Raw genomic sequence first — 72,089 nt, forward strand, 5'->3', positions numbered from 1 at the left:
GTCATTTGGATTGACTAACGCACCTGCCTATTTTATGAACCTGATGAACAAAGTGTTTATGGAGTTTTTGGATAAGTTCGTCGTAGTGTTCATTGATGACATTCTGGTTTATTCGAAGAATGAAGAGGAGCATAAGGAACATTTGCGTTTGGTTTTGGAGAAACTAAGGGAACATCAGTTATACGCCGAATTCAGCAAATGTGAGTTTTGGTTGAAGGAAGTTGGATTCCTCGGACACGTTATATCCGGAGAAGGTATAGTAGTTGACCCCGCAAAGGTTGAGATTGTAACCGAATGGGAATCACCAACGACAGTTGGAGAGATCCGGAGTTTTCTTGGACTCGCAGGATACTACCGGAGATTTATTGAGAATTTCTCAAAGATTGCGAAGCCTATGACGGAGTTTTTGAAGAAGGATACTAAGTTCAAATGGACTGAGGAGTGTGAGGCTAGTTTCCAGGAGTTGAAGAAACGCTTGGTTACCTCACCAGTATTGATTTTGCCAGATCAGACCAAGGATTATGAGGTGTATCGCGACGCTTCACGTCGAGGACTTGGAGCAGTGCTTATGCAGGAAGGGAGAGTTGTTTCGTATGCTTCACGGCAACTGAAGCCTCATGAGTTGAATTATGCCACGCATGATTTGGAGTTAGCAGCCGTAGTGCATGCATTAAAAACGTGGAGACATTTCCTCATTGGAAATCATTGTGAGGTGTACACGGATCACAAGAGTTTGAAGTACATTTTCACGCAGAAGGAGTTAAACCTCAGACAAAGGAGATGGTTGGAGCTCATCAAGGATTACGATATGAGATTGCATTACCATCCCGGCAAAGATAATGTAGTAGCTGACGCATTGAGCTGTAAGGGCCATGTCAATATGTTAATGACGGGAAGTATACCCACGGAGTTAGCAGAAAACCTTCGTGAGCTATGTTTGGAAATAGTTCCGAGAGGCTATGTAGCAGCATTGGAGATTCAGTCAACATTGATGGATAAGATCAGAGAAGCTCAGAAATCTGACAAGGAGATTGTTGCTATAAAAGAGAAATTGAGCGAAGGAAAAGCAAAGGGATTTCGTGAGGATGAGCACGATACCTTATGGTTTGAGGACCGTGTTTATGTGCCCCATGACCCGGAGATCAGGAAGTTGATTTTGCAAGAGGCACATGATTCACCATATTCGATTCACCCAGGGAATACCAAGATGTATTTGGATTTGAAGGAAACATTCTGGTGGACCGGAATGAAGAAGGATATTGCAGCATATGTAGCAGTTTGTGACGTATGTCAGAGAGTAAAGGCAGAGCATCAAAAGCCAGCAGGATTGTTACAACCCTTGCCGATACCCGAATGGAAGTGGGACAAGATAGCCATGGATTTTATCACAGGACTACCCAGGACAAAATCAGGCTATGATTCGATATGGGTAGTAGTTGATCGTTTGACGAAGGTAGCACATTTCATCCTAGTTAAGACCACTTACACCAGTGCTAAGTTGGCGAAGATATACATGACTAGGATCATTTGTTTGCATGGAGTTCCGAGGAGTATCGTATCAGATAGAGGAACCCAATTTACCTCAAAATTTTGGAATCAGTTGCATGAAACTTTAGGAACCAGACTAGAGTTCAGCACAACTTTTCACCCGCAGACAAATGGACAGACCTAGAGAGTCAATCAGATTTTGGAAGATATGCTGAGAGCTTGTGCGCTAGATTATGGATCTAGTTGGGACGATATCTTACCGTATGCGGAGTTTTCTTATAACAACAGTTACCAAACCAGTTTGAAGATGGCACCTTTCGAAGCTTTATACGGTAGAAGGTGCAGGACACCGTTGTCATGGGACGAAGTTGGAGACCGTCAGTTCTTTGGACCAGATTTGATTAAGGAGTCTGAACGGAAGTTAAGTTGATTCGCGATAGGCTCAAGGTAGCCCAGTCCAGGCAGAAGAGCTACGCAGATTCTAAACGCAAGGAGACAGTTTACGAAACCGGAGACAGAGTTTATCTTCGAGTATCCCCACTTCGAGGAGTTAAGCGCTTTGGAGTTAAGGGAAAATTAGCACCGTGTTTTGTTGGACCCTATAAGATCTTGCAACGTACGGGAGAAGTCGCTTATAAGTTGGAATTACCAGAGGGACTGTCAGGAGTTCATGATGTATTCCATGTTTCTCAGCTGAAGAAATGTCACGCCGAGATGGCGGAGATACCGCTAAGAGATACCGTGCCACTCGAAGCGATTCAGTTGAAGGATGACTTAACATATGAGGAGAAGCCAGTCAAGATTCTCGATTATGCCAGCAGAGTTACTCGCAGCAAGGTTATCAAGTTTTGTAAAGTTCAGTGGAACCAACACTCAGAGGATGAAGCCACATGGGAAAGAGAAGAAGATTTGCTCAAGGACCACCCTCACCTATTTTCTAGCCAACCCGAATCTCGAGGGCGAGATTCATCTTAAGGGGGGTAGGTTTGTAACATCCCAAATTTGCAATTTGGAATGTTATACACTAGATCATCATGCATAGCCTATTTTCATGCATTTTGGTTGATCCTAGAAATATCACGCAACTCAAGGACCTTTGGAGAGAGTTGGAGATTTCGTTATTTTCATATTTCAGAGTTTTCTCGAATTTGAAAAGAGGATCATTTGATTTATTTATTTCATCTTCAAACAATTTTCCGATATCAAAAAAATATAAGAGAGGGAATAATATGACTTTACCAAAATTGAGGAGAAATGAAGATTTAATAAATAGATCAAGTTTTGGTTTTGCCGGAGTTTTATTTGCATTTTATTTGGATAGGGAAAAATGCGTGTTTTCAAAAACTTGCATTTTAGGCCCGGAGAAAAGTTCATTTTGTTTGACTCATTTTTAGGAGTCGGGGAAAATTTACTTTATTAATTTTGGAGCCCGTTTAGTTTTCTTTTCTTTTGTTTTCTGTGCGCGTAACCGTTTAAAAAAAAGGAACTCCCGCAGGCCAGCCGGGCCAAAGGCCCAGCCAGCCACCGCGCCAGCCTCCCGTGCACCAGGCGCCAGGCACAGGAGCGCCAGGCCGCCGCCTCCCCTCGCTCAAGCCAAGTCCTAAAAGGACTCTGGCCGGTTAGCCCCTCCCCTTTCCTTTGTTTCGTTTTCCTGCTCCTACTCTTTTTCTTGTTCCTTACCCCAAGTTTTCTCCTCCCCTCCCCAATATAAATACCCCAACACCCCCCTCTAAACCCATCAAATCAAACCCCAAGCCCTCCACCGCACCCCACCCCGCGCCCTACACCGCCACCGCGCCACCCCACACCCGCGCCGCCGCACCTTGCCCACGCCGCCGCCCTACGCCACGCCGCCGGAGCCCCTCGCTGGAGACCTCACCGGAGGTTGCCCCGCGTCTCTTTTCCTCGGATCATTTTCTTCTAATCGTTCCGATTCTTTTCTTCTCTTCTGATTCGTTTTCTAGATTGGTTTTTCATTTCGGTTTTCTTCTCCGAAACCCTAGATCGGATTCGTTTTCTTTTCCAATTTAGTTGCCTTTGGACCGTTCGTCCTAACGAACGTGATCACCGGATTCTTCTAGGATAACGAACGTCCGTTCGTATAACCGTTCTTCTTTTTCTTTCTCGTCGGATTTATTCCGCGATCGCGATCTCAGATCCGATCTTCGTTCTAGTTTATCTTCTCGCTCATTTATCGGAATCAGGTGATTCAAGCGCCTGGAGTTTCGTTTCGAAACCGCCGTTCCGTCTAATCAACTTAAACAAGTTTTTGCTACGGTAAAATATGACCTAGTTTCAACTTGCTAGAACCGAGTTGTTTTTCTTCCGCCATTTGTTTTCCGTTTCTTTGTTCGGTTCATTCTCTCTTTGCAACCGGAGTTCTTAAGTTGAACTTTTTGGTTCGTTCTCTTGTTCGAGTTTTACCTATGCATTAGATGAGTACTTATTGTATGCTTGTTGTTTGTCTGCGATAGATCACCCGGATTGCGCCGCCTGTTACTTCGAAACCCTATGTCTCGCGGATCATCAGCAAGGCAAGTAACACTTTGATCATACCTTTTCTACAACCCATGTTTTATTGCATTAGATCAATCCTCTCACACTGCATGATTAGGATCTAATTAAATTGTGGGATGGGAAGTAGATGAGGTAGTACCTATTACCTGTATTACTATGAAACCTTTGGGAGTTACTTCTACGTTTTCTTATTATGCCATGCTATGCTAGTAGACGTGGATTGGCTGAGTGATATCCATGACAGATGTGAGTTGATAATTTTAATGGTTTATCTAAGGTGGCAACTTAAACACACATCTGGGTGGATTGAGGCACCTGATGTCTATCAGGACTTGCCTGTTTTTTTTTCGGACCGCCACCCAGGCTCAAAGGGATCATAAGATCTTTCATGCTAGAAACTTCCGTGTGCAGCCACAAGCCATTATGGGCTCTGGCATAGTTGACTAAGTCGTGCGAACTCTTACGGGTAGGCTAACAGATGTAGGGATTGTAGGTGGTACGGTCTACCCACATGTAAGGTGCTAGCGCTTCTGAAAGACTGTGTCTCGGTCATCCGTCTTCTCAAACACCATGTAGTGCGAGAAACCAAATGGAGGCGACCGAGTCTTGTGGGGAAAAGTGCGCAAACCTCTGCAGAGTGTACAAAACTAATCATGATTAGCCGTGTCCCCGGTTATGGACAACTTGAGTATCTAGTACTTGAATATCATGTGAATCTCATCATGTTACTTCTAATTAATGTTGTTGGGTTTTAATTGTTCACTTAATTGGGATCGGAATGCTGTCAACCATTCTTGATGTTTCACAACTACCATGATAGTTAAATAAATTTATTCCTTTGCAGTAGGGAAAAACTGGCTTTACGCAAAACTGTAACCATAGAGCTTTCCACCAGCCATATATGCATATAGTATAGCTGTTTCATTCCATTACTCTCTATGTGTTACTTTGCCAGCATATTCCATGTGCTGACCCGTTTTCGGGCTGCAACTTCTTATGTTGTAGACTTTTCAGACGACGAGTAAGGTGTTTTTAGGTTGTGGCCCTATACTCAGTGATGCCGTTGGAGTTGATGGACCCATTTATCTTCCGAGTCTTCCGCTGTTATCGTTATTACATGGCCTTAAGCCATATTTATTGTAATAAGTTCTCTTTGAGACAACGATGTAATAAGTGTGTGATTGCCACTCTGCTATAAATCCTTCGATGTACTGTGTGGTGTCAGCATTACTGATCCAGGGATGACACCCGAGCACAGTAGACTTGATCCATTCGGGTCGGGCCGCCACACACTTGCATACGTGGCAGACTTAAGATAAGACTACCTTATCAACCATTGTACCTTACCAACCAGCCCCACCAAGAAACGACTACTCCAAAAGTGTCGTTATAGGCATGTTTCTACCCATGTCGCCCCCTAAGTCAACGCCTTCTATTCGACTGGCATGTTTGGCGTTATGACTTGTGGGACCTACATGTCAGTCTGCACAAAAATGCCCGAGTGACCTCCTACCTCCAGCCCATCCACCTAGTCATCCTCGGCCATGGGACGCAGCTACCGCCGCCGGCAGAAGGCGAGGTCAAAACCACTGGCGGTGCGGAGCCCATCTTGTGGCAGTGTAACGCCCCAAGACCGGAGCTTCAGATGCCTTCCAGGGTTTTCGGGTTTCGTCGTGTGATTTGTTTGGTTCTTTGCATTCATCATTGCATCGTGTGCATTGCATCGTGTCATCATGCCATCATGTCATTTTTTAACTCAACTAAATAAATGGCATGGCTCTTTGATCCATTTAAATCGAGGGAATTCACATGTTGAGTTCTCTTTATAACATATATCCTCCCAATATTATTATGGAGATATTAAAAGATATTCCATTAACTTAGAATCACCCATAACCCAATTGCACTACACTTCAACTCTTCCCTTACCCGACTCAACCTCCTATCCTTCCTTTTCGACCTTTTAAGTTAAATTGCAAATTGGGTTGCAATTTTACTTCCTCCACTAATGTCCCAAATCTGCCCATAAATCACATATATTGTGTAGGGTCACCTTCGATAATTTCAACCCATTTGGAGTTCATTTGAATGGGTTTCGAAATTCGAACTTGCCGAGTTAAATCCAACGCATGTGGATTTTACTTCCTCTAAAAATCGTGAGGCCATTTTTGTCAAATTCCTCGTATTTTTGTGGGTCCGAGAAAAATTGTCCGCGTGTCCAAGTTCTATCCCTAACTTTTCCTTTCTTCTCTTTTTCTTCTTTGTTATTTTCTGTTTATAGAAAATAAGAGAGAGAGAAAGGAGCCCAACCAGCCTGTTGGGCCACCTGGGCCTCCCAACCTCTCCACAGTCCTCCAGGCCGGCCAAGTCCTTTGCCCCTCTAGGCCCAGCTAGCTCCCGAACCCTAGGCGATCGATCCCTCCTCACTCCCTCGTCTCCCCTTACGCCGCCACAGGAGGCCCTCGCTCGCCCCAATCCCATCTCTCCCTTCGTTCTCCTCCCGCTATCGCTGCCAACCACACACGCCAGAGGAGTCCCGCTTGGTCCCCCCTCGTCCTCCTCCCGCAGGAGCCCTCACAGCCGCGCCTGGCCGATTCCCTCCTTCGTCCTAGCGCCTTCCATCTCGCGACCCACCAGCGCCGCTGGCCTCCCCGCCTCTGGCAATGGTCGCCACCAGTCACGCCATCTCCTGCGTCGTCGGCTCGCCATGACATCGTGCCTCGCCAACCTCGCTGAGACCCTACCTCCGTCTCTGGTCGCCACCAGCGAGCGGCATCGCCAGAGCCACGCTCCCAGCGCCACCTCGAGCGCCCGCATCCGTCGTCATCCGCGCCCGTGCCACCGTCTCCTCCACCAGCAGCCTGCAATGTCCGAGGGGAGTTGAGCTCCTCCTGGTCCCCTTGGTCGCTGCTTCCCCTGCCCCGAGCATCCCTGCAACCGGCATTCGAGTCCCGGACCCCCCATCTGACCCTTTCCTCTGCACCAAGTTCCGCTGGAACCATGACCGCCACCGCAATAGGAACTCAAGCGTCGTTGACCGTAAATCCTGCGAGCTTCTGAGGCATCATTCTCCCATCCCCTATGACGCGGCAACCGGACCCTTACCGGTGAGCGCTGCATCGTCGTCCTGCTCGACTCCACCACTTGGACCTGTTCGGACATCCATCACTCCGTCGAGACCTGCTGCCCCCTGCCGAGTTCGGGTGGTCCCTGCTCAAGCCGCCAAGACTTGTACATGGACCGTCAAACGTCGTCTCCGAGATCTTTCACCAAGTACCTTTTGGATCCGACAAGTACCCTGATGATGCGAGTACCACTACCGTCGACCCTCGAAGACTCCGTGGACGTCAAGATCCTCGCCGTGACCTCGAACATCTACGAAATGTGCCGACTACAAAATGGGTACCACTACCGTTGCCGAAGACCCGTGTAACGGTATCGTCAAGTTCGACTATCGCCGCGTGAACAACTACTTCCACTACCGCCGTTGCGAGAACGTCTACTTCCCTCTACGAACTTTATCCATCCCGTTTGCACGCTTAGAAGGTATAACCTCGAGACAAGGTCCGTGAATGAATGCTTGCGATGTATGAGTTGCACCCTATGTTTGCACCATGTCCGAGTTGTCACTTGCTCGGTCCTCCTCGTTGCCATGCCGTCCACGCGTGGGAACCCGGCAACCGGGATCACCCCATCATCTTGCATGACACTCACTCGCACTTCCTTTGCACCGGTATCCCTGTGAGCTACCGGAACCGATATGTTGTCATGGCATCATTTTCGGATTCGTCGTCGTGGCACCCTTTTCCTTTGCACCACGATGTCAAATGCTTCATAATAATGCTCTTGTCAAGTTTTAATAAAAATTGCATAAACTTGTTCATGTCATCCGCATCATGATAACAACAATTAAAATGTTTTAATTGTTGTTGCATTAAATTACTAAGGCATATGGGGATTTACTGGATTTGTTATTTGTTATGTCCGGCCCCATTTAAATTGTTTAGATGATATAGTTCTGTTATGCCTCACTTCTTGCCATGTTTAACAACATTGAATATTGGTGAGTACATAACCGAGAGAGAACTATATAATTGATGTGGTGTTCTGTCAATATGCAACCCGTTGCATGTTGAGCTCCACTTAATTTGTAGGTTTGTTTGTGCATTTTGCCATGCCATGCTTCATTAAACCGGACATGCATCATACTTGGTTGTGCATCATGTCATGTTTATTGTGGTGGATGTTTTACTATGTTGTTTGCTTCTTTCCGGTGTTGCTTCTTCGGGTTGGTTCCGATAACGTCGTGATTGTGAGGAACCGTTTGTCTACGTCCATTTGTCTTCTTCATGGACTCGTTCTTCTTGCGGGATTTCAGGAAAGATGACCATACCCTCGAAATCACTTCTATCTTTGCTTGCTAGATGCTCGCTCTTTTGCTATGCCTAGGCTGCGATACCCACCACTTGCTTATCATGCCTCCCATATTGTTAAGCCAAGCCTCTAACCACCTTGTCCTAGCAAACCATTGTTCGGCTATGTTACCGCTTTGCTCAGCCCCTCTTATAGCGTTGTTAGTTGCAGGTGAAGATTGAAGTTTGTTCCTTGTTGGAACATGGAGATGTTGTTCCTTGTTGGAACATGTTTACTTGTTGGGACATCACAATATATCTTATTTAATTAATGCATCTATATACTTGGTAAAGGGTGGAACGCTTGGCCTTATGCCTGGTGTTTTGTTCCACTCTTGCCGCCCTAGTTTCTGTCATATCGGTGTTATGTTCCCAGATTTTGCGTTCCTTACGTGGTTGGGTTATAATGGGAACCCCTTGACAGCTCGCTTTGAATAAAACTCCTCCAGCAAGGCGCAACCTTGGTTTTACCATTCGCCACCTAGCCTTTTTCCCTTGGGTTAGGCCAGCCCAAGGGTCATCTTTATTTTAACCCCCGGGCCAGTGCTTGTCTAAGTGTTGGTCCGAAAAAGAGACACTTGCGGCGCCACCTCGGGGAAACTTGAGGGCTGGTTTTAGCTGTACGTAGTGTTCATCTGGTGTTGCCCTGAGAACGAGATATGTGCAGCTCCCATCAGGATGTCGGCGCATCAGGCGGTCTTGCTGGACTTGTTTTACCATTGTCGAGGATGTCTTGTAACCGGGATTCCAAGTCCGATCGGGTGTTCCCGCTAGAAGGAATATCCTTCGTTGACCGTGAGAGCTTGTGATGGGCTAAGTTGGGACACCCCCGCAGGGATTGAACTTTCGAAAGCCGTGCCCGCGGTTATGGGCAGATGGAATTTGTTAATGTCCGGTTGTAGAAAACCTGAAGTTGACCTTAATTAAAAAGCATCAACCGCGTGTGTAACTGTGACGGTCTCTTTCCGGCGGAGTCCGGGAAGTGAACACAGTGTTGGAGTTATGCTTGACGTAGGTTGCTATAGGATCACTTCTTGATCATACTTTTATCGACCGTGCTTTGACTTCTCTTCTCGCTCTCATTTGTGTATGTTAGCCACCATATATGTTAGTAGCTTGCTGCAGCTCCACCTCATACCTTTACCTTACCCATAAGCTTAAATAGTCTTGATCGCGAGGGTGCGAGATTGCTGAGTCCCCGTAGCTCACAGATACTTCCAAAACCAGCTTGCAGGTGCCGATGAGTCCGTGCAGATGACGCAACCAAGCTCAAGGAGGAGCTCGTTGAAGATCTTGTCCTTTATGTTGTTTCGTTCTAGTTGATCAGTAGTGGAGCCCAGTTGGGGTCGATCGGGGACCTTTGTCGCATTTGGGGTTCTTCTTTTATTTTGGTTCCGTAGTCGGACCTTGATTGTATTTGGATGATGTAATGCTTTATTCATGTATTGTGTGAAGTGGCGATTGTAAGCCAACTATGTATCTCTTTCCCTTATGCATTACATGGGTTGTGTGAAGATTACCTCGCTTGCGACATTGCTTTCAATGCGGTTATGCCTCTAAGTCGTGCTTCGACACCTGGGAGATATAGCCGCATCGAGGGCGTTACAGGAAGCCCAGATGCCAGCTCTGTCCGGCGCTCGCGGATGCTAGCTAGCCAAGATAGCTCCATCTAGCTGCTTGTCTGCAAGGTTTGCTAGCTAGGTTGGAACGACAGCGCGGCGGCTTGCTCGCGCGTGCCGCGCTAAGGCCAGCCACCTGGCTCGAGCGAAGGCCAGCGCGGCGGCTTGCTCGCTTGTGAGTCACGCTCGGGCCAGCCCGCCAACCCTTGCGAAGGCCAGAGCGGCATCCGGCCCGTTCAGCGGAGCGGCGGCCAACTCGCTCATCACCGGCACCACCGACGAGCACGCATCAGTACTGTTCGGAGTAATGTTCAGGAAAAATAATGATTTGAGGGGGAATAACAGGATAGAAGGTCAAATGTGGGTCCCTTATGTCAACAGTCAAACAAAACGTGTTGGTTTAAGCTACCTCATGAGCACGGACATGTGGGCCAACCCTGTCATAAACGGGTTTGAACGAGCCTAATCGGCACTAGGTAGTAGTTTTTGGCGCGTATTAAGAAATTTTGGGTATGTTTTTGCTATTTTTTGTACAATAGTTTCTTCCTAGGGCTGGTTGAAAGTGGTAGTTTTTTGTTAAATACTCTACATATTGTAAGTAGGAGTGAAAGTTAAGCTTTGGAAGCTAATAAGCAAGGCTAGTTACATAGTCATATGTTTACGTGATTGAAAGTAAATATCAACCTTGAGTGACTAATATCTTGATGGAAAACTCGAAACTATGGAAATACTAGCATTTTTTGCATGGTGGAAATACTAGCAATGTTCACGTGCGTTGCAACGGATCATAATTAGAATAATACTTATTCACAAACTTGATACAAAACACTCTAATTTTGATATACATATATCACTAGAGATATATTATGTTTCAATCAGAATATATTCCTTGGGCTATTTTGGTGTGGTGAGGGAGGGATGTCGTTGGTTTTAGGATACCAGTTATCGGTTTTTCTACAAATTGGTAGAGAAGTGGGATGTTGGTGAGAAAAGGCAACAACTTACCTCACAGTCGTTATATGTAGATCTAATGGTCAGAGATGACGGATGGCAGACACAATATCATCACCAACTTAGTCTTTTGTAGGAGTACCAGCAAGATGTCCGTGCATTGCACGGAACATCAAGATGCATTTTTTATAAAATACTTGTTGTGATTGACCCATGTGTAAAAACTAATGATATCTCGAGAAATAGGAGATAAGGTGAAGAGGAGTGGGGCGTGGTGGTGATTGGTTGTCGGACTGAGCGGAGGCATGGGGATGGATGACACCGATAGAGGCCACTAGGCCAGTTTGTTCCAAAGTCTTCCTTTTTTAATTACTCAACAATGAGGTTGTTGGAGATAAGGAGGAACGAGGTAAGGCCTTGTCTGCAAGTGTGGAGAGAGGTGCGGGTATCGTTTAGTTTAATTTCCATCAGTCAGATATAGATCGGATGGTCTATATTGTAAGATGGCACGCGTACCATCATTGCCAACTCGGTTTTTTATAAGATAAGAAATATAAGTATTGAGATACAAACCATCATCACCAATTGTAGCATTCTATTCAACGCTTTAGCATGTGGGGCCTTAGCATAATGACTTCTCGACTGTGTAAAACAAAGGTTTTCCCGTCGTTGATAAGGAGGGGGTGACGGCGGCGCGTTTTCGGCTTGCTCTAGTCCTAGTAGACATTCTAGGTGGTCTACGCACGTGTAGATTTATTCTTTTTCACGTCTCGTGTTCGCCGTACTATCACGACTGTTGATGAATAGACGGTAAGTTATTCATGGGGAAACCCTTGTTGGGCATGTTTGCGAGATAGATAGACCATGTGCGCGTGTGATATGTCTAGAGACTGAGGCAATGATAAAAGATTCTTTGTGTCTATGTGTGTGGAGGATTGAGAGAGACATGTGCATGGGGCTTTGTGTTGTGTAACATGGAGACACATAGACATAATCAGAGAGTGAGTGTGTGAGATACACATGCAGACATGGGGAGAGATGAGGATCCAGATAAATGGGTGTTTGTGCGTGTTTGTGTGTGTTTGTGTGCGTGTTTGTGTGTGAGAGGGAGTGTGTGTATGTGGAGTAGAGAGACCACTAATGATGTAAACCTACTATAAGGGAAGGGGGAATGGTGTGACATGTGTGTCACAGAGAGACAAAGGCATGTGTAGTAGCGGGATAGCATGGGTGCGGCTGGGGAGCAGACTATTTCAAAGAGACATCGAGTGTGTATGGGAGAGAGGTGTGAGAGCGAGAGAGAGAGAGAGAGAGAGAGCGATGGAGAGAGAGAGAGGAAGAGAAGGGAGACAAGGGTTGTTTGTGTCCATAAATGGCGTATAGATAGGGAGACAATGTTGATGTTGTTCAAAATTGGCCTATGTATGGAGGTGCAAGGGAAGCGAGTCATCGTGTGTGTGATAGGGACTTCATGAGAGATCTAGAATAGACGGTGTAGAGAACAACATGTGAGATTGAGAACGATGATACATTATGGAGCTATGGAAAGAGTCATGGCATTCTCTCTCAGAAATAGTATGCTGGAAGTGTAGGCTTAGTCTGATAGCTCTCTCTTTGAATGAAGAGGAGGTGGAGGGGTATATATAGCCTCCACACAAAATCCAACCGTTACAGATAGTTTTCCAATCTCGGTGGGACCGAATCAACAAACTCGGTTGGACCGAAAAGGTAAACCTAGTGACCGTTAGAGATTTCGGTGGGACTGACTGGACCAACTCGGTGGGACCGATGTGCTAGGGTTAGGGTAAGTCCAAAACTCGGTTTGACCGATTACTCAAACTCGTTGGGACCGATTTGGGTAATAAGTGAAACTGAAATTTGGCCAAGCAAACTTGGTGGGACCGATTGCATATCTCGGTGGGACCGAGAATATTGCAATGGGTAACAGAGAGTTTGCAAGCCCATCTCGGTGAGACCGAGATCCCATCGGTGAGACCGAACTGATTAGGGTTTGGCAGTGGCTTATGACAAGTGAAACTCGGTGGCGCCGGATAGGGAGAATCGGTAGGACCGAGTTTGGCTTAGGGTTTAGGTCATATGTGGAAGTGGGAAAGTAGGTGAGGATTTTGGAGCATATCATTAAGAACATGAAGCAAGAGGCTCATTAAGCAACACCTCATCCCTCCTTGATAGTATTGGCTTTTCCTATGGACTCAATGTGATCTTGGATCACTAAAATGTAAAATGAAGAGTCTTGAGCTTGAAGCTTTATCCAATCCTTTGTCCTTAGCATCTTGAAGGAGTTCCCACAACCTTTAGTCCATGCCACTCCATTGTTGAACTTATCTGAAACATGCTAGGTAGAAATGTTAGTCCAACAAGAGATATGTTGTCATCAATTATCAAAACCACCTAGGGAGCACTTGTGCTTTCAATCTCCCCCTTTTTGGTAATTGATGGCAACATACATCAAAGCTTTAGATAAAGATATAAAGAACAGCATGTAAAGCTTTGGAAGGACATGTAACAAGCATAGGCTCCCCCTACATGTATGCACTCATATAAATATGCAATATAGAGGCATGTGAGAGCATAACCATGACAGAGTAGGCAATGTGTTACATGTATCTTGGCCATATGCATTAGAGCAAAAGATTATCAAGGAAAATACCTTCATGCTCATGAGTCCTTCTTGTAAACAGTATGTACATAAGCAAGAACTCCTCATACTCATGATTTTGATACATATACTTACCTTGTGGTTTTGAGTTGGCTTAGGATGGAATGAACCTGCACAAACAAAGTTAGATAACACAGGTACATCCACTAGCCAGAGCAAACAAAATAAACCACAAGAATACCAAGACTGGGATGACATGTAGAGAGTAAGTACTAGGTACCACATTGAATTCAACATGTCCCCAAGAGTAAAGATATGCAATGAATTTGACTGATTCCATTCCCTTAGGTGTCTTGCTCCCCCTGAATGTTACATGGGATATTGGGAGAAGATAGGGAATAGAAAATCAGAGCTGAAAGATACAAATGGATAGAACTTAATGCAAATACATGTCTTTCCCCCAAAAAGACATGTGACATCTCTCCTCTTGAACATCAAGCATCTGGGATCCTTGAGTATTTTCTCTCCCCGGAAATCTCTCTCTCCCCCTTAACAACATCTGGGATCTTTGAGACTTTCTCTCCCCCTTGAGGTCTCTCTCTCCCCCTTAATACTTTCTCTCTTGTAGGTTTGGTCCTTGAGACTGTTTCTCTCCCTTGATGTGATCTCTCTCTCCTACAAGCTTTGATGTGATCTCTCTCCCCCTTTGACATCAATTTCCAAGAAGGTTTTTCTAGAATCCATCGAATAGGTTTGGTCCTTGAGATTCAGCACAAGGCAAAGGATAAAATTGTGATGCTTGTAGAGGACAAGATTCATTGAGTGGAGCTGGATCAGAAGAAATGTAGAACAGGTGGCAAACTATTTTTCTGATTGCAAAGTCGGTGGCACCGAGTGGCATATTTCGGTGGTACCGAAAAGATTCGGTTGGACTGAAAGTTGCAAGTCGGTGAAACCGAGTTTACACAGAGGAAAACACTTGTCACCTCAGCCCACTAGACATGTAGGATCTCACAAAGATTTGCAATGAATTACCTGAAGGATTTGCAAGGAATTCAATGCAGAAAATGCAGAACAAAAACAAAGAGAAAAGAGAAGAAACTGAAAGATCTAGATGAAGTTTTTATTTGTTTTTGAAAAAGAGAAAGAAAATAAACATGCATGAGACAAATGCAATAACGCACAGAAAGAACACAAGAGAGCTTCATCTAGAGTTGGGCGGTGACATAGTCACCTATGTTAGAGTATATTGACTTAGGAGTCAAGTGAGAACACTTGATCATAGGTCATACTCATCGTTTAATCTCAAAATGGGGTTACCATTTTTCGTTTAAGCATCTTGATGTATTCACATCTTGTTGAGTTGCTTTGACTCATGTCTTGGAGTAAAGCTTCTCTAAGATGGAATAACATACCTTGGGTGGTGGTGTGGTTCTTGCTCATGTAGTTGAACTTGTGTGGGTGCTCAAGGTTGATGTAGCTCATCAAGAGTTGGGAACACCACTTGGAGTTTGAGTTCATCTACCTACATGGGTTAGTTCTTGCAAGGAAGAGCACTTGTGTATCCAAAAATGACAATCATGAAGCTTAACATAGAATTTGTCAAAGGATATGTTTGAATGGTTTTGTGCTTCCTTGTCTTCAACCACTATTGTGTAGAGTCTTCGTGATGTAGAGATTGCTCAAGATGTGAGTGAGTCGCAATCTCATGGAATTAGATTCAACCAAGCACCTACATGGGTTAGACAACATGCAAGGTGCAAATAAATCCAAGATATAAGATAGTTATCATAAGAGATATATCATGGATTAGTCATAAGCTCATGTCTTGCATGTATCCAATGGAGTTTCTACTCCAAGTTCGAAGCATCAATGATGTTCAATTCTCCTCTCAACCTGCAAAACACTTTCTCATCAAGAGGTTTAGTAAATATATACCCTAATTGTTTATCGGTGCGAACATGCTTAAGATTAATGTCACCCTTAGCAACATGATCTCGAATGAAATGATGACGAACTTCAATATGCTTAGTTCGAGAATGTTGTACAGGATTATGACCAATTTTGATAGCACTTTCATTGTCACAAAGCAGTGGAACATGTTTCACATAAATCCCATAATCTTTAAGAGTTTGGGTCATCCAAAGTAATTGAGCACAACATGAACCAGCGGCAATGTATTCCGCTTCAGCGGTGGATAAGGATACCGAGTTTTGTTTCCTGGAAGACCAAGACACAAGAGATCTACCAAGAAATTGACAAGTACCCCAAGTGGACTTTCTATCAACCTTGTCTCCGGCATAATCTGAGTCGGAATAGCCAACAAGATCAAAAGAAGACCTCTTAGGATACCAAATGCCAAAATTTGGTGTATGGATTAAATATCTCACTATCCTTTTCACAGCCTTAAGATGACAATCTTTAGGAGCAGCTTGATATCGTGCACACATGCACACACTTAGCATAATATCGGGACGTGAAGCACATAGGTATAACAATGAACCAATCATAGAGCGATAAACCTTTTGATCAACCGGTTCACCATCTTTGGTCAAATCATTATGTCCACTAGTAGGCATGGGTGTACACATACCTTTGCATTCTTGCATATTGAACTTCTTGAATAAGTCCTTGGTGTACTTTGTTTGAGAGACAAATGTACCTTCCTTAGTTTGCTTGATTTGCAAACCGAGAAAGAATTTGAGTTCACTCATCATAGACATCTCAAACTTTTCTGACATTAGCTTTCCAAACTTTTCACTAAAGAGAGGGTTAGTTGAACCAAATATGATATCATCAACATAAATTTGGCATACAAATAGTTCTCCATTAACCCTTTTAGTAAAAAGAGTAGAATCAATTTTACCAATTTCAAAACCACTTGTAGTAAGGAACTTGGTCAAGCATTTATACCATGCTCTAGGAGCTTGTTTAAGACCATAAAGAGCCTTGTGAAGTTTATAAACATGATTTGGTTTCTTAGGATTGATAAAGCCGGGAGGTTGTTTGACATAAACTTCCTCCTCTATTTCACCATTTAGAAAAGCACTTTTAATGTCCATTTGGTACAAGGTGATATTATGGTGATTAGCATAGGCAAGTAAGATGCGAATGGACTCAAGTCTAGCAACGGGAGCATATGTATCACCATAGTCCATACCTTCGACTTGTGTGTACCCTTGGGCGACGAGACGTGCTTTGTTGCGAACCACTTGTCCATCTTCATCTTGCTTGTTGCGAAACACCCATTTGGTACCAATGATGTTGTGGTTGTTGTCGGGCTTTTCAACCAATGTCCAAACTTGGTTTCTTTCAAAGTTGTGTAGCTCTTCATGCATAGCGTTTATCCAATCCGGATCTTCCAATGCTTCTTCAACCTTCATAGGTTCAATGCTAGAGATGAATGAATAGTTTTCACAAAAGTTAGCTAAACGAGTTTTTGAGCGAGTGATTCTCCCGGTTTATATATCATTGAGGATTTGCTCGACGGGATGATCTTTGGCAATTCTTGCTCGAACTCGTGAGAGCTTTTGCTTGGGTCTTTGTTGAACATCTTCTTCATCTTGTTCTTCTTCTTGGCCTTCTTCATTGTTGACGTTGTCGTTCTCTTGTCATGGTGGAGAAGGAGGTTGTTGATGTTCGTCTTGATGTACTTCCTCGTCTTCTTCATCTTGGTGTGTCCCACTTGTGGATGCTTCCATATCAATTCTTGGTTCACCTTGTCGTGAAGTAGAAGCTTCCACTTGGACGGACGAGGTACTCTCCTTCACCTCCGTTAGACGAATTTTACCAATGGACAAGTCTTGGATTGCTTCTGAAGGGTCTTTGTCTCCTACATCAATTGGCAATTGCTCTACTTGCGAGCCGTTAGATTCATCAAACTTCACATCTACCGTCTCTTCAACCTTTCGGGTGAAATTGTTGTAGACACGGTAAGTGTGAGAGTTTGAGCCATAACCAAGTAGAAAACCTTCATGAGATTTAGGAGCAAACTTTGAACGACGATGCTTATCAAGAATGTAGCACTTTGAGCCGAATACTTGAAAGTATCCAACTTGGGGTTTGTTACCGGTGAGAAGCTCGTATGCCGTCTTGCCGAGTAGCTTGTGAAGATACAAGCGATTTGTTGCGTGACAAGCTGTCTCAAACGCTTCTGCCCAAAAGTGTTTCGGCGTCTTGTATTCATCAAGCATCGTTCTTGCCATTTCGATGAGCGTCCGGTTCTTCCTCTCAACAACTCCATTTTGTTGAGGTGTGTACGTAGCCGAGAACTCGTGTGAAATCCCTTCTTCGTCAAGAAAGGTGTCCACATTTGCGTTCTTGAACTCCGTTCCGTTGTCACTCCGAACCTTCTTGATTTTCACGTCAAACTGATTTTGCGCCTTCCTAGCGAAGTTTCTGAAGATCTTCTGGACCTGTGACTTGTCATTAAGAAATAACACCCACGTAAATCTTGAAAAATCATCAACTATAACTAGACCAAAAGAATTTCCACCGAGACTCTTGTAGGCGTTGGGCCCAAAAATATCCATATGAAGTAGCTCGAGTGGCCTCCTTGTGGTCATGATGTTCTTCACGGGATGTCTTCCTCCAACCTCTTTACCTGCTTGACAAGCACTGCAAAGTCTATCCTTATCAAATATGACATCGTTAACTCCAAGGATATGATTTCCTTTAATAAGCTTGTCAAGGTTTCTCATGCCAACGTGACCTAGTCGTCTATGCCACAACCAACCTTTTGAGGATTTAGCAACAAAGCAAGTTTTAGGTTGTGCCTTTTTAGAGAAATCGACAATGTAAAGATCACCTCTACGCATACAGGTAAAGACCATTTTATGATTGTCTCGACGAAATACTTGGCAATCTACCTCAGTAAATAGGACATTCAAACCGAAATCAGCACGTCTAGATACTGAAAGTAAGTTGTAGCCAAGAGATTCAACGAGCATGACATTTTGAATGGAACTATCATGTGAGATGGCCACCTTACCAAGGCCAACCACTTTACCCTTGGAATTATCACCAAAGGTGACATATTTTCGAGGGCCGTTATTTTCAGCAAGCTCACGGAACATCTCTTCATCTCCGGTCATATGATCAGTACATCCACTATCAAGAACCCATTCCTTTCCTCCTGACGCATATCCCCGAAGATTTGCCGTAAGACCAAAATGTCTCATTGCATCATCAAGATCGAAGTCACTATCATCATCATCATCATCATCATCATAGTATCCATGTTCATCATGATCTTGTGACTCATCATTTCCTAGAGAGGGTAATTCATTAGATAAATGGTCATCAAAGTGGTCACTTTTATGAATTCTTATAGCTTCGAATATAATATCACTAATGATTCCAACATCTCCTTTAGCATGCTTAAGATTGGTAAGTTCAAAAAGACAATTACCAAAACTAGGATCACTAGAGTTCATCTTACTCAAGGCAATAGATTTATGGAGAATTTCATCCAAAGTTTTCAAGGAATGATCGGGAAATCGTTCCTCAAAAAATTTCCATATAGTATAGGCACAATTAAGAGTAGGTAAACTAGCAATCAAATTTTTGGGCAATCCTCTAATGATGAGCTCAATAGTTCTAAGATTGCGAATCATGTCAATATCTTCATCTAGGGTAGGATGCAAAGGATCAATATGAGGAGCACAAGGACTAGCAATATACTTGTTCGAATGATATTGATTGAAGATTACAAGCATTTCATTTTTCCACTCATGAAAATACTCTCCATCAAGAATAGGCACTCTATGTCTAAGACTCCCTAAACTAGACACATCCATCTTCCTCCAATGGTGATTAAACCAAGGCAATGGAGACCAAGGCTCTGATACCACTTGTAAGATCTAGAAGTAGATGTGTCTAGAGGGGGGGTGATTAGACACTTCATGCTAAAGTTGCAATTTTAGGCTTTTTCGGTTTAACTGGAGTTTAGGCATAATTTCAACATTCACAATACAAATCAAGCAAGCATGCAAAGAGTGTATAGGCAGCAGAAAGTAAAGCATGCAACCTGCAAAAATGTAAAGGGAAGGGTTTGGAGAATTCAAACGCAATTGGAGACACGGATGTTTTTCCCATGGTTCGGATAGGTGGTGCTATCCTACATCCACGTTGATGGATACTTCAACCCCCGAAGGGTAACGGTTGCGCGAGTCCACAAAGGGTAACGGTTGCGCGAGTCCACGGAGGGCTCCACCCATGAAGGGTCCATGAAGAAGCAACCACCCACAAAGGGTCCACGAAGAAGCAACCTTGTCTATCCCACCATGGCCATCGCCCACAAAGGACTTGCCTCACTAGCGGTAGATCTTCACGAACTAGGCGATCTCCTTGCCCTTACAAACTCCTTGGTTCAACTCCACAATCTTGTCGGAGGCTCCCAAGTGACACCTAGCCAATCTAGGAGACACCACTCTCCAAGAAGTAACAAATAGTGTGTAGGTAATGAACTCCTTGCTCTTGTGCTTCAAATGATAGTCTCCCCAACACTCAACTCTCTCTCATAGGATTTGGATCCGATGGAAAGAGGGTTTGAGTGGAAAGCAACTTGGGGAAGGCTAGAGATCAAGATTCATATGGTGGGAATGGAGTATCCTGGCCTCAACACATGAGTAGGTAGTTCTCTCTCAGAAATAGGATGCTGGAAGTGTAGGCTTAGTCTGATAGCTCTCTCTTTGAATGAAGAGGAGGTGGAGGGGTATATATAGCCTCCACACAAAATCCAACCGTTACACACAGTTTTCCAATCTCGGTGGGACCGAATCAACAAACTCGGTCGGACCGAAAAGGTAAACCTAGTGACCGTTAGAGATTTCGGTGGGACCGACTGGACCAACTCGGTGGGACCGATGTGCTAGGGTTAGGGTAAGTCCAAAACTCGGTTTGACCGATTACTCAAACTCAGTGGGACCGATTTGGGTAATAAGTGAAACTGAGATTTGGCCAAGCAAACTCGGTGGGACCGATTGCATATCTTGGTGGGACCGAGAATATTGCAATGGGTAACAGAGAGTTTGCAAGCCCATCTTGGTGAGACCGAGATCCCATCGGTGAAACCGAACTGATTAGGGTTTGGCAGTGGCTTATGACAAGTGAAACTCGGTGGCGCCGGATAGGAAGAATCGGTAGGACCGAGTTTGGCTTAGGGTTTAGGCCATATGTGGAAGTGGGAAAGTAGATGAGGATTTTGGAGCATATCATTAAGCACATGAAGCAAGAGGCTCATTAAGCAACACCTCATCCCTCCTTGATAGTATTGGCTTTTCCTATGGACTCAATGTGATCTTGGATCACTAAAATGTAAAATGAAGAGTCTTGAGCTTGAAGCTTCAGCCAATCCTTTGTCCTTAGCATCTTGAAGGAGTTCCCACAACCTTTAGTCCATGCCACTCCATTGTTGAACTTATCTGAAACATGCTAGATAGAAATGTTAGTCCAACAAGAGATATGTTGTCATCAATTATCAAAACCACCTAGGGAGCACTTGTGCTTTCACCCGAGGCTTTATGCCTTCGATGTCACCCCCCCGGCCCCCTCCAATCTATTTATTTAAATTGAAATTCATATTTATCCAGAGAGCTTCAAACAGCTATAACTTTTCAACCATAAGTCCAAATGAATTGATTCTTTTTGCATTATGTTCTTTGCAAAGAAATCTAGAGGTCACCAAAAATGGGATTTTTCCCTGCTGTCTAGATTTTATGGTGATTTTCAGAAGGGTTCTTGATGATTTCTTTTTGTGTTTGTAATTTTTTTCAGAGTAGTGAAGCTTGTCTTGAGGATCACCAGGAGGTTTGTGAACCTTATCTGCACTAAGGCAAGCCACAACAACATTTTCATGGTGCCACTGCAATATTTATGATTTTCCTACTTGAATGAATGATTTAATCCATGCATATAGATCATTGTTGTGTTATTCATATTCTATTAAGTGCTTGTTCAAGTTAATATGCTTGTGTTACAAAAAGTTTAGAGCTAACTAAGTTGATAAAGAGACTAGAATTAATTTTTGCTATGGTAGAAATAATATGGTTATGGATATAAGTAATTAATTGAAGTTAATTTTTCTTGCATGAGAAAAATGATAAAACTTGTTAGAAAAGATTCTGTTTAATGTGAGGTTTAATCTTGACTAGAGGAGTGTCAAGAGTTGTTGATGGTTATGCTTAGTGTGGATATTGTTGACTCGGTCTTTTCCGTTAATATGTGATGCATATGTAATTATTGCACTTCATGGCATACTATGACACCGGTTAGTTTCAATTTAAGTTAAACCTGATAATAATACAACTTGAATATGTCGTTTACCGGGTCATGGTGCCACTGAATCGAGTTTTTCCCAGTGCAACCACATTTGCCTATATGGGAAGGCCTTTATTCGGTCCGTTGTCATGCCTCTGGTCGGTGCCTCCAACTAGGGAAGGTTATGGGCGTGCGGTACCCTGGCCCGGTAAGCAGACATAACCTTGTGTGCCCGTTGTTGAGATTTTTGGTAATGGTCCCCGTGAGGGACGTTTTAGCCACGACGGTGGTCGTTGTGTCTTTGGTAGACACGGGGCCACCCAGGACTAGCCCAGTTGGGAGTGGGTCGGATTGGCCAAGAGAGTGTCATGGCAATGGAGTGGTTTCGTCGGAATGCCGTTGGTGCACCCGACTGGGAGTACGAGGCCATGGGTTCCATCGTGTGGGTACAGTGCGCTACCTCCGCAGAGTGTATTAATCTATCGATAGCCGACTCCACGGTTACGGACTCGATCGAAAGTAGGTCACACCATGGGTCAACATTTAATAAAACTTGCACACTAAGTTATGAACTCTGCACTATTGATGATGGCAGGAAGGCCATCGGGTTGGACAGGACCAAGTGTTGGTCGTGATTGTGATCACCGGAAGGATCATTGTTTTAGACCTAGTATGGGTCGAGGTTGTGATCGCCGGAAGGATCACGAGATATTCATCGTTATGATTTTGAGGTTGGTATGGTGGTGATCCAAGAAGTGATCACCATTGGTAAGAGGAATTTTTCCTCACAAGGATATGATCACAACATGTTGAATATATTGTTGCATTATTAATAATTGGTTAAATATCATGATATTGTTTGTCATTATGTTTATGTCTATTGTGAGCTTGCAAGTACATTCAATGTACTGACCTGGCGTGTCATGCCAGCTTTCAGGAAAAGCCTTGTTGGAGAGGAATGTTGTCCGAGTCTAGATTGTGTCCACATCAGTGTCCCTGTGCTATGGAGCTTCCGCTATGACGTTGTTCCGCTGCCGCGTAGTTGTTATTATCGAGGCCTTTATGTTCACTAAATAATGTACATATTGTCCAGCTGCACCGTTTGTGCTGCCTGGCCTTGCCTATATGTTGTAATGTAAACTTTGATCCACTAGCATCAATAAAGTGGTTGTTTTCGGTACCAAGATTTTGTGTGTTGCCAGAAGATATGGTCTCTGGGCTGGCAATGCATGGTAAACCGGTTTCTCTGAGCCGGGGTGCCACAATGCTTGGTATTAGAGCCGCGCTGACTGTAGGCCATGCTATTCTATGACGTGTTGACTTGACGGTATATATGAGTTTACGTTGATTACCGGTAGCATTGCTAGCTGGTTGTTGCATTGCATATACTTGTCTTATTTTTATGCTAACCTACTAATGGTTGTGAGTGTAGATGGCTCCAGTGTCGTATCCGTGCTAGTTGCAGCTGATGCCGTACACATCGCCGCATGTTCTTCGTAATGTGTGGCGTCAGCTGTACCCCCTCGGTGACGATCCAGTTTATCGTTTGTACTGGGAGTGTCTAGCTGACTCGGTGTATGAGTATCACGCAGTGGTTACTCTACGCACCAGTTCCGACTCCAGCACTTACACTCGTACCTCTCGGAGCGGTTACGCTTCTACTGCATCCTAGGTTGTCAAGTTTGCTGCATTCGAGGTCCTTGTTGAGCTTCGTTACAACGAGGTCCAGATGCAGAACCACCCAAGCTTCTAATACTATCCTTCTCTGCACGACAAAGGTCGGGTCCGCTTCCCTATCATTGATCCGGTGTCCGATAGTATTGCTAGCCATATTGCTCGTTACATCACCGCTAGCTATCTTTTGATCCACGAGCTGGCTCGAGAGCTGACTCGTGCCCGTACTGCTTTAGCATCTGCTCTACTCTCTACTAGATCTGCCACTACTCCATCCTCCCTTGGATTTACTCCTTATATTCCAGTCAGTTCTAGTTCCCTTGTTTCACCGGTTACTCCTTCGAGTAGCTCGGGCACCTCGACCGTGAATCCTCTCAGTGCCCCTGATGAGTGGGTTCCACTTCTCACTACTCCTGTAGCCCCGATACTTCACCCTGCACCTGCCCCTGAGGGAGCGCCCTCAAGGCAACGTCACCGTGTTACCTTGAACCCAGATGTCTCAGTTAACCATGTCAGTTCAGGATCCGAGTCAGGAGAGGATCCCGCAGCCCTAGCAGAGCAGTAGAGCTTCTGAGTATTTGTAGTCGTCCCGATGATGTTCGAGTGTAGTCGTACGAGTCATGAGGTTTCCTTTCATGTATGAGGGTAGTTGAACCTGGCATGTTATGTATCTTTCATGTATGAGTCTATGTATACTTATGTTGGAACTCTATTTCTTTCGCCGTGTTTTATTCGTCATCTCGGTTTTTCTCGGGATTTTGTTGCTAGCCTTTCCTCAATTTATTTTGAATGCTTCTCATCTCAGTTGTGTTGTCTTGGGAAAAATCACAATAGGATGCCGCGGGGAGGCAGCAATAGCAACGTTCACGAGGGTACTCCTGTTCGTCGTTCCGCATGATAGGCAGGACACTCCCCCGAGCCGTACGTTCCACCACCGCCTCCACCGCCACATCCGCCCTCCACCGAGCAACTGCTATGTATGTTTGAGGACAGACGGAATAATTATCTGATTGAAATTTTAAAAAGTGTGCAAGCTATGGTTGGGAAGAATGGGAATTAGAACGGTCATCACACAAAGCTGTCAGATTTTCAAAGGACCAAGCCTCCCAGTTTCAGTCAGGTTATTGACCCCTTGGAAGCAGACGATTGGCTGTGAACCATTGAGAGGAACTTGATATTGCTCGTACTGAAGAAGGTGATAAAGTTCCATTTGTAACTCATTATCTTGAAGGCGATGTTGCCATATGGTGGGAAAATATAAAATCCATGTGGCCTGCTGATGAGGAAATCACCTGGTCGAAATTCACGGATCAGTTCCAGAAATATCATATCCCTACTGGAATTATGAAGACTAAGCAGCAAGCATTTCTCGCGCTCATCCAAGGAAATCAGTCTGTGGGTGAATATTTGCAAAAATTCAATCATTTGTCACGTTACTCCCTTCACGACGTGGCCACTGAAGAAAGAAAGATTGACAGATTTCTTGGTGGATTAAACCCGCAACTCCGGTGTACTCTCAGCATGTTTGATTTCCCAGATTTTCAAACTCTAGTGAACAAAACTTTCATTGCATAAAGGGAGCACAAGCTCGTGTCAGACAACAGGCCTGTCAATAATGACCACAAGCGCAAGTTTGAGCCAAAGGCAACTCGTGCAAAAGGCTCGTACCTGGCAGCAGACTCAGGTGGAATACAAGCCCAATTGGCAACAAAATGTTAACAAGACCACCACCCAAGTCAAGAATGTCATGCCCAACCCAGTGCACGAGTAGTGCCAGCGCATCAATGGTTGCTTCCATTGTGGGAAAACCGGATATTATGCCAGACAGTGTCCCAAGAACAGCAAGGCAAATGCTCTATTCAAGCCACAAGTCAACTTTATGGAATCATTCCCGGACCAAGACCGCATCACTGGGCACGTTCATCACCTCTCCGCAGATGAAGCCCAAGAAAACCCCGAAGTCGTCATTGGTATGTTTCCTGTTAACAACATACCTGCAGTAATTTTATTCGACTCTGGGGCTTCCCACTCTTTTATCCCTCGGAGTTTTGTTGCCCAAAACAAATTTCCTTGTTCGCTATTGGGCAAGAATATGCTGGTACAAACCACGGGATCCTTAATCAAGAGCAATCTGGTCTGTCATAATCTGGAAATCAATGTCAACGAAGTCTGCTTTTCAACTTCTTTGATAATTATTGAGTCTGCTAAACTGGACGTTATCTTGGGTATGAATTGGCTGACTCAATACCAAGTATGCATAAATTGCGCGACTTGAGAAGTCACTTTGACCAGTCAAAAGGGGCAGACTACCAGATTCTATGCTCGCAGAAGCATACCCAAGAAAGAAATGGCCTTCATCGCTGTGGCTGAATTGGAATTAATTCCTGTGGTCAGTGAGTTTCCTGATCTATTTCTAGAAGAGCTACCAGGCATGCCACTAGATCGAGAGCTTGGGTTCGCAATAGATCTTGTGCCTAGAATGGCAATGTTATACAAGAAGTATTACTGGATGCCCTCATCAGAATTAGTGGAGCTAAAGAAATAGCTTGATGGAATGCTCCAAAAAGGATATATCTGTCCCAGCTCTTCACCATGGGGATCACTTGCTATCTTCGTGGACAAAAAGGATGGCAGCCTCTGCATGTGTGTGGATTACCGTCATTTGAACGATGTCACCATCAAAAATAAATATCCGCTGCCAAGGATTGATGACTTGTTTGATCAACTCAGTGGGCCAAAGTATTCTCCAAGGTTGATTTACGGACTCGATATCATCAGCTCAAGATTAAAAAGGAGGATATTCCTAAGACCACCTTTACCACTCAGTACAGTCTTTATGAATATACAGTTATGTCCTTTGGTCTCACCAATGCCCCTGATTTCTTCATGCATATGATGAACAAGGTATTCATGGACTTCCTCGATAAATTCGTGGTAGTCTTCATCAATGACATACTTATTTACTCGAGGAGTGAAGAAGATCACAAGGAACACCTTTGAGCAGTGTTACAATGACTCCGCGACCATCAGATATACGCCAAATTCAGTAAATGCGAATTTTAGCTCAAGCAGGTTTGATTCCTTAGACATGTGGTATCCGCTGAAGATATAGTTGTGGACCCAAGCAAAGTAAAGGATGTGCTCGGTTGGTTGCCACCCACAACCGTATCACAAATTAGGAGTTTTCTTGGATTAGCCGGGTATTACCGTAGTTTCATTGAACGGTTTTCCAAGATTGATAAACCCATGACGGAGCTGCTCAAAAAGGATAAGAAGTTTGAATGGACTGAGGACTGTGAGAAAAGTTTTAATGAGCTAAAGATACGGCTGACGACCGCACCAGTGTTAACCCTTCCAGATATCTATCGTAGTTTTGATGTGTACTGCGATGCCTACAGACAAGGACTTGGATGCGTACTTATGCAAAAGGGCAAGGTAGTAGCCTATGCATCACGACAGCTACGACCCCGTGAGGGAAATTATACCACTCATGATCTGGAATTAGCAGCGGTGGTTCATGCTCTAAAAATTTGGAGACACTATCTCATCGGGAAGAGGTGCCAAATTTTTACCGATCACAAAAGTCTCAAGTATATATTTACTCAGCCAGATTTAAATCTTCGTCAATGAAGGTGGCTTGAGTTAGTCAAGGATTATGATCTTGGAATAAATTACCACCCGGGTAAGGCCAACGTGGTCGCCGATGCACTCAGTCGAAAGCCTGTCAGCCTGAATGTCATATTGGAATCCTTGCCTCCTGAAGTTCAACAGGAGATTTCTCAGCTCAACCTGGTCATAGTTGATGCTGGCCTTGCTAATATTTTGGAAGTCGCCCCCACCCTTGAGGAAGAGATCCGCAAGGCACTGCCAGATGGCACCATTCTGTAGAAACGTGCCAAGAATGTGGTAGCAGGACAGACTTCGGATTTCTCAAAGGATCAGGTGCAGGTGCACCTCAGTCTCCTCTCTCGATCCCTCCCTCTCGTTTTGGCCAAGGAGCCCTTGTCGCCGGCATTTGCTCCGGCGAAGCCGGGCCGCCCCCTGTCTCGTTTCCCCTCTCCCCCTCATCTGACTAGCGGGGCCCGCTAGTCAGCCACTCAGTATGCGTGAAGCGGTACGAGTGGTGGCGCCCCGAGGCTTTACTCCTTCGACGTCACCCCCCTCCAGTTTGTTTATTCAAATTCAAATTCATATTTATCCAGAGAGCTTCAAACAGCTATAACTTTTCAACCATAAGTCCAAATGAATTCATTCTTTTTGCATTGTGTTCTTTGCAAAGAAATCTAGCAGCTCACCAAAAATGGGATTTTTCCCTGCTGTCTAGATTTTATGGTGATTTTCAGAAGGGTTCTTTATGATTTCTTTTTTGTGTTTGGAATTGTTTTCAGAGCAGTGAAGCTTGTCTTGAGGATCACCAGGAGGTTTGTGAACCTCATATGCACTAAGGCAAGCCACAACAACATTTTCATGGTGCCTGTTGTTGTCAAAACCAGCAGAACTCGGGTAGGGGGTCCCAAACTGTGCTTCTAAGGCGGATGGTAACATGAGGCAGGGGACACGATGTTTACCTAGGTTTGGGCCCTCTTGATGGAGGTAATACCCTACGTCCTGCTTGATTGTTCTTGATGATATGAGTATTACAAGAGTTGATCTACCACGAGATCATAGAGGCTAAACCCTAGAAGCTAGCCTATGGTATGATTGTGTGTTGTCCTACGGACTAAACCGTCCGGTTTATATAGACACCGGAGGGGGCTAGGGTTACACAGAGTTAGTTACAAGGGAGGAGATTCACATATCCGTATTGCCTAGCTTGCCTTCCATGCCAAGGAGAGTCCCATCCGGACACGGGACAAAGTCTTCAATCTTGTATCTTCATAGTCCAAAAGTCCGGCCAAAGGATATAGTCCGGCTGTCAGGAGACCACCTAATCTAGGACTCCCTCAGTAGCCCCTGAACTAGGCTTCGATGATGATGAGACCGACGCGCAGTTTTGTCTTCGGCATTGCAAGGTGGGTTCCTCCTCCAAATACTCCATAGAAGATTTTGAACACGAGAATAGTGTCTGGCTCTGCAAAACAAGTTCCACATACTACCGTAGAGAGAATAATATTTCCACAAATCCAATCTGCTGACACGTTTGACAGCATGACATCACATCATGGCCCGGTCATTATTCGAACCGTTTTTCTCAACCAGCACTGCACATAACATGGTGCAGTTTTCTTGACACGTCTTGTTGAAGCAAAGATTGTGCCCCCCTTATTATGGGATTCTCATCAATACAGACGTGGGTAACCCAACCGCGTCATCAATTTCGGTGCTTGGGGAATAAGAGGTCTTACGAGGTGAGTAGGGAGGCACACCGCCTCTTCCGCCCATATAAAAGGACAAGGATTCACTCTTTTCACCCACGCCTTCTTCCCAATTCATTCTCTTCTGCTCAGGCTCCAGCGCCCAAGCGTTCATCTTCTCTGCCCACAAAAGGCCTTCCAAAGATGTCTGGATCCGGAGCCAGAGGCAAATGGATGGCCTGTACCGTCCGAGAGAAGGATATCAAAAAGCTTCAGGAAGCCAGGTATCTGGCCAAGAAAAATCAGCCACCGTCTTCCTACGGCGGGACAGATCGTCCCTACACCGGAACCCCACGAGAGGGTTGAATTCCTCCCTTATTTTGTCCGCAGGCTAGGGTTTCCGCTCCAACCGTTCATTCGCGGCATCATGTGCTATTATGGGATCGATCTTCACGATCTGTCCCCTAATTCCTTCCTCAATAAATCGACATTTATCGTCGTGTGCGAGGCTTTCCTCCGCATTTCGCCGCACTTCGGTTTATGGCTGAAGGTTTTTAATGTGAAGCCCAAGGTGGTGGGCAGCGAGCACGCCGAGTGCGGGGGCGCTATGGTGAGCAAGATGCCCAACGTCATATGGCCAACAGGAACCTTTAATGATTCTGTCAAGGAGTGGCAACAACAGTGGTTTTACATCACTGAGCTGTGCGGCAAGGAATGGGCCGCCTCTCCCAAGTTTTGATCTAGTGCCCCTCTGCGGCTTACATCCTGGGTCAAGAAAGGCCTGGACTAGTCCTCGTACGACGAACTGTCGGTGCTTCAGACGCCCGTTAAAGATATGGGATATAAGAGCATTTAACTTGTCAAGGTAGTCCAGGTGATGTTAGTCCGCCGAATACTGCCTTGTTAACACCGGACTTGCACGAGGACATTTGGAAGGTTCTTTTCAAGTCTAGCGAATCATGGCCGGACTCTGCCGAAGACCACGGGTACGAACTGTCCTGCCCTGCAAGTTTGGTGAGTTTATCAAACTTTTATATCCGCATGACCCAAAGGAAGCGCTTAACGCATGTTTATTCAACTCCCCCAGAGCTGGACGAAGAAGGCAGAGCGGATCCATTGTCCGGCCCCGCTACCCGAAGACACGGCCATCCCACTTCTGACGAAGATGCTGGTCCGGGCGCCCTACAAGGTGCCGAAAAGGAGGCCAAAAAGACCCGGGGCAGCCTTCGTCATCGTGGCACTTCGGACATAATAGCCGAAGGCTCTGATGCTCATTCCGCCTCCGAAGAGGATAGAAAGGAGGAGGAAGATGTATCGTCTGCGGGGGGAAGGAGGAAGAGGACGACCGCTGCACCCATGGAGGCCGAACTGCCCAAAAGGGAAGGGCTTCTCCTCCATAGGAGTCCACTGCTGCCACCGACAGTGGCCTGGCATGGGATCCCAGGGACCAGCCCCTGGTCAACTCATAAGTATATAAAATCCGAGTATGTTTTAAGCGTCTGGACTCATCGTGGCTTAGTATTTTAACCTTAACCCATATTTTTTGGTAGTCCGGTGAGGTTTCGTACCAAACAATCCTCATCAGAGGACCTGCTGAGCTCGAATGTATGGAGAGTGGGACGCCCCAAAAGGTCCCTTCCTCCAAACAGCTGCATAACACCGAGGCTTTGTCCCAGGAGGACCCCGGCCAAGGATGAAAGGAAGAAGCCGTGAAGGCGGCGCCTGGAGGTCAAACCGCAGGGGCCGCACACGTGGGGGAAAAGATTCCCATAGGGTCTAACGGCGGGGGCGGCCTTGAGTTCGGCTCCTCATCGGATGCGATTCTAGAGGTTTATACGGCTCCAGAATCAAGAAGGCACCCTCCTTCAGCTGGAGGGAACGTGCCTGTTCCGCCAGCTACCTCTGTCCATCCAGAGCTGTCGGATGCTTTGTTGGTGGCGTTACGAGATGCCTCCATTGTTGATGAACACCGTGCCCTTATGGGTGCGGTGATTGAGAAGATTCAGTCAACCAAGAGTAGACTGAACGAAGCCTGTATCAGCCTTATAAGAGGCTTTGAGGTATGTTTTATAAGTTGCCGAAGAGTGTCATAGTATAGATAGTAGCCCATGATACCCTGTTCGGTGAAAGGAACCGGACATGGGATCACATTGATGATCACAGGAAGACTCATTGAGTGATATTGATTTCTCTTATGTTCCAAGCAGATACCTGTATCGGCTGCTGCCTCTCGTACTGCGGAGATCTCCAGACTGAATCAAAGTCTGGAGCGGGCCATAGATGAAATTGGCCAATTAAAAATGCAGTTGAGGGATAAACAAGGTATGCACAGGTGTTGCGCGCGCTTATTGTGAAATAAATGTTCAGTAGGAAATAAGTCGCATAATTTGTGCTAGGGGTTATGACCGAAGTCGAGGACCCCAAAAGGTCCGTTGCCGAGGCCAAGAAAAAGGCGTCCTTGGAGCGTACTCTTCGTGAGAAACACGAAGCCAGAGTTATTAAAGCTGAGGAGGGCTGCAAGAGGCCATGAGCAAATGCGAGGCCTTGGAGCAGAGTTTAACAGAGAAAGAGTCCGAACTCACCAAGACGCGTCAAGCTAGGAGCGACGCCCGGGGGGAAACTCAAAGTGCCCTGCAGTGGATCTAAGAGGCGAGGAAGATCGTGGCTGGTAAGGCTTTTCCCATGTAAAGCAAGTATTAGAAAGGAAAACTATGTTTCTGATTGTGAATCCGGACTTCTTAGGTGTATTTGTCGAGCTACCTCACAATATATTAGATTGTATTTGTCGAGCTACCTCACAATATATTAGATGCCGCTCAATTCTACCGAGCCGAAGGAAGAAACACCGCTGATAAGCTCTTTTGGTCGTAGTATTTGGCAACGAATTATCCGGTGCCTTTTGCCGATCAACTGAAACAGCTGATCGAACTGCATAAGGCGGCGGAACTAGCCATGAAAGATATGGTTATCCGGCTACGGCCTGCCGAGCCGATTCCAAGCAGCTACTTCGGGCTCGTGAGGCGGCTTGTAAGCGCTTGCCCTCGACTTGACGTCATCAAGCGGTCGGTCTGTATAGAAGGAGCGCGAATGGCCTTCGCCCTTGCAAAGGTGCACTGGGGGGAAGATGGATGCCGAAAAGCTAGTGATCAAGGGACCGCTAGAGGGGAAGGAGCACCGCAAGCCCGAATTGTATTATTAGAGTGTCCTGAAAGGATCCTACCTTGCAGTGGAGCTATGTACCAAGGAGATCATATTTCCATGAATGCCGATCATGTTGTCCTTTGTAATGTTTGAGCAAGGTCGTTTATATGTCGCCAGTTAGGTAAAAGTTTACTCTCCTGTGCGGCCGTTTATATGTTAAGGCTGAGAGTTGGCTAGTCGTCGGCTTCTGCCCCCACGTAAGAAGTACGGGGGTGCTCGGGATAAACCTGAGCACTCTTTATCCCAGTCTTGGGTCCTCCGAGGGAGGTGGTCAGCACAACGAACCAGGCAATCGGACTATAGGGCTTTATCACTCTCACTTAGCCATAGGAGCTTTAGTATGGTCGGCGCAGCCCCTTGTGATCGGAAGACCATACTAGGGGCTCCATAAGCGCCTGTTCGGAGAAAAAGCTAATCCATCGCACGCTGCATTGGTTATGGCATTATGCAGAAGAAATCCTTAAAGATTTTGTGACCACTCGAACAGCTGACCAGCTCTCGCCGTATCATGACAGTCAGTTTTCGGCTTTCTCTACTGAGGTGCTCATCCAGAAGAACCGGGACACAATCGCAGTAGTTCTCCCAGTGCTATCTTAGTCGATATAGCGGAACGTAAGGTACCAAAACATGGGAGCCGGGCAAACCCAACTATTGACCCAAGACATGACTCAGAGCTGATGCATATAATGCTATAAGTTCGGGGTGCCGAACTTCCACGAAGGTGTTCAGACTTTTAGCGCCGTGTTACGGGGAAAACGAAGCCCCTGGCATATTTAAGGCATGTTCGAGCTGCCTCTGTGGAGTCCGTCCAGGTCGGTGCAAAGGTGAACCTGCGAAGGAAATATAAGAAATGTTTGCGTGCCGGAAGGCGGTTGAACCGCTGAGTTCGGCCTGTCATTGCCTTCGCGGGAGTGTTTAATTGAGCTCTGTACGACCGGGGTATCCTTCCGCGAAGTAGTTCGGAGCCCCTTGACGGTGTCCGGGAGCCTGGGCGTCGAATCGAGGTCCGGCTGCAAGATGCTGCTCGTTGTTCATGCTGCTATGGCAGTGATGTATTTGTTGGTGCCGAACCAGGTTCGGCCTTGCCATGAACCGTGATGACACCGGGTGGACCGGGCATTTTGAGATTACGGTAGGCATAATGTGGCACCGTGTTGAATCGAGCGAACACGGTTCGGCCGAGCAGTGCTTGATAGTCACTACGGAAAGGGGCGATTTCGAAGATTAACTCTTCAATACGGTAATTTTCTGGTGATCCGAAGATTACCTCGAGGGCAATGGAGCTTGTACAGCTAACCTCCATACCTAGCATGATGCCTCTAAAAGTGGCTTTCGTAGGCTTGATCACTGAATGATCGATGCCCATCTTGCGCACTTTGTCCTGGTAAAGCAGATTTAAACTGCTACCTCCGTCCATAAGGACTCAAGTGAGGTGGAACCCGTCTACTATTAGGTCAAGGATTAGTGCGGCTGGATTGCCCCGATTGGCGTTAACCGGACGATCCGTGTGGTTGAAGGTGACCGGCCCTAGCTTATATTGTGGGACGGCGAGTTTCGTTGAGCCGCCGTCCCTAAGGGTGCATCTCTGGTCCAAGTGGGCAATTTGGGTGGTATTTACCACATTCACCGATTGAATATGGGGGGGGGATTTCTTTTGCCATCCTGTGTTCGGTGATCTGGGCTCTTTGTCGCTATTGTCGCTTTGAGACCCCTCTTCGTTTTTGGCGCCTGCCTTGCCGGCTTGTTTGAAGACCCAGCATTCTCTGTTGGTATGGGTGGCTGGCGTTTCTGGGGTGCCATGAATTTGGCATTGGCGAGCGAGTATGCGGTCTAGACTGGATGGACTCGGATTTGTATTTTTGGGCGGCCCTTTCCGCTGACTGGACATTGAGCCCCTGAACCCGGCATTAACTGCCGTATTTTTGGCATTTTCACCATATTTACGGCGCTTGTGTTTGTTGCATCGTGGTTTGCCGTTGCCATCACTGACTTGTGATATGCCAGGTTTGCTTGATGTGTTGGTACTACGAGCCAACCAGCTATCTTCACCCGCACAAAAGTGGGTCATAAGTGTCGTGAGGGCTGCCATGGATTTTGGCTTCTCTTGGCCGAGGTGCCAGGCGAGCCATTCGTCACAGATATTATGCTTAAATGCTGTTAAGGCCTCTGCATCCGGATAGTCGACAATTTGGTTCTTCTTGGTTAGGAACTAGGTCCAAAATTTCTTGGCCGATTCCCCCGACTGCTGAGTTATATGACTTAAGTCGTCAGCGTCCGGCGGTCACATGTAAGTGCCCTGGAAATTGTCTAGGAATGCCTCTGCCAGGTTCTCCCAACTTCCTATGGAGTTTGCCGGCAAGCTATTGAGCCAATGCCGGGCCTGCCCTTTGACTTTGAGCGGGAGGTACTTGATGGCATGTAAGTCATCCCCGCGGGACATATGAATGTGGAGGAAGAAGTCTTCTATCCATACCGCGGGGTCTGTAGTACCATCGTATGATTCAATGTTAACGGGTTTAAACCCTTCTGGGAATTCGTGATCCATTACTTCATCAGTAAAGCATAGGGGGTGTGCAGCGCCTCTATGCCGAGCTATATCGCGACGCGGTTCATACGAGTCTTGTCTGCCGTGTCTGGCTCGGCCGGATTTGCTTTTAGTGTATCCGGTGTGACGATAATCATCGCGTATTGGTGCATGCCCCCTTGATCCGTAGATCCGTCTTGCATGTTTTGCCTTGTTTTCCAATATGTCTCGCAGGTCCCGTGTATTCCCCCGGGCCTTGGTATTTTTGTTTGAGTGGCGGCGGGGTGCAGGCTGAACATCAGGCCGAAACGCCTCTCTGGCGCGGCCACGAGGTGGCCGGTGAGTCGCATCGTACACTGGTGATGTAGGTTTCAATGCTTCCTCCTCGAAGTTGGTTAGCAACCTGCGCTTTGGGTAATTCTTGGAGGGGCGCTCGAGTTCATATTCCTCAGCCGCAAGGACTTCAGTCCATCTGTCTGCTAGCAGATCTTGATCAGCTTGAAGCTGTTGTTGCTTTTTTTTCAGGCTATTTGCTGTGGCCATAAGCAAGCGCTTGAAGCGCTCCTTCTCGACGGGATCCTCAGGCACGATAAATTCTTTGTCGCCGAGGCTCACCTCGTCTTAGGAGAGAGGCATGTAATTGTCCTCCTCCGATTCTCCATCTGCTGCCCGCTCTGGAGGGCTAGCTTGTTCACCTTGCTACTCTAAATCATGCCGGAGGGGATTATTGTCGTCTTCGGCACTATCCGGAGTTTTATTATTTCTTGTGCCGGTATCACTACTTTTGCTATGGCAGGACTTAGAGCGGCGCCGCTGACATCGGCGCTTGGGTTGCTTCTTGGAGGGGTCATCCTCCGCTGTCTCGTCATCATTGCATTCTTTGGGAGTGTCCACCATGTATATATCATATGATGAGGTGGCGGTCCACTGCCCTGCGGGCGGTGGTTCTTGTTCATCTCCTGCATCGTCGTCCATACTATTGATGTCTTCAGAGTCAAAGTCGAGCATGTAGGTTAAATCGTCGATAGTGGCTACTAAGTGGGTGGTGGGTGGGCAGTGAATTTCTTCGTCGTCCGCATCCCATTCTAGCCGGACATAGTTCGGCCAAGGCTCTCCCGACAAGGAGAGAGACCTAAACGAATTTAGCACATCGCCGAAAGGCGAGTGCTGAAAGATATCCGCGGAGGTGAACTCCATGATCGGCACCCAGTCGGATTCGATGGGCACGGATGCAGGTGGCTCGGAGTCTGTGGCCGCAAAAGAATCCAGTGGTTCGGCGACATGGCTCTCGTGAGGGGTGAAATTAGTATCCGGCTCCATCGCCACTGAGAGTGAGGCCTCCACAGCGGGGTCTATCCCTCCGTCCTTGGATGGCGCAATTTGCTCCGGATTGAAAGCCGGAGTAGTTGCAGATGCGATCTCCCGAACACTGTCCAACGGCAGAGTTATATCGTGCTCGTCCTGACTGTGCAGCGCACCTGACACAGGCTCGAATCCGTCAAAGATCATGTTTCCTCGGAGATCGGAGGTGTAGTTTAAGTTTCCGAATCTGACCTGATGGCCAGGGGCGTAGCTCTCGATCTGCTCCAGATGGCCAAGCGAATTGGACCGCGGTGCGAAGCCACCGAATACAAAGATCTGTCCGGGGAGGAAAACCTCACCCTGGACCGCATCGCTATCGATGATCGAAAGAGCCATCAAGCCTTACGGTGACAACACAGTGGAACTCTCAATGAAAGCACCAATGTCGGTGTCAAAACCAGCGGATCTCGGGTAGGGGGTCCCGAACTGTGCGTCTAAGGCGGATGGTAACAGGAGGCAGGGGACATGATGTTTACCCAGGTTTGGGTCCTCTTGATGGAGGTAATACCCTACCTCCTGCTTGATTGTTCTTGATGATATGAGTATTACAAGAGTTGATCTACCACGAGATCGTAGAGGCTAAACCCTAGAAGCTAGCCTATGGTATGATTGTGTGTTGTCCTACAAACTAAGGCCTCCGGTTTATATAGACACCGGAGGGGGCTAGGGTTACACAGAGTCGGTTACAAGGGAGGAGATCCACATATCCGTATTGCCTAGCTTGTCTTCCACGCTAAGGAGAGTCCCATCCGGACACGGGACGAAGTCTTCAATCTTGTATCTTCATACTCCAACAGTCCGGCCAAAGGATATAGTCCGGCTGTCCGGAGACCCCCTAATCCAGGACTCCCTCAGTGCCACATCAATATTTATGATTTTCCTACTTGACTGAATGATTTAATCCATGCATATAGATCATTGTTGCGTTATTCATATTCTGTTAAGTGCTTGTTCAAGTTAATATACTTATGTTACAGAAAGTTTAGAGCTAGCTAAGTTGATAAAGTGACTAGAATTAATTTTTTCTATGGTAGAAATAATATGGTTATGGATATAAGTAATTAATTGAAGTTATTTTTCTTGCATGAGAAAAATGATAAAACTTGTTAGAAAATATTCTGTTTAATGTGAGGTTTAATCTTGACCAAAGGAGTGTCAAGAGTTGTTGATGGTTATGCTTAGTGTGGATATAGTTCACTCAGTCTTTTCCGTTAATATGTGATGCATATGTTATTGTTGCACTTCATGGCATACTATGACATCGGTTAGTTTCAATTTAAGTTGAACCTGATAATAATACAACTTGAATATGTCGTTTACCGGGTCATGGTGCCACTGAATCAAGTTTTTCCCAGTGCAACCACATTTGCCTGTATGGGAAGGCCTTTATTCGGTCCATTGTCATGCCTCTAGTCGGTGCCTCCAACTAGGGAAGGTTATGGGCGTGCGGTACCCTGGCCCGGTAAGAAGACATAACCTTGTGTGCCCATTGTTGAGATTTTTGGTACCGGTCCCCGAGCGGGATGGTCCCCGTGAGGGACATTTTGGCCACGACGGTGGTCGTTGTGTATTTCATAGACATGGGGCACCCAGGACTAGCCCAGTTGGGAGTGGGTCGGAGTGGCGAGAGAGTGTCATGGCAATGGAGTGGTTTCATCGGAATGCCGTTGGTCCACCCGAATGGGAGTACGAGGCCATGGGTTCTGTGGTGTGGGTACAGTGCGCTACCTCTGTAGAGTGTATTAATGTATCGATAGCTGAGTCATGGTAATGGACATGCTCGAAAGTAGGTCACACCATGGGTCAACATTCAATAAAACCTGCACACTAAGTTATGAACTCTGCACTGTTGATGATGGCGGGAAGGCCATCGGGTTGGACAGGATCAAGTGTTGGTTGTGGTTGTAATCGCCGAAAGGATCATTGTTTTAGACCTAGTATGGGTCGAGGTTGTGATCGGCGGAAGGATCACGAGATATTTCATGGTTATGATTTTGAGGTTGGTACGGTGGTGATCCAAGAAGTGATCACCGTTGGTAAGAGGAATTTTTCCACACAAGGATATGATCACAGCATGTTGAATATATTGTTGCATTATTAATAACTGGTTAAATATCATGATATTGTTTGTCATTATGTTTATGTCTATTGTGAGCTTGCAAGTACATTCAATGTACTGACCTGGCATGTCATGCCAGCTTTCAGGAAAAGCCTTGTTGGAGAGGAATGTTGTCCGAGTCTAGATTGTGTCCACATCGGTGTCCCTGTGTTATGGAGCTTCCGCTACGACGTTGTTCCGCTGCCGCGTAGTTGTTATGATCGAGGCCTTTATGTTCACTAAATAATGTACATATTGTTCATCCGCACCGTGTGTGCCGCTTGGCCTCGCTACCTTTTGCAATGTAAACTTTGATCCGCTAGCATCAATAAAGCAGTTGTTTTCTGTACCAAGACATTGTGTGTTGCCAGAAGACATGGTCTCTGGGTTGGCATTGCATGGTAAACCGGTTCCTCTGAGCTGGGGTGCCACAGTGCAACTATTTACTTACCATATATGAGCTTTCTTTCATGTCGAAAGGCGCCGCAACCGAAGCACCGGAGCCGCTTGAGCGACGTTGACAGCCAGCCCAAACTCAACCGCAACACGAGCACCATCGACGATCCTTAGCTATCAAGTATGACAATCATACCCATACGCCGCCGAGAATCAGGTACTATTATCTAGTGGCCGGTGCCTATGTTCACTTTCTTAGCATAAGGACCGCACCTTTGAATTTCTTCAGGACATCATTCAATTTTTCATGAGACGCGTTATTCTGCTTGCCCTTGTAGGGCCATAGTTCTGGCAGTGAACATGTTACATGTGCTAAATTATATACCAGTGCGCATATAGTTAATATGCTTTAGTTTTGTCCTAAGTATTAATGTACTTCCTAGTTATCACTTCCTACTATTTTACTTCTTGCATGATATATTTTTGATAATGGTGTTGTTCTGATGCCACCTGTTGGTTCCATCATACTGCTTCATGTTCTCTATGCTTAATTTCACATAAGCAAACTAGCATGTGGTTCCGCTGCTTTTTGTTTGTTTTACCCTACATTTTCTGATGCTAGCTATTACATGCTCCGAGCCTTTGTTCATTACTTTTTTGTGTGTTCTTGATCTTCCCAAGTTGCATGACTAATTTGATGCTTCTATTAATTATGGAGCTGCCAACCCCATCTAGCAAAATATTGTTCTTTTAGGGCTGGCACCTCGAACAAGCATAAAAATAGAGGGAAGCTGTCGGTGGGAACGACACCTATGGGATCACAAGAATCCATACTACGGTTAGCAGGGCGCGGGGTCGTGAGAAGAGCGGATCTAACAGGTAGCACACGGTTCGTTTATCCAGGTTCGGGCCGCGAGGATGCGTAAAACCCTACTCCTGCTTTGGTGGATTGTATATCTGTGTTCTTGAGCTAGCTATGGGGCGTGAGGAGCTCCAAAAAGCCGAATCCTTCCTCTAGTCACCTCGGTCCTCCTTTTATAGAAAAAGGGGTTGCCACAGTGGCACACAGGAGGTGGAAAGGGTAAAGTGATGCGAGGTTATCCCTCGCATTACATGACAAAGCGCATTTAATGCGTCTTGCTTCGGTTTCCTTGCTTTATCGGGGACGGGGGAGAAACCTGTCTCGTCCGTCGCCGCTCCTTCTTGTGTCGACACACGCCCTGGCCAGCGACGCCTGCGATGCCACGTAGGTAGGCAGGCAGCTGAGGTGGCGCAGTGGTGGGTCTTCACGAAGATCTGCATGCCGCCACGCAGGTGCCTGCCTAGCTGGTTGGGTCGGCAGCTGCATGCATGCGGTGGTGGAGGTTTAGTCGGCGTGGGCCTAATGGTGGCCCCGCGGGTGTCCTTGGGAAGGGCCTTGCCAGGGCCCCGGCAAGGGTCTTGCCGAGGCGCCTGTTGTCATCCCCGGCAAGGTGCTTGCCGGGGGCCTTGTGGTCTTCCTCGGCTGGGATCCCGCCAAGGGTTGTCGTCTCCTTAGTGCGTATCTGATCTTGAATATCTTTACAAAGATCTTCATGCCGTCACGGGGATGTCTCCCGAATCCTTGCCCTTTGGGGGCAGTGGACTCAAGGGTAGTTTGCTCCGTAGGCGCGGGACGAGTCCCCGCGGCAAGGGTCTTACCGGGGCTGCTAGAACTGTCTCCCGGCAAGGATCTTGCCGGGGGAGTACGCTTCGTCCGCTTTGCCCTTCGTGGTCTTGGCCTTGGCGTCGTTCTAGTTCTCTCGAGCTTCGGTCTTACCCTGGCTCACCTCCCTTGCCTTGCTTGGTGTGGTGGTGCCCATGGCTCAGACTGCCCGTGCACAGTTATAGGGGTACAAAAAGTGTACCCCTCTTTTTGTACACCGACAGAAGCAGATATATTGTCGTGTATGCACACACCCTTCTTTCATTAGTTTAGATGAACCATGCATGATCAATTCGAACCAGTGCATGCGACTAAAATTAATTTTACCTAAATAGAGGGTGCAGAATAAACTACAACAACTAGATTTGCAACCATGGGATGCTGACGATATCTTCAAGGAACATCGCAACAGCAGCGAGGCTTCACAGCAACATATGGTACGCCAGTGTGTTTTAGTACATGTGAAATGTAATGCGAGATTGCTGCTTTCTTGGCTTGTGCCCTCAACCTGTAATCCTACAGAACTCTGCTATACTATATTGCTTGATTCGAATGCTTGTTTGTTACTTGTTACGCTATACCTGAGTTGGCTAATATGTCAGCAGTGCATGCTATACTATCATAAATAAATCCATGCCTAGTTCATTTCAATCCTTAACTTTTCCTCTAAACATCATCACAAGACTGTCTTTGTAGTTTATATGTGGCCACACTGTTAAGTGTTTTCTCAGATTATTTCAATTGCTTTGATGCCTTGGCAACTTAAATATAGCGGTAGTACACTCCCTTTCAACTAGGGATGTCAACTAGGTCCCATTTAATCCCGATTAAAGTCCACTAGTGGTATGATAGTTCAAAAGAGTTTTTATTTTTTTGAGGAAAATGAACTAGGGAGCTAGCAAAAGGTAACTAGATGGGACTGGCGGATGTCATTTATTTGCCACTTACATCTCCAGTTTCATCTTACCATTTTAATTTTGTTCGGCTGATGCTGGTACGAACCATTTAAATATAGCTTGCCATACTAGGTAATAATTCGTACGTCGTTTACCATGTAAACTTACTGTCTGTATCATGCGATAACCATTTCTTACTTATGTCCAGCGGAAACCTTCCAGGATGCCATTCACACTGGGACACAATGTACAACCACAGAATCTATTTGTGGAAGCAGTGCACCATCCATGTTACCGCTGGAGAGTAGTCTGAGCACATATATTATAGTTCTTGAGGCTCTAATAGAGGCAGAAATAGATGGTGTGGCTGCCATGAATGAGGTAATATTGATCTTGAAGCTAGAAATCATGTAATTAGCTGCACGCATTATGCAAGCAACCCAAGAATTGGAGGAAGTAAGAATGTTGCATTTGAAGACGGAGGAGGTCCTGCTGCTTCTGCTATCTGAAGCCCAGGTTAATCCCCGTTCTTCTTTAGATATCAGATGAAATTGTCATTAGATCATTCTACTTGCATGTTGTGTCATGGCTCTGAATGGATTATGTTGTAAGACCCCATATGTTGTCCATGAGTTGTAATGCACCGCATTTTTTAGGCAAGGTAATCCTCGGTACTTGTATGATGGACATAAGGCGAACTGTTTTTCATGTGAGCATAGTGTATTGGATGAAATAACTGTTTGACTCAAAGTGTATCCAACCTACTGAATTCGAAGATCATGGCATTTAGAAATCATAATCATATATAAATGTGGAATAAATCTTTGTTGTGGTTTTGAAGAAATAAATAAAAAACGTAGAATTATCTGTGGATATTCACAATTGAATAAAAATTGGATTTGGATTTAGTTTTCAGGGCCCAGGGCAAACGTGAATGCTAATTCTCCCAAGTTTTGAACGAAGCGGCTAAACACCCACTACCATTTGTGGGCTCCCCGAAGCAAGTGTTTGCGACATGGAAATTACTGTCTACCCCTGACACTTGACATCCTTATCGACCGGATTTACACTGTTGTCGATAGTGGTAGACTAGTAACTTCAATCAGAAGTGACACGACGGCCTCTGAGCCCATTCAGACACGGTGGGCGCCAAACATGGGTGGCAAAACACATTTGATTCAAGCTCATCCGAAAGACATGTGTCTCTCCCTCCATTTCCCATTCATCCACAGTGGGCGAAAATACAAGCTCTCCTCGTCCGAAATCATTGTAGGCTAATATTTTAAACAGGGGCAGATGTGTAACTTTCCTCAGACGTGACACAACCGCCCTACCGGTCAGCCCCGTTCATACACCATGCGCGCCAACCATGGGCGGCAAAACACCTTCTCCTCGCCTAAAATCGTTACCGGCAAATATTTGGGAGATGCGAGATTACCGTCCTATCCCCAACCGACGTGATGTCCAAAATTTTAAATGGGGGATAAGTTCGTAACTTTACCACATTTCAGACAAGCATGTCCCAAAGTTCAAGATCACCCCTCCCCCTCCATTTCCCCATTCATACACCACTGGCGCCACGACAACCTCCCCACTGCGGCCAGCCTCCTCCGTCTGCCACCCCATCCTCCACCTTGCCGGAGCCGCTACCCCTACCCCGTCTTCCACTTCAAGAGATGGATGTCTCTCATCCACGGCGCCGGACCAGGATCCTTTTATCGCGTCGTCTTGCTTCATCGGCACCAGCATCGTCCACGGCAACATGATTTATCCCCCGACCCGGCCGTCTTCCGTCTAAAGTCTTCTTCCCCGCTGCCGATAGCCATCACACCCGCAGCACCATCAACGAATCAGCAGGGGACTACACGGTGTCGCAAAATAGGTGGTACTCTTCCATATGTTCTTAAGTTATTGATCTCACCCAAAAAATAGATATTAAATTGTTTACTATACTTTTCTTGTCCATACTAAATCGTAGTGGCTAGTTGAAAGCAAACATTGGTTGCGAAGTAGCTTTGTCCGGTTTGCACCTTCAGATCCACCATGGCACGGTCACTATACTCGTAAAGCTTATGGTTTCCCCCCTTTATATTCACTACCATCATTGTAGGTGCTTCACTGCTTCATGTCGAGCTAGCACTGCTCCTCGAGAACTCAACCGATCAAGTGAAACAACATGCCACTCATAATTCCAAAGCTTATGTGTTGAAATACGAATCTGATATGATGCTCATATTACTAAAATAGAGAACGTTAATTGGTCACCTAATGTTCCTATATTCGTCTCGAAACACATGTGCGCTACCCACTGGTCCAGCTAGTTCCACTTTCCTGATTTTACTCTTGATGCTTAGGGTTTTCCCCTTTTATCTACTCTACTATGATCTGCGTAGGTGCTTTCTGTCGTACTAGCATTACTCCACCCTTCAAGCTAAACAACACAACACTCAAAATTCCAAAGCTTAGTTGTTCAAATATGATTGTGATATGATACTGATATTAGTTAACAGACACATTTAATTAGTTAGCTGAAGGTCCCACTTGAGTTTCCAAATGCATGTCGCGACATATAGAGAGACAACAGAATTGCATTTCTTTGTCACTTGTCGACTATACTTTCTTATACATACCAAATCTTAGTTGTTATTTCAAAGCAAACATCGGTTGCTAACTACCCTTTTCCGCGGTTTGCAGCTTCAGATCTGCCATCCCACTGCCACGGTCAACACTATACTCATCATGCTTACGGTTTCCCCATTTTATGATGACCACGATCAACCTACGTGGTTCGTGTCATAATAGCACTGCTCCACCCATCGAGCTAAACAAGCTTAGTTGTACAAATTCAAATCTGATATTATGCTGATATTAGTAAAACTGAGAGATGTTTAATTGATCAGCTAAATGTTCCTACTTTAGTTTCAAAATGCATGTGAGCCACATATGGAGAGGCCGGAAGGAATAGTATTTCTCTGTGTGCTTTGGTTCATCATGGGTGGCCAACCGACATTGTATAGAAATACTTGTAATATCTTCAATCTGCTTGCTCTTCTGCTCTTCTTTAAGATGATCCTCTTCTCTTGCGGTTGACTGGTCAGGTCGAGTTATTCTCCCTTAGTATATTTTGAATCTGTCAAGTCAGGTCGACTTGTTCTTCTTTACTATATGTTGAACCTATCATCTGCGAAGTATCATCACTTCTGGAGCGATCATATTTTCAGTAGTAGGACACATTATATTAATGCACACACCAAATTACAGCATGCATGGCACCTCTTAGAAGAATTGCAGAGATAGCACAAAGTTGTTTTAAAGGGAGGAAGTATTGGATTAGAATCACTTCTGCATTATAAAAATAATCTCACTTATTTTATGTTTTCCTGCATGTCAGGTATTGAACATTAGCAAAATGAATATGAGAATGGGCGCACGAGAGGAATATTTCGGAACAATGCACTGGCTAACAAACTTGGCATGGTGAAGGATGGCCCATCTTATTCACCCATCAAGATGCTTGCTCTAACTTGGCAAGGTTGTATTGGTTGCACATATTTTACATCTGACCTCTTGCATTACATTTACTTTGTTACACCATCTGCTTAGTTGAAGCATCATATATGAGTATATGCCATACCTATCCCTTTTCTGTACCTATTCCATGTGTCCTCATACTATGTTTTTCCAGTCAAATGTTGTTCTTTCATAATAGTTGTCCAAAAGGAAGAGGGTGAGTGCAGATCCTCAAGGAGTACAAACTAGGTATTTGGAAAAGGTAGTGATACCTGTTAAATCAGATAGATCAACAGCAGAAAAAACACAGGCCCAACTATACCACACTTTACCCCTACTTCAGTGGCCAAACCCCTATTAGAACTGTTGAGAGCCCAGCGTCAGGTACTATCTATGATATCAATTCAAATTTGAAGTCCTAAATTTCTACATGTGCCTTACCTTCTCTCTTGTATGAAAACTAATTTCAGATGAATCTCCTTGCTCAAAGGATCATAGGATCTCATGACAATACTGGGCTCTGCATTGCTCTTGCCAATACCTCTTGCCCTTTGTCAGCGTACTTACACTCATTGCTATTTGATTATGTAGCATCACTGTAAATGCTCGCTTCTTTATCCTCCCTTTGCTTGAAATTATAAGATCTATATTTACTCTTAGATAAATGTAGAATTAACACAATGGCTATGAAGTTTTGGATTGCTCATGTAAGTACCTGTTGTTATGTACTCCCTCTGTATCGAATTAATTGTTGATTAATTGGAAGTATTTAGAACTTAATAGTGCTAGATACATCCAGTTGAGCGACAAGTAATAACGGACGGTGGTGGTATTACTGTACTTGCATCGCGAGATAGTTGATTTTCTAGCATTACTCTACATCTTATCTGCCCTGCCCTCCACTTTCTCCAAATTATCATATCTGCATTTACTCTTACCAAAATGTTGAAGAAAGCCAATGCCACTTCACACGTTGATGTATGCACTCCTCTTGTCAGTACCTTTTGCCTTGTAACGTTGTACTTAATTAATTGCTATTTGATTTGTATCATCAGTCTGTACCTGAGCTTCATTATCCTCTGTTTCTTCCAATATTATTTGATCTATATTTACTCTTGGCAAAATGTAGAATAATGGCAACTCTTATAAAAATTTTCTTTGGGGAATTTATTGAATTAACCTTCCATCAACATGGAGAAGGGCTTTGTCCAGCCCGTGTTAACATGTAATGTAACTTGATCCTTCCCAAGCCTTCAAACTTTGTTCTAGTATAGATTTGGATAGGCATCATTTCCTCCACTACTGTTTACTTTGCTGTTTACATCTGATTGGATGTTTGCATCAACTACCAGTTTTAAATTGTAGTTGTAAAAATATGTTCCTTATGGAGAACAGATCTATTTATTTGCTTATATAATTGTGAAACCTGTTACGTGTCTCCTTATTTCTATTTGAGAGTCGTATCTCTTATGCTAGGCAGAACTTTAGGGAAGATATTGAGCAAACCATCTTGAGGACAGCGAGATGACCCCAAGGTCCTGTCTTGATGAAGACAGTGAGTTGAAGTTACTCACTAGTAGGTGTGAGACAACCTCTGTGCAGTCGCTGCCTCAATCGGTTCGACTTCTTCAGTCTCAACTTAAAGCAGAAAGGCTTGCATCAGCTCAGCTCCGACTTGAATTCAAAGATATAATAAAGATGGCAGGGGACTACCATGCGCACTATGGTGCCATACAGGTAGGGATGAAGCACCTATTGTTGACACAACTGAGGTCTCATCAGCTTATTCGGCTGCTTGTAGGGCCCGACCTTGCCAGGCCATGTGCCTTCTGAAGTGCTCTCACTTTTTTATATTCTGTTGTCCGTGCATTAATATGCACTGCTGGCGACCATCGATGCCCAGTGTATGTAATCTGCGGTCATGTTGCGCTTTATTATCACTGGTAGAGAACTTTGATTCCCATTGGATGTAATATGCCATAATTTCTTTATTGTATAGTCTAGGTTTATTCTTTGGTCGGTATGCTATTATTTATGCCGGAAGGTTTAATGGATCTCAGTGTTGTCGGTCTTGAGGCCGGCCCGGGACTCATATGGGCCAAAACGTGGGCCTATCATCATCTTGGGCCATTAGCAGGTCTAAACCAATAGTAGTTTCCCGCCTTTAACAGGCCGAGTAAAGTTCTGGCCAGCTAGGCCAGAGAATACCATGGGCTTTTAACAGGCTAAAACCTACACTGGGCTAGCATTGAGCCAAAAAATTCACGGGCCAATAAAGGAGAAAACTGCCTAAGGCCCATGTTGGGCTCAAATAGGATGAGTAGTTAACAGGCCAAAATATATCTCGGGCCTATTTGGCCCAATAAAATTATGGACTTTAAGCAGGCCGATATCCACATGGGCCATAGGCCCAAAAGTGTCACGAGCCATTATCAGATGGGATATAAGTAGGCCAGATTCAACGCGGGCTGTAATTAGGCCCAACTGTTACACGTGCCATTAACAGGCCGATAGGCCAGTTGGGCTGAAATTTGTCCATGAAGACTACGGGCCATTAAGAGGCCTAAAGTTACTTTAGACAAGAAATAGCCCAGTTTCTGCGTGGGCCGTTAAATGGCCGAAAGTTAAACCTGGCCAACAACATCCCAAATACTCCACGGGCCGCTAACAGGCTGAAACTATTATCGGGACGAACTGGTAAAGGGGCATTTAACAGGATGAAATACAAACCTGTCTTAGAATGGGCCCAAAGGTACAGTGGCCTGTTAACGGGCCTGATCCGATATGGGCCGTAATTTGGCCCAAAACTTGGCAGGTTGTGAACGGGCCTGATCTGATATGGGCCTCAATTTGACCCAAGACATGGCAGGCTATTAACGGGCCAGCCGACTAGCGTCTTAAAAACATGGTGGGCCTTTAGCTGGGCCAGCCTTTTCACCGGAATGGGCCTCTATTGGGCCATGCCACGTGTTGACGTATCATAGGCGCGTTCTGTCCAATGAGTGGATGACATCTGTCCCAACGAGGAGCTAACACATGGTTCCGTCGGCCAATGAGAATTGTACACGTGGAAAATCCCCATTGGTCCGGGCATTTTACGGGTTATCGAATCCAAAACCGGACCCGATAGCTTAACGGCGTCCTGTTACGGTGGATGCCATGTGTCGGTCACCCTTGACAAAAGCACTTCTATGATGCGAGATTTATCGTCATGGAAGTGGACACTTCCGTGATGATAATTTTGGTAATGTCATGGAACACTTCTATGACAACACAGGTGTCGGTGTCAAAACCAGCGGATATCGGGTAGGGGGTCCCAAACTGTGTGTCTAGGCCGGATGGTAACAGGAGGCAGGGGACACGAAGTTTTACCCAGGTTCGGGCCCTCTCGATGGAGGTAAAACCCTACGTCCTGCTTGATTAATATTGATGATATGGGTAGTACAAGAGTAGATCTACCACGAGATCGAAGAGGCTAAACCCTAGAAGCTAGCCTATGGTATGATTGTTGATGTGTACGTTGTCCTACAGACTAAAAACCCTCCGGTTTATATAGACATCGGAGAGGGTTAGGGTTACACAAAGTCGGTTACAATGGTAGGAGATCTTCATATCCGTATCGCCAAGCTTGCCTTCCACGCCGAGGAAAGTCCCTTCCGGACACGGGACGGAGTCTTCAATCTTGCATCTTCATAGTCAAGGAGTCCGGCTGAAGGTATAGTCCAGCTATCTGAACACCCCCTAATCCAGGACTCCCTCAGTAGCCCCTGAACCAGGCTTCAATGACGACGAGTCCGGCGCGCAGATTGGCTTCGGCATTGCAAGGCGGGTTCCTCCTCCAAGTTCTTCATAGAAGATGTTGAACACAAAGATAGTGTCCGGCTTTGCAAAGTAAGTTTCCACACATTGCCATAGAGAGAATAATATTTACACCAATCTAATCTGCTGATGTATTCTGTAGCGTGACACACCACGGCCAAGCCTTTATCCTAGTCGTTTCATTATCCCACCTCAGCGCGTCATGCGAGGCGGTTTCCTTGGCACGTCCTGTTAAAACAGAGATCGTGTCCCCTTATCCCGGGATTCTCATCAATACGGGCGTGGGTAACCCAACCGTGCCATTGATTACGGCGCTTAGAGATAAGCGAGTTTTACCAGGCTGGTGGGGACATGTAGTTTCGTCTGCCCATATAAGAGGATAAGGATCCACCTTTTCACCTACGCCTTCTTCCTCCTTCGCCTATCCATTCTTGCGCACTCGAGCTCCAGCGCCCAAGTCCGCACTCCCCACCTCAACCTTCTCCAGCCATGTCCGGAGCGGGAGGCAAGTGGATGGTCTCCTCCATCACGGAGGGACACATCAAAAAGCTGAGGAAGGCCGGATACCTGTCTAACGACATCGCGTACCGTCTTCCCGAAAAGGGGCAGCTCATCCCCACCCCTAGGCCCCATGAGAGGGTGGTGTTCCTCCCCCATTTCCTCCGCGGACTGGGCTTCCCTCTCCACCCATTTGTCCGGGGGCTCATGTTTTACTACGGCCTGGATTTCCACGATCTGGCCCAGAACTTCGTCCTCAACATCTCGGTGTTTATCGTCGTGTGCGAGGCCTTCCTCCGCATCCGCCCCCATTTCGGCCTATGGCTCAAGACTTTCAACGTCAAGCCGAAGGTGGTGCGTGGCAACCAGGCGGAGTGCGGAGGCGCCATGGTGGGCAACATGGCCAACGTCTTATGGCTCGAGGGCTCCTTTGTGGAGACCCTAAAGGGGTGGCAATCGGGGTGGTTTTACATCACCGAGCCGCGTGACGTCGAATGGGTCGCACCCCCCGAGTTTCGATCTGGAACCCCTACGCGGCTCACCTCCTGGAAGGAGACGGGCCTGTCTTGGGGTAAAAAAGGAGAGCTGACCGGACTCCAAACATGCATCCAAACCCTGGCGGACAAGAAGCTCAAACTTGTCAACGTAGTCCAGGTTATGCTCATCCGTCTGATCCTCCCGTGTGAACAACGGGCTTTCAACTTGTGGGAGTTCGACCCAGCGCGGCACCAAACTCTGAGCAGGCTCTTCGACACGATGTACGAAGATGCCTGGAAGGTGCTTTTCAAAGGCACTGAGGCCCCCGCATCCGCTACCGAGGATCGCGGATTCAGTGCGCAACGTCACGCTCTCGCGGTAAGCCGTTTTTTTCTTTTACAGGGTATCAGTTTTTCACAGTTTGACTCCATGCGGGATCTAAGCTCCCTTACCTTTGATAGGATTGGCAGGTGACGTTCGGACAGATCAACTGTCCGGCTCCTTTGCCCGAAGGCCCAGCGGACGCTCGCTTGGCGAAGCTGCTGGTTCCGGCACCCTATGTGGTGCCGGAGAAGAAGGCCGCGAAAAAGGACGCGGGGACTCGAAAGAGTGCCCGTCGCCAGGAGGTGTCGGATCCATCATCCGATGGTTCCAAGGCTCATTCCTCCCGTGAAGACGAGGAGGAAGAAGAAGAGAACTCTCCCCCTCCAGCGGGAGGAGAGAAGAAAAGGAAGGCCACCCTCTCTGGGGAGGCCGGAGGGTCCAAGAAGGGGAAAACCCTTCCTCCGGACTACTCCACCGACGCCGACGACGGCGGAGAGGAGTGGCAACCCAGGGCCAAGCCCCTGGCAAAATTGTAAGTATCCGGATGCCAGAGTAATTCATAGTATTCGTTTATTGCGCAGCTTTCCCTTACATCGAATATGTTTATGCAGCCCACCCAAAGACCGGCTCGACGCGTCGTCGAGCGGATCACTGGACTCGTTGGATGTGAACTTGCTTCCGACGGCTTCCTCCCCCCGCCCTACGGACGACGCCAAAGTGTTGTCCCAATAGGTTCCAAACCGGGAGGAGGTGGTCCTGGAGGCGCCGCAAGGCGACCTCCCGGACTCTAGGAGTAAAGGGGATGAAACCCCCCAGGGCTCCAAGTCCGGCTCTAGGACGGACACCGCTCCGGAACCTTCAAAGGTTCCAGAGTCCGGCGGGGGACCTCCTTCCAAGAGGAGCAAGTCCACCGTGCCGGCGGCCCCCGTCCAACCGGAGGCGCCGGACAATATGTTGGAGGAGCTCCAAGGCGCCTCCATCGACGAGGAGCACCGCACTATTATGAGTGCGGTGGTCCAGACGGTGCAGTCCGCCAAGAGCGGACTGACTGAAGCTTGTACTAGCCTTTTGACAGGCTTTGAGGTAAGTAAAGAATGTGTAAATAATAGTACCGCATAGACAGTAGCCCCTGATGCTCTGTTTGGCGTTCAGGAAGAAAAGCCGAATAGATGATCAAATAGAATTCGCAGGAGTCTAACAAAAATGAGTCAATATGCTTGCATCCGCCGCACTGACTGCGGAAGTGGACACGCTAAAGCCGAACCTCGAGCGGTCCGAGCAAGAGCTCGGGCGTGCCAAGAAGCAGCTTGAGGACAATGAAGGTAAGAAATACCTTGTTTTTAAATATATATAAAAAGGTGCAATTGCAAAGAATGACAGGATTATCATGGCTATTTTTAGGGGCCACGTCTGAAGTGGCGACCCTTAAGCAAGCGCTGGTCGAGGCCGAGAAGAGGGCGACCTCGGAGCGCACCAAGCGGGAGAAGTATGAGGCCGAGTTTGGGAAGGTGCGGCAAGAGCTCCAAGCTCTCATGGAAAAACATGAGAGTTTGGAGCTTGACTCAAAGACGTGAGAGTCCGAGCTCGCGGTGGCTATTGAAAATGCCAAGTCTGCCAAGGCCGAATCCCAGAAGTCCCTCCAGGAGTTGGATGAGGTGAAGAAGATAGCGGCGGGTAATGCATTATTTATGCAAAGCAAACACATAAACGTGAGTTACTTGTTACTTACCCGAATCCGGAGCTCTCCAGGAGCGTTCGCAGATCTTCCCCGGAGTGTGTCCGATGCCGCCGCATTCTATCGAGCCGAGGAGGGCAGCTCGACAGAGAAGGTGTTCTGGTCTCAGTATGCCAATGCCGGACACCCCGTGCCCCTGAGCGACCAGCTGAAGCAATTGGTCGAGCTCCACAAGGTGGCCGAACAGGCCATGAAGGGCCTCATTATTCGGCTGTGGCCTGGAGGGGTTCTGCCTGGGAGCTATTTCGGGCTAGTGCGGCGGTTGGTCGAGGCCTGTCCAAGGCTCGAAGTCATCAAGCGCTCCGTCTGCATTGAAGGTGCCCGTAGGGCCCTTGCCCGTGCTAAGGTGCACTGGGGCAAGCTGGATGCTGAGAAGCTGGTGAAGGACGGGCCACCACCGGGGAAATAGCATCGCAAGCCCGAGCATTACTATAAGGATGTTCTGAAGGGTGCCTGCCTTGTGGCGGATGAATATTCTAGGGATGTAATTTTTGAGTGAAACTTGCTCGTTTTGTCCTGGGCGCTGAAAACTTGTTTGTATGCGCTAAGCAATGCTGTTGGAATTTAAAATATTACCTTCTGTGCGGCTGCTTATCAATTCTGAGAGATGGTGAGTCGTTGGCTTCTGCCCCCGTGCCGATAGTGCAGGGGTGTTCGGGGATAAACCTGAGCGCTCTTTTTCCCATGTTTGGGTCCTTCGAGGGAGGTGCTCAGCCCAACGAACAAGGCAATCGGACTATAATGCGTGAACACTCTCACTTAGCCATAGAATTCTATAATTTTAAATTTCGGCGAAGCCCCTGGTATTCGGAAGACCGAGTTCGGGGCGCTATCTACGCCTTGGCCGGACAGAGCCGGCTCCTCGCCATAAGCGGCATAAGTCCTTAGGGACTCGAAAAACCTCTCGAACAGCGACCAGCTCTCGCTTCATCATGACAGTCAGTTGTAGCTTTCTCCACTGAGGTGCTCGACCCAGCCCAACTGGGGCACAATCGCAGTGGTTCTCCTAGTGCTACCTTAGCCAATATAGCGGAACGTAAGGCACCAAAACATAGGAGTCGGGCAAACCCACCTATTGACCCAAGACATGATTCAGAGCCGATGCATATAATGCTATAAGTTCGGGGTGCCGCACTTGTTAAAGTGTTCGGACTTCTCACACCATATTGAGGGGTACTAAAGCCCCTGTCATGTTTTGGCCGTACCAACGTGTACAGGTGCAATATATCGTTAAGGAACATATAGAAAGAAAAAAGGTAATGCAAAAATAGACGAAAGCTATGCATTGTTTATTAAAAAGGGCTGCGATCAAAGCAGAACGATACAAATAATGTGATAAGTGGAAGGTTGGACTAGTTAACATGTCCGTTCTAGGGGCAAGCTGCGGAATAGTATGCGGAACAGGTATACTGTTCGTGATAGAGACCACCTGGGAGTTCCGTACTGCGGCGTGGCTTGTTTGCTTCCCTGGTTCTTGCATCGTTTGTGCGGCAATTGAACTGCCGAACAGGCCTTCCGAAGGATGGAGTCCTGAAAGTAAGAGAAAATTGAAAAATCGGCAGCCCCTGGTACGGTTTAAGCCGTGTTTTGGGCGTGCCGTGATAGTGCCCCTCCCCCTGTACCCATGGTATCTCAAGAGTGTAGTTATGTACGCGAAGTACTGGCATCCCCTTTTTGCGAGGGTTGGTGTTGGGGCCGCATTGCTACGCCTGCTCGGATCGTGTCAGGCGGTCTTGTTGTAGGTTACTCCGGGCGCGCTTGACGATGTCCGGTCGTTTAGTGGCCGGACTAGAGAACTGCCTGGAGAGGCTGCTTTGTACTTCCGCTGCAAGGGCCGCCGTGTGCTCCTCTGTTCGGAGGGAGCGTTCGGTGTTTCCATTGACCGTAATTACTCCTCGAGAGCCTGGCATCTTGAGCTTAAGGTATGCATAGTGTGGTACTGCATTAAACTTAGCGAATGCGGTTTGCCCGAGCAGTGCGTGATAACCACTGCGAAACGGGACTATGTCGAAGATTAACTCCTCGCTTCGGAAATTATCCGGAGATCCGAAGACCACTTCAAGTGTGACTGAGCCTGTACAGTTAGCCTCTACACCTGGTATGACGCCTTTAGAGGTCATTTTGGTGGGCTTAATCCTCGAGGGATCTATGCCCATTTTCCGCACTGTATCCTGGTAAAGTAGGTTCAGGCTGCTGCTGCCGTCCATAAGGACTCTAGTGAGATGAAATCCGTCAATAATTGGGTCTAGAACCAATGCGGCGAATCCGCCATGACGGATGATAGTGGGATGGTCCCTTCGATCAAAGGTGATCGGGTAGGAGGACCATGGGTTGAACTTTGGGGCGACTGGCTCTACCGCGTATACGTCCCTTAACGCATGCTTCCGCTCCCTTTTGGGACGTGGGTTGCGTATATCATGTTCACTGTCCGCACTTGTGGGGAAAACCCTTCTGTCCACTGTTGTTCGGAGGCCGGGGCTCCTCGTCTTCATCGCTATGCAGCCCCTTGTCTTCATTTTCGGCTTTTAACTTGCCTGCCTGCTTGAACACCCAACAATCCCTGTTGGTGTGATTGGCCGGCTTTTCGGGGGTGCCATGTATCTGGCACAAGCGGTCGAGTATTCGGTCCAAACTGGACGGCCCCCTAGGATTCCTTTTGAATGGCTTTCTCCGCTGACCAGATTTAGAGCCTCTGAATCCAGCATTAACTGCCGTATCCTCAGCATTGTCGCCATTAATGCGGCGCTTCTGCTTGTTGCGATGCGACCTGCCACTACTGTCCCTGGTGTCCGAATTACCAGGGTTCTTGGTCATATTGTTGCTACCGCAAGCCAGCTGTCTTCTCCCGCGCAAAAGCGGGTCATGAGTGTCATGAGTGCTGCCATAGGTTTCGGCTTTTCCTGTCCAAGGTGCCGGGCCAGCCACTCGTCACGGATATTGTGCTTGAAGGCTGCTAAGGCCTGAGCGTCCGGACAGTCGACTATTTGATTTTTCTTTGTTAGGAACCGTGTCCAGAATTGCCTGGCCGATTCCTCTGGCTGCTGAATTACGTGACTTAGGTCATCGGCGTCTGGGGGTCGCACATAAGTGCCCTGGAAATTGTCGAGGAATGCGGCTTCCAGGTCCTCCCAACAACTGATTGATCCTGTTGGCAAGCTGTTCAGCCAATGCCGAGCTGGTCCTTTAAGCTTGAGTGGGAGGTATTTGATGGCGTGGAAATCATCGCCGCGGGCCATGTGGATATGAAGGAGATAATCCTCGATCCATACCGCAGGATCTGTTGTGCCATCATATGACTCGATGTTTACGAGTTTGAAACCCTCGGGGATTTTATGATCCATTATTTCGTCTGTAAAGCATAGTTGGTGTGTGGCGCCTCTGTACTGGGCTATATCATGACGTAGCTCCAATGAGCCTTGTCTACTGTGTTCGGCCCTGCCGAATTTGTGGCCGGCGCGACGGTTACCATCTCGAGCCGTGGGGCGCCCACGTGATCCGTAGATCGATCTTGTTTGCCTTGCCTTGTCCTCCAACATGTCTCGTAAGTCCGGCGCATATTCTCGCGCCTTGGTACGGGGGCGGCTTGAGCGGAGGGCCGAGAGGCCTCTCTGTCACGGCCACGAGGTGGCCGGTCGGCCGCATCAAGTGCTTCCTCCTCTAATCGGGGTAGCAACCTGCGCTTTGGGTAGCTCTTGGAGGAGCGTTCGAGTTTATGCTCTTCGACCGCAAGGACTTCAGTCCATCTGTCGACTAGAAAATCTTGATCAGCTCTAAGCTGTTGCTGTTTTTCTTGAGGCTTCTTGCCGTGGCCATAAGCCTGCGTTGAAAACGCTCTTGCTCGACGGGATCCTCTGGCACGACGAATTCATCGTCGTTGAGGCTTGCCTCGTCTTCGGAGGGAGGCATATAATTATCGTCCTCGACCTCTCTGTCTGCCGCTCTCTCATGAGGGCTGGTTTCTCCATCCTCCTGTGCTAAATCTTGCTGGGGGGGGGGTTTCTTGGGCGCTTTCCGGAGTATTATTATCTCCTGTGCTGGAATCACCGTATTTGTTTTGGCGGTATTTTGAGCGGCGCCGCTGACGCCGGCGCTTAGGCTGTTTCTTGGAGGGGTCATCCTCTGCTGTTCCATTGCCATCTCCCTCTTTTGGGGTGTCCACCATGTATATGTCATATGATGAGGTGGCTTTCCAGGGCCTAGTAGGTGCTGGTTCTTCATCATCTCCTTCATCGGCGTCCATACCGTCGATGTCTTCGGAGTCGAAGTCGAGCATGTCGGTTAAGTCGTCGATAGTGGCTACTAAGTGGGTGGTGGGTGGGCTTTGAATTTCTTCATCGTCCGTACCCCAACCTTGCTGACCGTAGTCCGGCCAGGGCTCTCCTGATAAAGAGAGAGACTTCAGTGACTTCAGGATATTGCCGAAAGGCGAGTGCTGAAAGATGTCCGCGACAGTGAACTCCATGATCGGCGCCCAATCGGATTTGATCGGCAGGGGCGCAGAGGGTTCGGAGTCCGGAGAGGAGTCCGGCTACTTGGAGTCACGAGTCTCGCAGAGTACGGGGCTGGTGTTCGGCTCAATCACCGTTGGGGTTGCAGCCCCCGAGGTGGCGTCCAACCGCCCATCCTCGATCGGTGCAGTTGGCTCCGAATTAAGAGTCGAAGCTAGTGCGGGTGCGGCCTTCAGGGCACTGTTCGGCGGCAGAGCTAGATCATGCTCGTCGTGACAATGCGGCGCGCTCGGCAATGGCTCGAATCCATCAAAGATCAAGTCCCCGCGGACGTCAACCGTGTAGTTTAAACTTCCAAATCTGACCTGCCGGCCAGGGGCGTAGCTTTCGATCTGCTCCAGATGGCCAAGTGAATCGGCCCGCAGTGCGAAGCCGCCGAAGACGAAGATCTGTCCGGGGGGGAAGGTCTCACCCTGGACTGCAACGCTATTGATGATCGTAGGAGCCATCGAGCCTGACGGTGACGACACAGAGGAACTCTCAATGAAAGCACCAATGTCGGTGTCAAAACCGGCGGATCTCGGGTAGGGGGTCCCGAACTGTGCGTCTAGGCCGGATGGTAATAGGAGGCAGGGGACATGAAGTTTTACCTAGGTTCGGGCCCTCTCGATGGAGGTAAAACCCTACGTCCTACTTGATTAATATTGATGATATGGTTAGTACAAGAGTAGATCTACCATGAGATCGAAGAGGCTAAACCCTAGAAGCTAGCATATGGTATGATCGTTGATGTGTACGTTGTCCTACGGACTAAAAACCCTCGGTTTATATAGACACCGGAGAGGGTTAGGGTTACACAAAGTCGGTTACAATGGTAGGACATCTTCATATCCGTATCGCAAAGCTTGCCTTCCACGCCAAGGAAAGTCCCTTCCGAACACGGGACGGAGTCTTCAATCTTGCATCTTCATAGTCCAGGAGTCCGGCTGAAGGTATAGTCCGGCTATCCGAACACCCACTAATCCAGGAGTCCCTCAACAGGTATGACTATCTTGATTCTGTCATAAATTTGTCATGGATGTACATGCATGAAAGAAAACGTGACCTACTGTGACAAACACATATCATCACGGAAGTGTCTTTTTTTGTAGTGGAGGGGCCAAGCCCCGCGAGGCGGACGACGCCAAGATCTCCGGAAGGAGCGTCCTCCTATGCTAGCTCCTAAGGAACGGAGATTCCTATGCTAGGCCCCTCCTCGTGAGGTTCGGATGACGCAAGCCATGACAACCAAGGCCAGGCGGGGGCCAGCGGGCAAAGGAAGCAAGCGCAGGCGCGGAGTCCCAAGGAATCAGCCAAAGATTTCCGTTTCAGTGGAACAAGACCAGGACCACCAGGACGGTAGGACAGAGGTCATTGTCGAGCCCACCATGACGTCACGGCTAGAAGCTTTTTAGGCAAGGACCACCTTTCGTCAGGATTAGATGTACTTCTTGTTCCCTTTCAAATTGGCTATTGTGGGATCCTTTCCTGCCTTTGTTTTCGATGGAAGAGGACTTAGGCCACTATAAATATAGGTTACCCGCCTTTAAGGTGGAGCGCTGCAGCGAGGGTTTTGGAGGAGACGGAGGCGAGGAGAAAGAGAAGTGAACTAGAAGAAGGGGGCGGTGCGCTTTTTATATGCGAATGGAATACCCACACATGGTGAATCTAATTGAATGGCCTCTATTCAGAGGCTATTGCGATTCAACGAACAGGGTGGAATGGAAGTTGATGGATTGCACGTGGCAACCATCGTAAAAGATCATGGTCCTGACTTGGGCAGGAAACCCCAAAATTTGGATAGCTTTCGCCAAAATAGATTAATCTTCGGACTGAATCTTAATCGTGGTCAAGGACACCAGATAAAGTTTCATTCCAGATGGAATTGAGCATTTGTAATGGAATAGCATAGACTGGAAGAGATAGAATAGAGAGAAAATAGGGTCCTAGGCATTTCACTCTGACAGATAAACACAAACAGCCGAAAGAGTAGCTATGAGAAAAATGCATTTAGACAAACACAAAACATTTCGATCGAAAAGAAATTCAATGAAAGAAAATTGTGGTGGCGTGACCCACCGTATAAGAACTGTATGACACCAAGTGTTGCACAATTATGGTGGCACCCAGTTAATCTAGTTGTTCGTTAATATATTCATTCTCTGAAAGAAAATTTCACTTTTTCGAAATTTTCAAACTCTTTGAGTGTTATGCACCCATTGTCAAGGAAAACAAACAAGGGCATGTATTTTCCTCTTACTCGTTCATAGACCAGAAAGGACACATGCCATGTAAAAGAAATCAAGGTTCTTCGAAGGCTAATATGTAGATCAAGAGGACCAAGACCAAGCCAGGGAAGCAAGAAACCAACAAGACAAAAGCCTCCCTTGCCAGGCAGGCGAGCCCGGCAAGGTCGGGGCCACCCCCAGAATAAGACCTCCAAGACACCCCGGCAGGGCCTGTTGGGCTCATGGAGACACAACCACAACACTAACCCACTCCACCACGACGCACAACGTCAATCAATGCGGTGTCAAGCCACAAAGTGATTAAGTGGCAACCATTTGCCACATGGCGGCCTCTTCCTACAAAAGATACCTACAGATGACACCCGTCTCGCGGCATGTCAAGCAAGTAGGCGCGAGGCTGGCCAGATAGCCCAACAAGACTTAACAGGAAAGCAATAATGTGATGTTGAGCGGCACATATAATGTGCTCTGTCAGCTTGTAGAGGTAGGTATGGTAGCACTATTTGCTATCTTATCAGTGTGTAATGACTGATTTGCCACTATGGTGACCCCTTAGCCTATAAGAGCAGGCCCATGGCAACATTAGAAGAGCGTTGGAGATTGGATTAGCAAATCCATACCCCTGATATTTCATACGCTTGTAGCCATTTTCCCCGCGGCAACCCTGCCAGACAAACGCACAACGACCACCACCATCCTTTCCACCATCAATCCACCAAAGCAGGGGTAGGGTTTTACGCCTCACGGCAGCCCGAACCTTGGTAAGTTTCTCTTGTGATCTCTACCGTGCTGCCCCACGCTCTTCTGCTCTTTGTGCAACATGACATCCCCCCTGCCGAACTAGCAAGGGGCCCTTTGTCCCATAGGTGATCATGGTTTCCCATGACATCTTTCGCGTGCCAGGTAGGGGGAGCAGTTGCAAAAGCGTGAACAGCACGCCCTATCCATGGGAGCCCACCCGAAGCATTTAGCATCGGCGACGCTTGCAAAAGTGTGAAGACCAAGCTAGGCCGCCCCACATTCCACCGTGGCCACAGCTACGGTGGAGATCGTGCTGGCGAGGGCTCGCTCCTCCCAGCGACCCGTGCAACGTGGCCGTTGCTCGAGGCACCATCCAGAAGAAGGGACAAGACACGCGGGCGCAATGTTCCTCTTCTCCATCCTCCCCCTTCGACAGCAGCCGAGCCACTTTGATCCCAACATCACCAATGTCGATGACTTCTATGTGGTACTCGGTTCAGCATTTACCCTGTGTTGGGAAATCCTGAGGGAGCACAGGTATGAATCCATTGGTCGATGCCTCGGCAAGCGTGCTTTGGCAAGGCCGTCTGCATTGGCATGGTCCATGCGACAGCTGTCGCCAAGCCGCTCGAAAAGCGGGAGGGAAGGGGAGTGGGACCAGAAGAAGCCGAGCACCATATCCCACCGCCCGCCAAGTGCACACGGCGTGTATTGACCCCTGCTAGGGACCAGAAAATCATTCATCTGGTTCCCATCCTTCCGGACATCATGGGTGTACCCGGAAGGACAAAAAGTAGCACAAACAAAAGCTAAGTACACACCATTATTTCTTGTTGATGCATCTTAGATTTTTTGTGATCGTTTATCCCTTAACTTTAGTAAGTATTCATACTAAAACCCTCATGTGACGGAACCTTGGCTAGTTTCATTGTCTGCACCATCGTTCTGTCTCAAGCCACGCTCACAGAACGAGAGGCTGCGTCCAGGGCTACCTAGGAATAACTTGTCGAGATGCATCCATGCCAAGATGAATGTTGAGGGCCAGACCCTTACGACAATCGTGGCAATATGATACCCGCAAGCATCCAGAACGTATATAGGGACTAATAGTACGAACACAAACATATGAGTTCAAAGGGATAAACGCACATTTTACAAAAGGGCATCAGTTTAACACAAACATGGGTAGTACGGTGCCTGAACAAGAAACATATGTCATGTCTTGTTATAGGATAACACGAGGAAAACACCGACTCGTCACCTGGTCTGGCGGCTCTGTTAAGCCTTTGGAATTTGAAGGACCTTGGCAGCACGAGAGGTGGCTTTCTCCTTGGCAGCTGCGACATCAGCACCTGCTGGCGGCTTCCTAAACCTGTCGTCAAGGTCGAGGACCGGATGGCGACAGGCGATGTTGCTCAAGACCATGAGGAGGGCGTCGTGGGAAAGCCTCCGAGACTTGACCTCGAAGCGCTTGGCTCTCCCCTCCTCGTGGACCTTCAGCTTGTCGATCATCTCATTAAAGAAGACTCCCAGCCTGGCGCTGGGGACATCTTGCCTGTTGATCGAGAAAGTTGGGTCATCTATGCCCATCGCCACTATTAGGGCAGCGAGGCGCATGGCGATGTCGATCAAGATCTGGATCCAGAGATTGGTCTGCTCGGATTGGGACGCCATCCGGCCTTCTGCATCTTTCTAGAGACGCTTAACAGTGTCCAGGTCCTTTGTCAGCAGCTGCTACCGGGCTTTAGTGGACTCTGCCGAGCTTTCCAAAGTGCCAATCCTGGCTTTCAGATCCGTGATAGTGCCGTTGGCGACCTCAAGAGTCTGGACTTTGGAGAAGAGCTGTGACTGCACGTCGGCTAGGAGAACCTCGAACTTCCGTGTTTCTTCTTTGAGGGCCCCCATTTCCTAGGTGCTCTCGGCAAGGTCCTCAGTCATCTTAGCCACCTGCCGGTCAAGGTCAGTCTTGGCGGCAGATGCGGCGGCTAGGTCTTCATGAGCTTCTTCAGTTGGGCGGCAGAGCCAGTGGCAAGGGCATCTAGGCTAACCCCGTGCTTGTCCTCCATCTCCTTGGTACGCTGTTGCACAAGGGCCTCCAGCTCGTCATCCTTGCCGCAAAGGGTGGCTTCGAGCTTCTCCTCCCGAAGAGAGATCTCCCGCTCTCTGGCATCCAGGAGTGTCTTGTGATCCGCTAGGCACGTCTCGCGGACCATGTGTCACACCCTAGCTAGTTCATGCATTAGAGTGCTTGCATCATGCTTAATTTATCAAAAACTTGGAAAAGGGGATGACAGAACCCCCAACACCCCCTGAAACCAACTAGGGTTTACTAAAAATATTTTCAATGAACCTGAAATGCCCTTCTAAAATGTTCATCATCTTTGCCTTGGTCCTGAACCTCTGACAAAAATGGTGTAGAATTTTCTAGGTCATCCTAAGGTCACTGGTTTAAATCATTAGTTATTTGAATTTGGGCATTTAAATGCTAGTAAATATTCTGAATGCTCAAATAATCCTAAATTGAAATGTTCCTTATTGGATTTATTCTATACAGTGGGCATGAGAAGTTTGGTGATTTTTGAAAGTTCCTAGGTATTTTTAGGAATGCCACAAACTTGCAGAAATTAAACAAAACAGAAAATAAAAGGAAAATGACTTACCTGGCCGCAACCCACCACCCAGCCCACCCGGCGGCCCAGCACTGTGCTGGCCCGTGCTAGCCAGCTGCTTCTTCCCCACTAGGCAGGCAGGGAGGTGATGCCGGCGCGCCCGAGGTCGCCACAGCGCCACCTACTTGCCGCTTCGACCCTGGACGTGCTGGTCGACCTCCACGTCGCCCGCTCGACCGCCCCGACACCTCACTCTCCCCCATGCTCCTCTCTCTCACCTCTCCTCGCCATGGCCGACTCTTACGTGCTTGCACCGACGTGAAACCCGCTGCCACCGTCACCCCCTCGTCGCCTCGCCATGTCCAAGATCTTTGCCGTCGTCCTCTCCGTCGAGCAGACCAAGCCCCGAGCGCTCGTTCGCCCTGAAGCTACCGCACCGACCTCGTCTTCACCTCCCGTCGCCGGAGATCCCCTTCGCTGTCACCGCGGCACCAGCTCGTCCACAACCATGCCGCCTAGCTCATCTTGTTCCCCATGAGCTCCTGCCTCTCCCCATCCTCTCCATTCGCTCTGATGTGCACCACAACGACTGCACCAAGCTCGCCCGCACCCGTCGCCTCCTCTGCATGTCGCCATCGTGGCCATAGCCACGTTGACTCGAAACCGAGCACGCCACCGCACTCGCTGAGGGAGTCCTGGATTAGGGGGTCTCCGAACAGTCGGACGATCTCCATTGGCCGGACTGTTAGACTATGAAGATACAAGATTGAAGACATCGTCTCGTGTCCGGATGGGACTCTACTTGGCGTGGAAGGCAAGCTAGGCAATACGGATATGGATATCTCCTCCTTTGTAACCGACCTTGTGTAACCCTGACCCTCTCCGATGTCTATATAAACTGAAGGGTTTTTAGTCCGTAGGACAATAATCACAACATACAATCATACCATAGGCTACCTTCTAGGGTTTAGCCTCTCTGATCTCATGGTAGATCTACTCTTGTACTACTCATATCATCAATATTAATCAAGCAGGACGTAGGGGTTTACCTCCATCAAGAGGGCCCGAACCTTGGTAAAACATCGTGCCCCCTGCCTCCTGTTACCATCCGGCCTAGACGCATAGTTCGGGACCCCCTACCCGAGATCTGCCGGTTTTTACACCGATATTGGTGCTTTCATTGAGAGTTCCACTGTGCCGTCGCCACCAGGAAGGATGTCTCATCCCGTCTTTAAAGAAGGCACTATCGCTGAGGGAGCTTTGGCTATCGGCCAAACTCTCCGGCTAGGTGGTTCTCTTATGACCGCTTGTTCGACCGCTGCGCCGATGATGAATTCTCGGGTCATCGAAAGCAATCTTCACATCAACTCGGAACTCGCCGAGCAGTTAGATCCAACGGAGCTCTCTTCCCTGAACGAGCTCTTGGATCGCATCGCCGCCATGGGAGTCGCTACAGACTATGATCAGATTGGGCCTAAACCCGATCTGAGAGAGATCAACTCTCCCCAGGTCACCCATCACGTTGCAGTGGTGGAGGAACAATGCGGCAACCCTTCATCTATCTTAAGGACTAGCTATGTCCGGATTCCTGATCCCTCCAAGCCGGATACCCACGGAGGGGAGGACGTCACTCAAGGCCTGAGCCTAGAATCAGGCAGCGGGCTAGATTTAGCGGAAAGCATCCAAGAATCCAAACTTCCAAGTTCGGAAACTCCTTGGCCCCTGAGTCTCAGATTGGGTGAGGATTCGGATTCAATTCCACCCACCCACCCAAACATACGCGATCTATCCCAAATTAGGCAAGAGCCCGAAGAAACAGTACACCATTACTGGGCTAGATTCCTCCTGGTCATGAACAGGATAAAGGACTGCCACGAGGAAGACGCAATTTCATTCTTCTGCAATAATTGCATGGACAAGGGAATCCTCAACGCCATAAGTCATCGCGAAATTACACGCTTTGCCGACTTGGTGTCCATAGTACGAAAGTACTGTGCGATGGAAAGCGCTTGGAAAACCTAAATAAAATTTTGGGATAATCCGGCCCTGAATACAAACCCACTCCGAAATAAAAGGGTGCATTATCACAATACACCTGGGTTAACTACCAAGAAGCAAAAGCCCTCTACGGGGAAAGGAACCATACTGGAGGAATGGCTCAACAGACCCTGCAAAATTCATAGTACAGCAGATGCAATACCAACGCACAGCCTTAGAGCATGTTGGATACTCCAGCAGGTGGCCAAAAGTGGTGAGGATCTACTCCTCCCAAAGACCACAGAGCACCATCCCGTGGACAACAATACGGTGTTAATGGTCTTTGAGACCTTCGCGTCAAATAATAGACGCAAGCGAACACTTCGCAGCATGGCCGAAATCTGCCACATAGCAGAAATAAATCTTTGGAGTGACACGACTATTACCTTCAATGCCAGTGACGAACCTAAATTCCGAACAGCCCGAGCACCAGCCGCACTGGTCCTCAGTCCAATCCTGGATGGCTTTCGACTCACCAAGGTACTCATGGACGGCGACAGCGGATTAAACCTCATCTATGAGGAAACTCTTCAAAAGATGGAAATTGACTGGAGCCACATTGAGCAAAGTAGCACAACCTTTAGAGGAATCATCCCAAGTGGGGAAGAACGCTGTGCTGGAAAAATCACACTAGACGTGGTATTCGGCACGCCGGATAATTACAGGTCCGAAGAAATTACATTCCAAGTGGCCCCGTTCAGCAGCAGATACCACGCTCTATTAGGGCAGGAGGTGTTTAAAATCTTCCGAGCCATACCCCATTACGGGTACATGAAGCTCAAAATGCCCGGGCCCAACGGAATCATCACTCTTGCTAGTGATCCGGACATAGCACTCCGCGCCGAAAATAAGACAGCCGCACTGGCCCTTGAAGCACTATCCGAAGCCCTAGCGGCCGAGGAACTAACTGCGCTGCGCTCCATGGTGAACAGGGACGACGTGGTACTTGATAAAAGATGCAAGTCCACCTCCTTTAAACCGGCGGACGAAATAGTCAAATTCCAAGTCCATCCAATAGACCCTACAAAAACAGCTTCCATCAGGGCACAATTAAACCCTGATGTCGACGCCACACTACGAGAGTTCCTACGCGAGAACTGGGGCATTTTTTCCTGGAACCCTTCAGACATGCCAGGAATCCCACGCAGGCTGGCTGAGCACAGCCTAAATATCCTAAAAGGATTCAAGCCAGTCAAGCAGGCTCTTCGACGTTTCTCCGAGCCTATAAGACAAGCCATGGAAGAGGAACTAGCCAAGCTATTGGAGGCCGGATTCATCAGAGACATAAAACATCCGGACTGGCTAGCAAACCTGGTGATGGTACCAAAGAAGGACAAATCCCGGCACTAGTGCGTTGATTTTAAGGACCTTAACAAGGCCTGCCCAAAGGATCCCTTCCCCGTGCCCTGCATCGATCAAATCATCGATGCTACCGCAGGACACGATTCATTGTGTTTCCTCGACGCATACTCCGGCTACCATCAAATTAAAATGGCAGAGCCAGACCAAGCCGCAATGGCATTCATCACACCATACGGCCCATTCTGCTTCAACACAATGCCCTTCGGGCTAAAAAACGCTGGCGCAACATATCAGCGCATGATTCAGACATGTCTGGCAAACCAGATCGACAAAATAGTGGAGGCATACATAGATGACGTGGTCATTAAAACCAAGCATGTCAAAACTCTAGTAGATGACTTGAGGCTCACATTCGACAACCTCCGAACATATGACATCAAGCTTAATCCGAAAAAATGCATTTTCGGCGTACCAGCCGGAAAGCTCCTGGGATTCATTGTCTCCAGTAGAGGTATTGAAGCTAATCCGGCCAAAATCCGTGCGTTGTCACTGTTGGCTACCCCAACAGACCTCAAACAAATACAAAACTTGACTGGATGCATGGCGGCTCTAAGCCGCTTTATCTCCCGCTTGGGCGAAAAGGCATTACCCCTTTATCGCCTCTTCCGGTGCACCAAACACTTTGAGTGGACGGATGCCACCACGGCCAGACTCAACGAAATAAAAGCCATATTGGCAACAAACCCAGTCCTGGCCGCGCCAAACACTGGCGAACCAATGCTATTATACATTGCGGCAACTCATCAAGTCGTAAGCGCAGTGCTCGTCGTTGAGCGAGAAGTGGACGGACACAAATTCCCCCTTCAAAAGCCGGTTTACTATGTGTCCATTGTCCTTACTCCATGCAAATCATGGTACCTGCATTATCAAAAGATAGCGTACGCGGTATTTATGGCATCCCGGAAGCTGCGACACTACTTTCAAGAGTGTTCGATAACGGTAGCCTCGGAAGTACCACTTAACGATATTATAAACAACCGCGATGCGACGGGCTGGATTACCAAATGGGCCATTGAGCTCCTCCATTTCGACATAACTTACAAGCCACGGCGAGCTATTAAGTTGCAAGTTTTGGCCGACTTCGTCGCTGAATGGACGGAAGCCGAACTCCCTAACGAGTACGGCACATATTCAAACTGGATCATGCACTTCGACGGCTCCAAAATGTTGGTTGGGCTGGGGGCTGGCGTCGTTTTGACGTCCCCAACAGGAGACGCCGTTCAATACGTACTATAGATAATGTATACGGACTCCAACAACGCAGCCGAATATGAGGCCCTTCTACATGGTCTCCGGATGGCAGTATCCATGGGCATTCAACGCCTAAAGGTGCGCGGGGATTCGAACCTCGCGATATCCCAAATAAATGGAGACTTTGATGCCAAGAATCCGAAAATGGCAGCTTATCGCAATGCCATCCTAAAAATGTCAGATCGGTTTGAGGGGCTCGAATTTCACCATGTGGCTTAGGAAAACAATCAGGCGGCGGATATCCTCGCCCGCATCAGCGCAAAACGCGACGCGGTCCCTCCCAACCTATTTCTGGAAAGGCTTTTCAAGCCATCCGTAGCATGGGAAGGGGACACCGGTAACAACAGTCCGGACCCGGCCAAAATACCCGATACCGAACTCTCTAACACAATCGGAGGCTTCGCCACCGAAATAACACAATCAGCCCACGAAATAATGGCCATTATTGCCCTGTGGACAGAACCATTCCTGGCCTACCTAACTAGACAGGAACTTCTGGAGGACCAAAATGAGGCACGCTGCATAGTGCGGGGATCCAAGGCCTACAGGGTCCATGAGGGAGAATTGTACAAAAAAAGCGCTACTGAGTCCTTCAAAGGTGCTTCTTCGAAGAGGAAGGGCGGGACCTTTTGGCAGAAATTCACGCCGGACTCGGCGGTCATCACGCCGCAGCCCGGGCTCTTGTAAGCAAGGCCTTCCGTACATGATTCTATTTGCCAACGACCCGGGCAGATGCATATGACTTGGTCCAACGTTGCGCTGGTTGCCAGCTCTTTGCAAATCAAAGCCACATGCCACCCACTGCCCTCCAAACAATCCCAATTACATGGCCCTTCGCGGTCTGGGGGCTTGACATGGTTGGACCCCTTAAAGGGGGAACCCACATGAAAAAATACTTATTGGACATGGTGGATAAATTCACCAAATGGATAGAAGCTAAACCGGTTAAAACAGCTGAATCCGGACCGGTGATAGATTTCATATTCGTGGTTGTTGTCGGTGTACAAAAAGAGGGGTACGCTTTCTGTACCCCTATAACTGTGCACGGGCAGTCTAAGCCACAGGCACCACCACACTGAGTAAGGCAAGGGAGGTGAGCCAAGGTAAGGCCGAAGCTCAGGAGAAGCAGAACGACGCCAATACCAAGACCACAAAGAGCGAAGGGGACGAAGCGGACCCCCCGGCAAGATCCTTGCCGGGAGGCGGTTTTAGCAAACCCGGCAAGACCCTTGCCGTGGCAGCTCGCCCCACACCTACGGAGTGAGTCACCCTTGAGTCCACTGCCCCCATGGGGCAAGGATTCAGGAGACATCCCCGTGGGGGCATGCAGATCTTTGTGAAGACATTCAAGATCAGATACACCCTTTAGAAGATGATGATCCTTGGCGGGATCCCAGCCAAGGAGGACCACAAGGCCCCCGACAAGAGCCTTGCGGGGATGACAGCAGGCGCCACGGCAAGGCCCTTGCCAAGAACACCCGTAGGGCCACCATTAGGCCCATGCCAGTCAAACCTCCACCGCCGTTCGCATGCAGCTGCCCACCCAACCAGCTGGGCAGGCACCTGCGTGGCGGCATGCAGATCTTCGTGGAGACCCACCACTGCGCCACCTCAGCTGCCTGCCTGCCTACATGGCACCGCGGGCGCCGCTGGCCAGGGCGCGTGTCGACACGAGAGGGAGCGGCGATGGACGAGACATGGCTCTCCCCCGTCCCCGATAAAGCAAGACACCTGGGCAAGACGCATTAAATGCGCCTTGTCTTGTACTGCGAGGGATAACCTCACATCACTGTACCATTTCCACCTCCTGTGTGCCACTATGGCAACCCCTTTCCTATCAAAGGAGGCCCGAGGCGACCAGGAGGAGGATTCGGCTTTTTGGAGCTCCTGACGCCCCATAGCTAGCTCAAGAACATAGGTATACAATCCACCAAAGCAGGAGTAGGGTTTTACGCATCCCCGCGGCCCGAACCTGGATAAACGAACCGTGTGCTATTTGTTTGATCCGCTATTCTCATGACCCCGCGCCCCGCAACCGTAGTAGGGATTCTTGTGATCCCATAGGTGTCGTTCCCACCGACATCTTTGGCGCGCCAGGTAGGGGGCGCAGTTGTGAGAATCGGCTCTAGCAGTTAGCCCGGCACTCCTTCATCTTCGTGACCCTTGAAGAAGAAAGCAGGCCAGAAGATCGACACTCGAGCGATCGCAAACAGAAGCTAAGTTGCACTGAACCCTTATTTGTGCTACCCTTCTTATTTGAGGTTATTCCCCCTGGAGATATTTGCTTTGTATGAGAAACCTGCACGCCAGGGGGCTCTACCACGATTGGCAACGCCCTTGCCCTGTTTTGAGTCCGCTCAACAGCTCAAGCGGCTGCGTCAAGAATGGCAGAGTAGCCTTCCACGATCAGCAACGCCCCCGATTCTGACTCGAGTCAAGCTCGACAGTTCAAGAGGCCGCATTCAGAACGGAAAGGTGGCTCGTCCGGCAGCACGCGTACCCGGCTGGACATGGGGATCCGTCCCCAAAACGCCGGTAGGGGATTCCGCGCCGGCAAGCCTTCCCGATCGACGTAGGGCACGCATACAAAGAGGAATCGAACGGGGAAATAACATGCATGAAAATTAACAGTACTTCAAAGTTATATTACATCACATCTTAGCTGCGGTTCTAACTAAAGATAAAATTTGTCTTGGTCGGGAACCCGCAGCGGCGAAGAAGAACGGGATGCCTAATCCCGGCGCAGGCCGTCCACCCTCTTGATTTCATCGATGCAGTCGATGATGGGCTTGATGCGCTCCTTGAGCACCGTGAGGTCAGCACCATCCGGCAAGCTCTTCATCGCGGCCGGGATTCCAGTATGTCGTCTTCGTGAGGACCTTGGTCACGACCCTCCGGCAAAGTCGCCGGGCCTCCTCGGCCAGCGTGGTCGTCCTGTTGGAGTGAAGATAAGCCAAGGCTCCGAGAACGCCCTCGAAGAACAGGGTCAACTTGGTGTTGACGGTCCCGCTGCGCTCAGGGGCGTACCTCACGTGTGGCATCCTAATGGTGGCCAACTGCGAGGTGACCCTGCCGGCGACCTCCTCCAGACGGTTGATCCATCTGTTCTCGCCCGCCACATAATCCTGGTGGGAGGCGGCCTCGTTTGCCCGCAGCTGCTTCTCCTCCTCCAGGCTCCTGGTCAAGGTCTCCTCCCGAGCCCTGCTCTCCAGATCCTCCAGCTTCAGCTTGAGGTCTCTGATGGAGTTTTGCGCTTCGGAGAGCTGCCCAGCCCTGCTGATGACCGCTCCTTGCGCCTCCACCAAGGCGCTGTTGAGCGTGCTCTTCTCGTTGGACAGCTTGAGTGCCTGCTCCTTCAGCTCGTCCTGCGCCACCTCCAACTCCCTTCCCTTGCTGGCATGGGCCAGAGCCTGGGCATTGAGTGCCTCCTTGTGCCTCTTCTCCAGCTCGCGAGTCCGCCGCGCGACAGGGGCCTCGAGCTCCTCATCCTTGCCACGGAGCGCTGCGGCAAGCTTCGCCTCACGCGCGGTGAGGTCCTCTTCCTGGGAATCCAAGGTGGCTTGATGCTGGTTCCGGGCGGCCTCGGCCGCGGCAGCCATGTTTGCCGCCTTTTCCTGGGCCTTCTCGATGTCTGCCATCTTCATGGTGAGCTCCACATCACGCTCGGCCAATGTCTCCAGAAAGTCCCTTTGCTCCTCGTGAGCCTGGTAGAACTAGGTCTGCGTCTCGGCAACGCGCGCCTTGAAGTCCACCTCCGCGTTGTCCACCGTTGCCATCCTGGACTTGACCTTGTCCAGGTGAGCACGGTAGAGCACTTGGAGCTTCCGGAAATTGGCCCCCGTGGCACGGAAAAGCTGCTCTTCTGGAGAACCGTCGCCACCAACGCCCGGCTCAACCACCTCGAGCCCGGTGGCGGCAAGTACCTCGCCATCGAAAACTTCCCCTTTGGCGGGCGCCCGGCTTGACGCCCTTGGGAGGTGGACGAAGAGATCGTCGCCCACCTTCAGATATCTGCCGGGGCCCGAGGTTGAGGAGGAGGGAGGCTGGTCACCCACCACCTCTTCCTCGGCGGAGGCCTTGCCGGCCTCACCGGCAGGTCCACCGCTGGCGCCCTCGGCAGAAGCCTCGCCGGTCGCCTTGGCGGCCCCCGCCGCGGTGTCCTCAGTAGCATCCTTGGTGGCCTCCTTAGCAATGTTCCCAGAAACGGTATCCACGTCCTCCATACATGTTGAAGGAGGGCCTGGGCAGCAATGGGAGCAATGATGCCAAGAAAAGAATAAGGGAAAAACAGAGACGAAGGACAGGCGACTCACCAGTGCCAGGCTGTGAAGCAGAAGTCCCCTCTCCGCCAGCATTTGGCGTCGTGGCAGAGCCACTAGCGCCCAAGTTCCCCTCTTCCTCCATGGGTGTGGGCTCCGTGCATGATGCCTTTGCCAGGGACGCCCCCCGCGGCGGCGTAGTCGATGGGGGTGGTGTGTTAGGAGTAACCCTGTCTGGCTCCTCCTGCTGCCGCTTCCCTCCTACAAACCCGGCAAGGTCACAATGATAGCATCGAGCACCTACCACATGTCGAGTAAGAAGAGGGTGACGAACATACACTGGGGGCTGCACCGGGGGCTGCTGTCCGGGCTGCTCAGCACCACCAGTGGTGTCTTCGAAGCCCCAGTCGGGGGCTGGCTGCTCGCGGAGGTCCTCGCCTTCTTCACCCTCTGGGCCAACGTCTTTGTTTCCCTACGGAAGCAAAAATGGATCAAGACAAGCGACCCAATTAGAGGAAATGGAAATGACAGTAAGGAACGGAGAACTTACTCGTCATCCGTCTCCTCCTCTTCCACCAGTTTCCTTTTCCTCTCCGGGCTGAGAGGCCCAAGATCAAAAGGGAGCTCCACATCATCATTCGAGTCGACGCCTGCCGGAGGAGGCGAAGGAGGTGGCGGGGTTTGTGTGCGCCCGGATGAGGAAGGGGCTATTGTCTTCTTCTTCTCAGCGGCCTTCGTCAGCCTCTTGGCTGCCGTGGCCCTCGTGTGGCGCCCAGACCCCTCCAAGGTCAATTGAGGCCACGCAGCCCTGCCGGGCCGAACCGGCTCACCGGAGGCAGCCCGCCGCGGGACTCGCCCTCTTCCCCTGGTTGGCGTCGAGCCTGCCGCCACGTCCTCCTCCTCCCCCGACGACTCGTTGGCCGCGTCTTCGACGAGCGGAGATCCAGTGTCGGCGCTGCCGACCTCCCCGGAGGCCGCCGCCCACCGGGTGAGCTCCTTTTCCTCCGCCGCCGTTGTGGCCTTGTCCTCCACGCCCCTTCGCTGCCAGCCTCCATGGCAAGCTGTGCCTCCCTCGCCCTAGTGGCGATGTAATCCAGCTCTGCCTGGGTGGTGTACATGATAAGCCACCGCTCGGTGTTGGCATTGATGTACACCTCGATCAGGGTGTCAAAAATTGCTGCACATCCTCGTTCTTCGGCTCCTCCCAGCTCGGGACAGGGCCGTGCGCATTACAGTCCGGCATCATGGCGATGATCTCGGATAGACGCGAATTGTTGCACAACGGGACCACCCCCGTTGGCAGCTTGAAAAATGGCCCCTTGAGGGCCTTGCCAACCTTTGCGGCAGCCCTCGCGGCCTTGCCGGTCCGCTTGACCTCGCCATCGCGACACACATCAAGCTGGAAAAGCTGCTGGCAGAAGTGGGCATGCGCCAGCACTGTGAAGTTGTGATCAAGGCCGGGGCGGAGTCGCATAATGTCAGCCGGGTTCGTAAAGAGCCAATCTGGCCTCCCCTTGCCGTGCAACGGGGCGATCCGGCGGCGAATGAAGTCCGCCCCGATCATCTCAAGGGTGAGTCCGGCCTGGGTGAGCCGGAGAATCCTGGTGGTGGCGACGGTGAGCCTCCCATCGGCGGCGTCGACATCGCTCCAATCACTGCCGCGGACCGGCGGCACTCGGCGGACCTTGCAGAATTCCGGTGGGTTTTCATCTTCAATCCAGCACCACCAGCCACGC

The sequence above is a fragment of the Triticum urartu genome, chromosome 6A (genome assembly GCF_056163025.1).
Source record: "Triticum urartu cultivar PI428250 chromosome 6A, HENAU_Tu73, whole genome shotgun sequence".
Lineage (NCBI taxonomy): Eukaryota > Viridiplantae > Streptophyta > Magnoliopsida > Poales > Poaceae > Triticum > Triticum urartu.